The following is a 72,089-nucleotide window of genomic DNA, read 5'->3' on the forward strand; positions in this document are numbered from 1 at the left end:
TGCCAGGGAGACGGGTGCTGCTCTCAGAGGCTAGTGGCAAGTGGTGTAGCCGGAAGAGCTCTCTTTGGCCGGCTCAGGGAACCCAGCAGCCCAGGGTCCCCAGGCGGGTCGGCTTCCTTGCCCACGGCTTGCTTCCCTCCCACCACGCTCAATGTTCCCTGACTTTCTTCCTGGACAGTGAGTGGGGCCTCCAAAGACCTGGGGGTGCAGTGACGGGCACATAATAAGGGAATGCGTTGGAGGAAAGGCGTCCCATTGGGGGGCAAAGTCATTTCATCGGTTTCTGCCTGTCACTTCTGCTGCCCCCCCAAGACCCAGGTGTCATGTAAACATTTATAAGCGCTCTCTGAAGGCAAGTGGTTGCTCAGGTCCAGGGGCTCCGTACACTTAAGTTCAAGTTCTTAAAGCAGTAGACTGTGAATTCTGCGCTAATGGGAGCCCTTCACATAGCTGTCTCCCGTGATTTTCCCAAGGCTCACATCCAGATGCCCTAAATAGTTAAGTAGACCTCAAGGACAATTGCCGTCAGTTTCCTTGATAGTCACATTGGGCACTTTATTTAAAAGTTTCTTTTATTTCATTTTATTTTATTTATTTCCAGCTTTATTGAGATATAATTCACATATAACACTGTGTAAGTTTAAAGTGTACAATGCATTGATTTGAAAACACTTAATATATTGCAAAATAATCACCATCATAGCATTTGCTCACACCTCCAACACATCACGTCTTTTTTTGGGTGAGAGTATTGAAGATCTACTCTCTTAGCAACTCTCAAGTATATAATACAGTATTATTAACTATAATCACCATGCTGTACATCAGATCCCCAGAACTTGTTCATCTTCTAACTGCAAGTTGGTACCCTTTCATCAGCATCTCCCCATTTCCCTCACTCCCCACCCCGGTAACCATCATTGTACTCTCTATTTCAATGAGTTCAGCTTTTTTAGATTCTACATGTGAGATCGTACAGTATTTGTCTTTCTCTGTCTTGTTTCACTTAGCCTAATGCCCTCAAGGTTCATCCATGTCATCACAAACAGCAGAATTTCCTTCTTTCTCATGGCTGAATAATATTCCACTGTGTGCATATGCCACATAATCTTTATCCATTCATCTGTTGATGGGCAGTTAGGTTGTTCCCATGTCTTGGTTACTGTGAATAATGCTGCAGTGAACATGGGGGTGCAGATACCTTTTCGAGTTAGTGTTTTCATTTTCTTCAGATAAATACCCAGAAGTGGAATTGTTGGATCATATAGTATTTCTACTTTTAATTTTTTGAGGAACCTCCATACTGTTTTCCATAGTGGCTGTATCAATTTACATTCCCAATAACAGTGCACAGTGGTTCCTTTTCCTCTACATTCTGGCCAACATGTGTTATCTATTATCTTTTTGATGATAGCCTTTCTAACTGTACACTGGGCATTTTATTCCCTGATGATTTGGGAGTGATCTATCAATACATGCCTATACATGGTCCATGCTATACATGGTCCACCAAAGACTGACATTTCTTGATTTAAAGGGAACAGATCTATATGTATATTCTATCTCTCTTATCTGTTATTGATTATCCTTAGAATTTAACACTGGGAAAGGATTCACTAGCACACTGAGGGTGATTAATAAATGCTTGTTGAATAAATGAATGGATGAACATACTATGGTTTTCTTAGCTGTTTCCTATCGTTGGACTTTTAGGTTGCTTCCTTTTAAAAAAATTATAAATGTTACTTTGAGTATATATGTGTGTGTATAGCTTTTCCTTTCTTTTGGGTTATTTACTCTTTTAGAAGTGAGATTTCTGTATCAACGCGAATGAATAATTTTATGGCATTTGATGTGTAATTCTAAACTTCTTTGCCCAAGATTTGTACCAATTTCTCATGCTCCCAGCAATGTTTGAGTGCCAGTTTCACACTACCCTTACTGGCTTTGGGTGCTAACATAAAATTTTTTTTGCTACTTTATCAGATAAATATGGTATCTTGATATTTTAATTTTGCATTTTTTTGGATTTCCAATGACTATTTTTCTGTTTTTGATTACTGGTTGAATTTATTATTTTGTGAGTTTGTTCCCTACTGTGTTCTATTATCAATGAAATGACACTTATATCTTACAAAGTTATTAGCCCTTTATCCTATTTGCTGTAAATGTTTTCCCTAGTCTGTTATTTTTAAGAATTTCCTCTTTCTTTCTCCTTCCTGCCTACCCTCCTTCCTTTTTTCCTTCTATTGTTTTATTTTTATTTATTTTTAAAAATAAATTTATTTTATTTATTTTTGCCTGTGTTGGGTCTTTCTTGCTGCATGCAGGGTTTCTCTAGTTGCCGCGAGCAGGGGCTACTCTTTGTTGCGGTGCGCGGGCTTCTTACTGCGGTGGCTTCTCTTGTTGCAGAGCACAGGCTCTAGGCACGCGGGCTTCAGTAGTTGCAGCACACGGGCTCAGTAGTTGTGGCTTGCGGGCTGTAGAGCGCAGGCTCAGTAGTTGTGGCGCACGGGCTTAGCTGCTCCACAGCACGTGGGATCTTCCCGGACCAGGGCTTGAACCCGTGTCCCCTGCATTGGCAGGCAGATTCTTAACCACCGCACCACAAGGGAAACCCCCTTCTATTTTAATATCCAGGTGGTCAAATCTGTTGAACTTTTCCTTTGACTTTTTAATTTATAAGCCATAAGAATGTGAATACTAGTAACAGAGGGGAAAGACAGGCACCTAATACACGAGGTGGGAAAATTTCTCCTGTTTTGTGTTGCTGGCTAGTTTACACCTCTCTCTACTTTAGAGAATTTTTCAGTCATATGATTAGTTCATAGTGTGAAGGGTATGATACAGTTCCAACACTTTTGGCGTCGCACCTTTGTCCTATGGGATTGAGCAACAAACAGGCAGAAGGCTCACTCTGCTTCTTCCTCCCTCCATGCTCCCTCTGTGAAGACTCTGAAGACGGTAGGGGAGGAGAAAGGTAGCTGATGTGAATGCTGGAGGAAGAAGAGGTTGTTACGATAGTGAAATGCACTTCACTGCCTTCTCAGTGAAAAGTGTGGGAAAGAGAAGGCCGGAGTCAGTGTATTTTGGCTCGTGCAAAGCTGGCTCTCAGGGTTGAATTAGGGGGCCTGTGCACAGTGGGAATGTTTGTGCTGGCACCGGTGTGCAACTGCATTACACCAAAGGGAATAAAATTAGCCCTTAAGTGAGATGGAAATGTTAGGTCAGGCCTCCTCTGGGTATATCCGAAAATCAGAATATTGAGGCTTCCAAAGGCTAGTTGCATGGAAGATCTGAAGGGCCTCCCTCTCCAGGGTTTCCCATCTGGGTTTTCAATATCTTCTGTGTTTCCCGTGGTGGCTGTGTGTGGGGCAGGGATGGTGCTAGTTGTTACATAACCAAACAGAGCATGTGTCCCAACTTGCCAGTGCTGGGAACTACTGTCCGGACAGTTCACGTGGGAATAAGGGGAGCCATAAACATCCTCTTTCTCAGTGGGCGAGTCCTACTTTTCCATGTGTAGTTTAAGCATTAAGCTTTCATTGCCCTGTGGCCTGACCATAGCATGTGGCTTGAGTGCTGTATTTTAGCAAAAAACAATTACTTGATAAACTAACATAATTGACCTAAAAAGCCTTTGAGATGTAACCATTCGTACTTCCCCCCTTAGTTATGCAGTGAACACAGTGCACTTAGAGCAATTAGTAATTGTAATGAGAGGTGAGTATAAGAAGTTACATAATTTTGATCTCAGTGTGGTGTGAAACTCAAAATGGGAGATTTATGAAGGATTAATGACACAGCAGAGGAATTCTGTGCTTCACGTACGATTCAGTAACGTCTGATTCTAAGCGTGGCCCCTATCAGCCCCCGTCATTACCAATAAATATTAGTGCTCTCCAGGCATAGATATGATCAACTACTGAAAAACAAGCCACTAGGCAAACCTGAATGCCTGACGGAAGGACAGCTGCCTTTCAGGGGATTCTCCTTTTGGCTGGTGACGTCAGGAGGTAATTGTTTTTGCTTCCTGCCTCTCTAACGTATGTGTCTTTTAGCCCTACCTGATCTTCCTCTGTCCGATCTGGCCCACAGTAGACCCTCGGGGTGGGGGGCTGGCGTTTGCCTTGCTGACTGAGGGAGGGAGCGGCAAGGGAAGAGTGGGTGCTCTCCTGCTATTCCTTGCTTGAGGGCAGCTGAGGTTGCTCATAGATCCCCCTCTGAGATAGTATGTTCATTTAGGAAGCGCCTGGGGTCTTCCTGGTATGGTCTTTAGTTAGAAGCAATGGCTCTGACCTCTTAGAACTGACAATACAACGGCCAATATTTAATGGATTCTAGGCACCATACTGAAACCCTTAGGGTACTGCTTCTCCAAGTGTGAGCTCTGAACCAACCATATCATCACCACCTAGGAATTTGCTAGAAATGCAAACTCAGACCTCACCCGGAAACTTGTTAGAAATGTACATTCTCAGACCACAACTGAGACCTACTGAATTGGAGACTTTGGGGATGAGGCCCAGCCATCTATGTCTTAGCAAGCCCTGTAGGGGACCCTGATGCTCACGGAAGAGTGTCACTGTTGTAGAGAGTACTAAGTAAGTTAATTAATCCACACGACAGCCCTATGGAGTAGAACCTCTTTTTTTTTTTTTTGCGGTACGCGGGCCTCTCACTGCTGTGGCCTCTCCCGTTGCGGAGCACAGGCTCCGGACGTGCAGGCTCAGCGGCCATGGCTCACGGGACCAGCTGCTCCGCGGCATGTGGGATCTTCCCGGACCGGGGCACAAACCCGTGTCCCCTGCATCGGCAGGCGGACTCTCAACCACTGCGCCACCAGGGAAGCCCTAGAACCTCTTTGAAAAAGTCTCAATTTTGTAGACAAGGAAAGACAAAGGAATTCGCCCAGGATTTCATACTAGCAGAGCTAGGATTTGAACCAGATATGCTGACTTAGGGTCCCAGATCTTCACCACTACCCTGAGATGTGGGAACAGTAACAGAAAGGAGAGGAGAACAAACTTTGCAGATAATGAGAAACAGGGGTGATTTTTATTTAGTTGTATTTATCCAGCTTCTAACGGTGTGCTGGCACCTGTTCCTACCAGCTTGTGAAAACCAGTTGTGAACATCTCTTTCCAACTTGGAGTTCAGTGATATCAGGTTGGTTGCTCGAAATTCATTTATGGTGGGAATATTTACACCCCAGAAACTATCAGGCATTGCAAATCGGGGCTCCCCCCACCTCAGCCAGTTGTTAAACCTTTGCTAGCACACCACTGCCCAAATGTGTGTGTGTGTATAGTCTATATTCTTAGTAGATATTACATACCAATTATACAGGATAATTTAAAGCCAGCACCATTCATGGATTCATTGATATTTTAGCCACAGCTGTATTTTCCTCATGTCTACAAAATTGCTTTGACAACATTAAGACGCTGGAAACTTAGAGTGAGAAGTGAACTTGGCATTTATCTTCTCAAAGTACTCTACATTTAAAAAAAAAAAAAGGACAGTAATGTCACCTGCTTCAGAGGAGCTCCAGGATTTGAGACATCCTTTCTGGGCCCTTTTGGTACCTATTGGGCTGAGGTGGGAGTAGATACAGCTGGTCCAGGCCTGAGAGGCAGCAGCTGGTGGAAAAAATGGTGAGATGGAGGGCAGAGTGGGAGTTCCCTTCTCTGTGGCCTGGCAAGGGTGTGGGAGAGATGGCGTTGAGGGTTCCCTGCTTCTGGAACAGGGTAATGAATTGAAATGTCAACACAGAGCCTTCTGTGAACTTCTGTCCCGGAGGGGTTCATGTAGGAACAACTGAGGATCTGAGATTTCAGGGTTTCCAGGCCGGGGGGAGCTGGGGTTTTCTGTAGCTTCCCACCAGCCCCTCATTGCACCTCCGTCTTGGATGACGGGTTACAGCACTCCCCGGCCGATGGGGTGTCCCTCTCCCCAGACGGTATCAGGAATGAATTAGCATGTTTTCCTCTGGTAAGTGATCCTCTTTTTTGAGTAAACATCCCCTGGGTTTCTGTGATGTGTAACTAATAGAGTGCTAAACTCTCAGGGCTGGTTTAAGACTCAGAGCGCACACGTGTTGCCAATCCATCACACTCCTAATACTAATGAACATAGCAGGGACACAAGAAAGCCACAGATCCTACACACATTACCCGGCTCAGGTTACACTCTCATAACAACCTCACTATTGACCCAAGGAGAGCACACGTTGGGAAAAGGAGCTCTGGCCCCTTCTCCCTGGGCTAGGCCTGCCCCACCGCATGCAGAATGCCGTCGCGCATCATTGTAACTGTAGTGCCCACTGTCCCCTTGGTGTTTCGGCTTCAGGGATGGTGCCTGAGTTCACAGAGCTGGGGTGGGGCTCCCCAGCTGTGCCTGACTGGGACTGTTTCTCTAACACATTGGGCTACTGTTCAGACTGGGATTGGGGGCCCTGCCTGGTTCACAGCTCTTCAGCAGGCCTCTCAGGATGATTTTCTGACTGAAAACTGGCTTACCTGCACACTGCCAAAGGCATTTATCCCTCACCCCAAAGTCAGCCACACAGATAGGCATCTATATCTTGATTGGGGTGTTAGTTACACGGGTACACACCTTTATAAAAAGTCATTGGATTGTACACTTAATGCTTATGCATTTCACTGTATATAAATTCTCCCTCAATTAAAAAGTTCTAAAAATTACTCTTTGCAGCTACCTGTCTGAATGGATCAGGAGTTTCTGAGTGTTTTATAGTCAAAAGAAGTTATAGAAACAGATGCTGAAGTTAGTATAATAGGCGTCCATCACCTTGTCACATCTTGTGATCATTATTCTCTAATGACATTATTCTCATTAATTTAAGTGACTTTGGATGTAAACGTAAAAAATAAATTATTCAAAGTAAAAGGAAGGGCATGTTCAAAGCCCATCATGGTGGAGCCTCATCAAATAATTCCTGCTTTAGAAACCTCTCATAAAGGGGCGATTGATCCAAGGGAAACATGATAAAGCATTTGTAGTCTGGTGTTGAAATGCTCAGCAAACAAATCCTGCATAATATAGCATCCAGCTAAGCCTCCCTTTCCTCAGTTTCCGTGATTTAGGGACTGCCACGCTGGGCTGGGCTGGGGGAACTGGAGAAGAAGAGACACACAGGGTCCCCATTCCTGTTTCAATGAGGGTAGCTCAGAATTTAACTGTTTCATGTTGGGGCCTTGTAGGGTGCTTTCTTTTGCAGAAAGGTTCGTAAGCTAAAGTATGTTTGAAAATCATGAGCAAATGATTCCAGCTGTCAATTTAATATATTTATCATTCTGTAGCATAATTAGAGGAGCTATTTGCATAAGCATACATTATCACGTGAGATGTTCTTTGTTATCTTTCCAGAGTCAGCAAATCTTTTATGCTGAAGTATGTCTAACATGTAATGTGCAAAAGTAATAGTTATGCATAATGTAAGATATTATATGTACTTAAGAGTTCCATGAAATCACATACATATATATATGTGATATATACGTATACTTAATAGTTCCATGAAATAGAAAATAACTACGCATAATCTAGGATATTGTAATATTTAAAATATTATATGTCAGAAATTGTTCCATAAAAATAGGAGGAAAAGCAAAAGTAACTTTAAGAGTTGTATTGCATGGAGAGAGAAAGATGACCTAAAAATAGTTTGTTTGTGCCCCTCCCTGCCTAAATATTTTTAAAGATCAGGTTGTTGGTAGATGATAACTTCTATTTCACATGTTCTTAGCCTAGGGATTTGCTTATATAAGTGTTGAACAAGTAGGCACATGATGAGAATAATACAAGTCAACATAAACCTTGGGAAAAAAGACAAAAACAAACAAACAATGTCACATTGTCAGGCTCAAGAAAAATCACAGGAAGAAGCTAAAAGCTCATAAAGGAGGCAGTAGACAGCAGTTAAATAAACCATTAGATTAGGAAGAAGAGTAGTGTCAGCACAGTTGTAAATTAGCTAACTGTTGATGACTTTGCTCCACCTGCAGGATTACCCTAAAATATAACTGCATTAACCATGATAGCTTGATAAACCACCTGGTAAATTAAATGTATGCTTCCTTTTAAATATTAGCATTATTAGGGAAGTTAATAAATGTTATAAATACTGGGCTTTTTCTGTTGAGATCTCATTTTGAATATTCCGATGGTTAAATGGAGACTAGATGGATTTTTACCTGCTAAATATCAATTTTGATGTTTCTTGCAATTTCATTTCTTTTTTGGATCAGGTAGGATGTCTTTCTCTAGCACGATATTCTCCCACTTAACTCTCTCTCTATATAAAGTGTGCTGTTTCATCTGCACGTCCGTGGTAGTCATCACTAATTGAACTCTGCTCTTTGCTGCCCGGCCTCAGACTCCTTTGCCTGGTGCAATGCTCTTGGCAGCTGCAAACTGGCAATCTGAGTTGGTTCTGGAACTGAAGCCCATTTGCCATCCTGCCTCTGCCCATCACTGCTTTCTGATTTGAGGATCCACTGGGCCAGTTGGTCTCTCTCTTTGTAGTAACAACACTTCCTGCACACTTTTTGCTTGTTAGAGTACCCCTCAATAGCTCCTCCTTTTACATATGCAGGTCCAAATCCAGAGTCTAGAAGTGCATCTGACTGACACATGTTTTATGATTCTGAAATAGAAAAAAAGAGAATTTGTTGGCTAGATATTTGCCAAGTAAGCCTTTCAGTTACTAAGTCGGAGCTGGACCAAGTCCCTGGATATCATGGGTCTAACAGACTATTTGAGACCCTGGGTCAGTGATTCTTAATTTTGATGGCCATAAAAGTGCCTGGTTCCTGATTCAGCACCTGCAGGGCTGCTGGCCTGGGCACTTTTTTGGGGATGAGGGAAAGCCAAAATTTCGCAGGTGGTTTCCACCTATTCTGGGAGTTGAGAGCTTCTACCGTCAGGATAGGTGCAGTATTTGCCCCTTTGGGTGTTGTTGAGGCCAATGGAGAGGCTTCATTCAGTAAGAGGACACTGGGGCCTGGATGCTGAGGAGTTCGAAGTACTGGACTTTAGCTCTCAAGCCTCCATGCACTGTAGTTCCATGAGAGAATTGCTAGTGATAATGTTAATGGCAGTTAACTTATCATTTATTTATGTAGTATCACTTGCCAAGAGTCTATATCCAGATTCTCAAATGTTAGCAATACTAAAAGCACTCATATATAGATGACATTGACCATTTATATACAAGTCATCTGTATTCAAGTATAATGTATATTTGAGACTTCTTCAGTTTCCACCAACAATGGTTAAAGGAATGGGCTCTGGAGTTAGATCTATCTGGAGTTGAATTCTAGGCCCACCGATAATTGATCAGATGTGTAGCCATGGGAAAGTTTCTTAAACTCTGTATGTCTACAAAATGGACATATTGCTCAACTCAGAGGAATTAATTAGATAATCTGTTAATGCACCTGGCCTTAGGTGGGTGCTCTATAAATGTAGCAGTGATTTTATTTTACACAAATAGCCTGAGTGTTGGTCTGATTTTAGACACTGGCATTCATGCTTAAATGACACAAACTGCTTTAATGCTTTACACTTCCGTTTATTTAAGTTCCCCATCTTCCTCACAGTGAAAGCCCAGGTTCTATATGATCTGTCCCTCCCCACTTCTCAAACACTCCGTTCACCATCACTGTCTCCCTTACTCTGATACAGTTGCATTTGTGCCGCTTCTTGTTCATTGAACACGCCAAGCATGTTCCTACCTCAGGGCCTTTGTCATTTTCTCTGGCTGGAATGTTCTTCCATCAGATAGCAACACCTCTTTAGGTCTCTGTTCAAATGTCCCTTATCAGTGAAGCCACTCTGTATAAAATAGCACCCCTTCCAGACACTCCTTATTCCTCTTACTTGGGGTTTTTTGTTTGTTTGTTTTGTTTTTGCTTAAACAACAGACATTCATTTTCTCACAGTTCTGGAGTCTGGAAGTCCTTGATCAGGGTGCCAGAATGGTTAGGTTCTGGTGAGGGCTCTCGTCCTGGTGTGCAGACGGTCACCTTCTCCCTGTGTCCTTGCTGTGTCCCTCAGAGCATGTGTGCAGAGAGACAGTGATCAATCTCACTTCTTATAAGTCTACCAATCCTATCAGCTAGGACCCTACCCTCACGATCTCATTTAACCTTCATCACCTCCTAAAAGCCCTGTCTTCAAGTACAGTCACATTGGGGGTTAGCGCTTCAATATATGAATTTTGAGAGGACTTTTTTCTTTTTCATGGCACTTATCACCATCTGACATATTATATACTTTCTTATATGTTTGTAATTGTCTGTCTTCCTTCCATAAGGCCAGGGGATTTTGTCTGTTTTGTTCACTGCTGTGTCTCCAGAGCTTAGAACTGGGCTTAACACATAAGTACTCAATAAGTATCTGTTATATTAATGAGTGAAAGACCTTTATTTTCCACTGACAAACTAGTGACCTAATCATTTAATCAGCAAATATCCACTGACCACGTATGTTCTTTAAGGTGTTGTTCTAGGTGATATTGGGAACACGAGTTTTAAGATATGGTCCCTATTCTTAAGGAGCCTGCAGCCTAGATTTAGAAAAATGACTTACCAAAATGATAAAAAGTAAATAAAACAATATAAAAATAACTAAAAATACAAGGTAGAGTATAAAGAGCATAGATATTGAGATAAATCAGAGGTCAAAGGATGGGATAGGCAGAGAAGGTTTCATAAAATGTGAACCAATCCTTAAGAGATGGTGGATTGTGATTGGTGGAGTACTGAGGGGCTGGTAGCAGTGGACAGATAGAGAGGAGTTGTCAGTAAAGACCTGTGGGTACAATAGAGGGTATTGGGCAGCCCAGTGTGGGTGGGTTCTCATAGACAGAAGCGGAAATTGAGGTTGTGGATGGCTTTGCGTGCTAGACGAGAGTTAGGGCTGGTGGCACTGGCCTGGGGCACTGAGCAGGGAGTGATATAGTTGGAGGATGGACCACAGTGATGTCTTCAGATGATGCACCTGCTGATGTAAAGGAGGACTGAATTTGGAGAGGCTTGCCAACAGAGGAGGCTGTGGAGACAGGCCAGGCTGAGGGCATGAGAGACTGAGCCACACACCAGACAGGAAGGCTGGCCTTGAAAATAAACTCTTGATTACACAGAGGCTGGTTAGAGAGCATGGAGATTATCCAGGCCTATTGTCCCATTTTATTTTTCTTATATTAACACTTAGTTTTTTGGTCATTTCATAGCTCATTGGCCCCAGATAATAAGGGTGAGACTTAGCTGTTTAAAACTTTTCTCAACCGCAGTTTTAAACTTAGTTTGCAGAGGGCCAGAGACTTGGGTCCAGGGCTTTTATGAATATTAAAAAAATAAACATTACAGGGGAATTTCCTGGCGGTCCAGTGGTTAGGACTCCGTGCTTTCACTGACGAGGGCGCCGGTTCGATCCCCGGTCAGGGAACTAAGATCCCACCAGCCGTGCAACGTGTCCAGGAAACAAAAAACAAACCATTATGAGCGTTAAATTTAATGTTTTACAAAGATTAATTACATCAGGCTGCTTGTTTATCAAGATAGTTACCATCCCCTGCCCATCCCCAGTCCCACAAGCCCAAGATGGCAATGAGGACTCTCTCCTATAAACTGTTTCGGCTGTCTTACCACAGTGCTCACAAGTGGGTTTTGCTTAGAAACTGCTTCACTGGCAAGGCGTACCACTCTGACACTTGTCAGAGTCAGACAAGGGTTTTGCTGGTCTCTGAGGCCCTGTCAGGTCAATGGACTGCTGCTTATGCCTGTAAGAATTATGTGCTCATTTCTATTTGGAGACATGGCCTGCTCCCCCTTCCCCAAACCCAAATGATCAAGGCAGAGCAGTTTCAATATCAGAATTACTTAGCTTGTTGCCTCTACTGTCTTCTGGGTGTTCTTTTGCTAACAGCCTATGTGATGGATGTGAATTTAACTTCTCAAACACATTAGAATGATCTAATTATGACTTGGAATCTTGGAGAGTCATCAAATATGGACTTATAATTCTTCTTACAATTTCATTGACAGTTGAATTAAAAAGAAAAAAACCTCACTGCCTACAGAGGAAGGAAGCCCCTTCAATGTTTTGAACCTAAGTAAGAGTGAAAAAAATGCATTCATAGAAATGCCTTTTGAAGCCCATTAAGATCTGCTTTCCCAGAGGCAGTGAATGGTACAATGAAAGCTATTACGTGTAGCTTTCCCCTCCATTCTGGGTTTTCTGTAAGTGGCTGCCCCAAACTTCAGCATGGCTCTACTGAAACTTAGTAGGACTGACTCAGATTGAGATTAATTGTCTCTTGATTGGATGAGATTCAAACTGAAGATAGGACTGGGACCCAGGTCCCTGGGGATGGTTATCAAATAACACAGCAGCATAAAGCAAGCAGCATCGCATGAAAAATCCCTTGCCTGTCACTCCTGAACAACTCTATTGCACATGATAAATCCCAACTTCTTTCGTTAGAATATTGTAATTATTGAGTAATTTAAAAGTAGCCTATTCTGGCTGTTTTCATTTCAAGATGCGCAAGCAGTTAACAAGAAATAGAAATGAAATGGTTGGCCCTAACTGAGTTGTCTCCTTTCCTAAACCAGGCAGCACAGACTTTGAATTTTTCATATCAGTTTAATTAGTTTTATAGTTTTTAGAGAAACTAATTTTACAACAGAAGTAAAAGCTAAATTGTACTTTTAGAAAGCTTTTAAATTCTATTTCTAATTTGTATCAAGTATGAGAAATTTGGTTAATAAAACTATAACAGACACACAGACAAAAACAAACTAGGGTTAATCTCATTATGATGTAAATTTATCAACATTTCTAGATAAAATTCCACACTTAATATCCTCCCAGAAAGTGTATAGACAATGTAGATTTTTAAGTGAATATTCTAAATTTCCTGAAACTTATTTTGTTCTTCTGTGTACCATACAGAATAATCAGCTTCTTTTGCTTTTTTTTTTAATAGAGGAGTTGTTAAAAGCTTTTTGCTTTTTTTTCCTTTGCTTTGTTTTTTTTTCTTTGCTTTGTTTTTTAAATCGAGTAGTTGTTTAAAAAGACCAACAAAAACCTTTCCTGTAGCAGTGATAACAAAATTACCATTATTTATCTGACCCTACCAAATATGTGTACGCATGTAGCACTGAATGCTCATAATTATGGAACTTGAGAAAAATAGAAATCATTCTGTCCTGCTGTAGCGTCTGTAATGTAAAATAGTTATAAAAACCCTTTTGCTTTTACTAAGAGTTTGGTAACTTCCAAAAGACTCAAGAGTCTTTCTCATCACAGGCTAAATGCATGGGTTTTTCTCTTTAAATTTTTAATTATCAACATGCTCAAAGCTAGGTTTAAAAACTAGTGTATATGTTACCTCCCTAAAATAATTAAGAATTGGTTTTCTCAAATTTTGTTTGAAAAAAGTCACTGGTTGAGCTGAGTTTATGCATGAAAAATTTCTCCCCAGAAGGATAATATTTTTGGAAAGGAGAGAAAAGAGGGCTTTGAATGGAAGCGTGTGTGTAACTGGAAGAGGAGGGAAAAAGGTTGTAAGTGACAGTTCCCTTCCGTGGTGCAGAAGTCACCGTTACAGTAACATTAAGCTACACTCAATGAGGCAGTTACTCTACTTGTATCTTGCCTTGAAAACCATTTGAAATTCAGAAACCGTGATCTTGTAGCCAGAAAGGAAAATTAGAACGTGTTAATTGAAGAAGTTCGTTGATTTTTAAAATGTTTTATCTTCAGTCAGGAACAGGCATGTTAGAAAGACTTTTAAAAAATGTCTTAAAACACAACAAGCCACAGGGACAAATTAAAAAAAAAAAAAAGGAAAACACTCCGATGAAATTCTGCATCTGGTTGACATTTAAATAAAGCTGCCAGAGTACAAACAAAATTCAGGACAACAACTTTAGCAACACATTTTTAAAAGACAGTGCAGAAAAAAAACATTTGGCTGGGCAGATCTTAACACCACATGTAAGGGAACCATCAATATTTATTACATTATAGATTTGCCAAATGACAGGGAGCATCTGGGAATACTATAGGGAATGCTGTAACTGGAACTTGATTACGTGTTTTCATACACTGGACTGTGTACTGAGGCCAGTTCTAGTGCTTTTGGAAAAGATAAGCCAAGTCTACTGACTTGTAACTCTTAAGTAGATGAAAGTTAAGTGTACAGATGTCTGCATGCACTGTGCAAACCAGGATAAAGAAAAACCATAGAAAAGAAAACAGTGACAACAAAACTCCTGTTCTTTGAGCTCCGGGGAGGTTTTAATGTAAATGTGAGACAGTTGAAGATGTCTTAGGCCGGGCTCAAGGTGTGTCTTGGGCAAAAAGTAAAATTCTCTCGAGTGTAGGGAGTCCAACAGGTTCATAGATCTACACCCAGGGCTGAGGTAAACTCTGCTAAAGGAACTAATTCCAGGCCTGTACAGTATAAGAATCCTAAACCTTTTGAAGGAGTAATTAATTACTGTGTGTTTTGGTTAGAAAAGGCTGCACTAGAAAAGAAGGAATTCAGTTTCTAGAATCTAGAGCCATGATTCACTTCTGCCACCTGTGTCTCTGGTTCCAGTCCATTGGCATATAAAGCCAATTGCTCAAACAATGAGTATTTTGCTGGAATGATTTATCACAAGGTTGTGAATTCAAAGAGATATCAGATCTGAGGCCCAAGAAATTCTATCCAATTACTGTAATTAAATCTTACCAACTCAGTCAGTGGGGCTGCAGCTTTAATCGACAGAAATGCAGTGGACCTTCTAAAGTATTCTTCTGAGAAAGGAGGGACAGAAAGAATGGCCCAGGACAACTGTTAAATCTGGCTAACGGTTATATAGATATTGTGTATCCATATGGATATATGAATAGCATGGATATTATACTATTGGATTATGCTAATGGACATTACACTATTTGGCCTGCTTTTGTATATTGTTTAACATTTCCATTATTAAAAGTATAAGAAAAAGAAAAGGCTGGAAACCAGCCTTAGCAGACTGAGGTAAGAGAGTTAAAGATGAATCTGTTCTACCCTGCACAATGACACAAAGTTTTTTTTTGGAGGAGAAACGGAAAGCCTTTTGGTCAATACGTTTATGTAGCAAGGTTTTTTGTTAACTTTCTGCATCCCTCTTGCTTTTCAAAGTGAGAATAATATTTCCTTCTCAATGCTTCCACGGGGTTAAAGAAATCTATGTAAGCATTCCAAAGCTTGAAGCACTGAAGTTTTAATTTGGCTAATGAAGGAACATAATGGCAGCTTCATTTCTGAGAAGGGTATTGCTTGAACAATCATTAATAAAACAGCACAGTATTCCCCTCTGTGGCCTTTCACAGCCATCATTTTATTTGATCTTATCAACTTACTACACAGGGCATGGTGTTCCTGATTTGGCAAAATAAGACAAGGGGGACCTCATTAATACCTTATGTTCAGAATACTTTATTATTTCCAAACAATTCTAGTTTTTTTTTTTTTTTCCATTTTGAACTTAGGAAACCACTGGTATTGGCAAGGAAAAGTATTTATTATCCTCATCTTACAAATGAGTAACTGAAACATAGAGAGGTCACGTGACTTGTCCAAAACTTCTCAGGAGCCTCAGAAATGATTTGGGGTCTTCTATGCTTTCAGAGCCCAGGCTGGTTTACACAGCTTCCTGTAATCTTTGCATTGTGAGGATTTGTCTTGGGTCATTTCCTAACTTCGGGGTTTGGGGGATTGGTTTCCTGCGGAAGCAGCTGGGACTTAGGTCTAGGTAACTACTGGTGGGAAGCATGCTGGAATGGGAGGCTTCAAATTCAGATCTGGGTTCTGTTGTCCTAGCCCTGTACCCTGGACAGCACAGCCTCTTGGAACCTGCATCTTTAACTGTAAAATGGAAAGCTGTGAAGAGTTGATAGCACGAAGTTGGAAGGATCTGGCATGGAATCTGACAAACGAATCTGACAAACGGTGGGCCGTCAATAACTGTGATTCCTTCTTCTCCTTTCCGTCCCGGGAAAAGTAATCCAAGAATCAGCGCAAGAAAGCCTCCTCTCCAAGTAGACGCTTAAAAGACTAGAAGGAGTAGGATTCAGAAGCCCCCAGACAAGCAAATGACCCCTACAGTCTCTCCCTCCTTCGCCGATGACCCTTCAGACTTCCAATCGATCACTGTTCGCCACTGACCGCCGACCCCACCTAGAAAAGAGGGCGGGAGGGCGCGAGGATTTCACGCGGCTGGTGCGCGGTGCTGCTCGGGTTCCGAGGCCGCGGGACCCCGGCGCCTCTGGGTCTCCGCCGTGTCTATCGAGTGCTGGTTGGCGCGCCCCCACGCGGCTTCTTGCCGCAGGGAGGATGCACCCACCGCTGGTTTTGGGGAAGCTGGATCCTTGGGCAGTGGCCCCGCCCAGGGGGTCCCTGGCATTTGGCAATGCAATCCGCTGGGGACCACTAGACACTGTGGGAGGATCAAAGCATTCTTGCGGGGTCCGAAGCACCCGGGGTTGCAGTTTTGTTAGCCTGGCCTCACCTCGCCAATAAATCTTCTGCAAAAGAAGAGGTAGGGGTGGAGGGCTGGGGGCGGGGGCGGGGGGTTGGTGGCCAGGAGGTGAGGACAGGAGTTTCTTGCACCTGCACTCTCACCCCGTTAAATCAGTTTGAAGCAAGTGACATCTCCCCTTTGCCTGCCCCCTTCGAACTCCTCATCTTTTCTCCCTTAGAACACCCTCCTGCTGGCTGGGGTCAGCGTTTTCAAAGAGAATATTTCCTCATGGCTCTTAAAGTTTATGTAGCACTTTGTTATAAGGGGTGCGCCCTCAAGCTGGGCTTTCTTCTTTCCCTGTCCCCTCTCTCTCCTTCCCACACACCTCCATGGAGAAACCGTCACACAAGCCTTTTTCATTTTCTCACTCCACCCAAAAGTATTTTTAAAAATATGGGAAAGACCTTTAGACGTAATTTGGTTCAAGTCTTTCATTTTGCAGAGTAGCCAATTGAAGCCTAAAGGAGTGATGGTGAGTAAATTGGCCCAAGGTCAAGGGTTACTTTAGTTGGCAAAACAAGGGCTAGAACAGAATCCCTGGACAGTCTTCTACTTTTCTTCACTAATTATTTCATAGAGGGAGAGAATCTCAAAACTCAGGCAGGTCAAGTACTATGTATATAGAAGTGTCTGTGTTTTGGTGATCACACTTCAGTCGCTTGGATATATGGATGGTCGCTTGCTATCCAGGTGAAAGCAAAGACAGAGCCCAGTATGGTTTGATCCTCTCTTCTTAGCCACTCCTTCCCTCCCCCCAATCCATCATGATGGACATCGTGGAGCATCTGTGCTGTGCATATCACACTGCTGGAATCTTCTACTAGGTTGGGGTTGGGGTAAAGCTTGACCATAGGGATGCTTCTGGTAGAAATTGGGAGGAATTCCTCCGGCTGGCAAGGACACATTTCAGGGAGACTTCTGGGCTAACAGCAAAGGAAATGTTTGGCCTTCTCCAGAGCCCAAACTCAGACCCCAGAGGGAGCATATCACACAGGACAGGGCTAGGGAGGCCTGTTTGAGTGGCCTGGTAACTTTTTTGCTTAAAATCCGGCCATACGGACCTAATCTAGAAGTCACAAGATCATAGAACCTTGATGACATGTGAGAACCCTCTAAGAGTCACTTGAATGAGTCTGCATTGGATCTGGGCTCTGGGGACCTGCATCTTTTGTGAAACTATTCCATGTCCCCATCTTTCACTAGTTGACATTTTTGGGTTTCATTATCACATTTTTAACTAGGATTTTGATTAGGATCAACAACGGAAGTAGGGAGGAGCAGAACTGTCACCAAGATGCCAAAATCAACACCGAAGTTGGTTTGTTTCTAATTCTTTTTCCTCCCTCCTCTTCTTCTTGTCCTTCTTGGACTTGCTTCATGCCTCAAACTTATTATCTGAACCATGATAACCATCAAATGGTAGTTAGCATTTGTTATTGATGTTAATGTTTAAGAAAGAACTTGGAAACCACTGAAATTTACTGCTCACTTTCGTCAAGGAACCTGAGGCCCAGGAAGGTGAAGAGGTTTGCCCAATGGCTCCTGCCATGGATGAGTTAAATTTTCACCATAGTGCCTGCCCTGCAAACACCTTGCTTTCCTCCTCCTTTCTACTTGGTAGTTGGATTGTTGGGAAAATATGGAAAGTCATTTGAGTGTGGTTAAAATCTGCCCCCTAGAAACATGAAGGCCCCATATGGGATGGGAGTAGGGGTGGACAGTTCTCAGTTAAGGGTTCACCGTCAGGTGATCATGAGGCCTCCTAGGGGCTGCGGAGAGGCCCCAAGCAGGAGCTCTCTGTGCCTCCTGATGTGGCAACAAGCAAGGACACCGCCCCTGCGATGGAACGCAGGCCTCAGCTACAACCCTGAGTCTCTACTTCCCCTGACGACCACTTGGACCGGGTACTAAGAAGTCAAGGAGGTCTGTGGTTGCTTCATCTCCTAGCTGCTACTTGACCCCCAAGTGAATTGAGCCACATTTCCCAGCACGGAGGATGGAAGCTGCCTGGGGGTTGGGGCGGGTTGGCTGGCAGATGCTTGAATGTTCTAGGATTGCTTCACACAGCCGGCATCTGACTCCGCATCCCGCCGCAAAGGGCACATTTTTGTTTGAATGGTGTGAAGACATTGAGGTGGAGGGGGGGGAGTTACTTGGCCTCTTTGGTCCCACACAGTCACTATGGAGCTATGCGTCTCCCTGGCAAGTGCCCTGAACTTCTGTAAACTCAATTTTCCTTTCCGTTTGTAAAACAAGGAGGCGTGGACTAAGCGCGTCCCTTTCTGTCATAAATACCGGTGATTTAAACCTTGCTTCCACGGAGGAGGGATGACAGCCCAGATCACATTGTCCTTTTTTATTAAGCTTTTTTTTTTTTTTTTTTTTTTGGTACACACCGAGCAGGGAAAGGGAGAGTTCTCGGAGAACGGTTATCTTCCGCAAGCTGTCTCATCCCCCCACGCGCCCCCCGGCCCCCCACCCCCCATTGCTTGTGACAGGTCGTATATTTGATTACGCAAAGCAGATTGGGAAATCGTATCTCCGCAATCGCATCTGGGATTATTTATTTAGCCCGGTCCACAGCCGGTCAAAGTTGTGAGACGATACAACATTAAGAGTAACTTTCCGCGAGAGGCGGTGGATTCGAGGTTGCCTTCTGGAAAGAAAACAGCCGTAGCCAGCCCCAGCAAAGCACTCCTGCCATGCCCAGGTGTTTCCAAAAACCATTCACCTCCCCGGGCGCTCGCGGCAGGTTGATGTAGGGAGGCCACTCAGCCTGGCGGTGCGGCGCAGGCCTCACAGGGCCTCGGAGGCTGGGAAGTCGGGCGAGGTCCGAGGAAATTGGCCTCGAATTTCCCGGCCTCGGGCTCTCCGCAGGCCAGTTCCTTGAGTTACAATGATACAACTAATACAAAAAAAAAAAACCAAAAAAACAAAAAAACAAAAAAAACACCAACAACTCCCAAGTACTGAGTGCTCAGTATTGGCGGGTCACCGTGCCAGGAGGGTCTACACACATCACCAACAGTAGGGTTAACTTCATTTTGCAGTTGTGGAGTGAGGTGCCGAGGCAGTTTAGGATACTCCTCGCTCTCCCCCAGCCAAGGAGCAGCAGATCTGGCATCTTAACCCCCGTGAGCCCGCTCCGAAACCCTGACGCTCAGCCTCCAAGCCGGATTGCCTGCGTGGAGCCTGGGCCCTGAAACCCCGCTGCATTCCCGCGGCCCGGCCCTCAGTGATCGGGTGGGAGGTGGCCGGGCCAGGTTGGGAAGCTAGACGCCCTGGAGTCGGATCCCAGCCGGCGTGGCCACGCAGAGGAAGGCGGCGGCCGGACCCGCTGGGATTCGTAGCAAGGAATTGATGGGTGAGCGGGGGCCAATCTGAAAGACGCTTCTCCTCCCCGTTTTTTTTTTTTTTTGAGAGTAGAAAAGAACCGCCACACACACATTTAGAAAGAGGAGAGAGGGAGACTCCCCGTCCCCCTTTTCCTGCTTTTTTCCTTCAGGTTCCCTTGCTTGACTCGGTGGGGGAGGCGGGCGCTTAGGACCGCGAGTGTCCGAGCTGCATGAGAAGGTGAAGGGGTGCGGGGTGAGAGAGAATTGGGGGAAGGGGAGAGGGAGGAGAGGGGGTCCCTCAGCGACGGCCAGCTCTGAGAGACGCAACCCCCGAAGCCGCCCCCACCAGGGGGGACTGGCAGAGTCAGTGGCGGCCCGCTGCTTTGTAATTTACAAGCAGGAAGCCCCAATTGCACTTCGTAATTTGGTGTCGGTTTACAAGCCCAGAGGACTTCTGTTTCCTCACCTAACAGGTCCTCAGTCACGGCCTGACCCCTTTTAAGACAGGGACCTGGAGGAAGGAGCTGGATTCTTTGCGCCCTTGCCTTTCAGTCAAGCTTGGGAGGCATGCCGTGGCCCGGCCCTCCTGGGGCTGCATGGGCTACCACAGCGGGCTAAGCAAACGTTTACTGAGCTCTTACGATGTGAAGACTATTCTCATTATTACCATCTTCACAGCCAAGACAGGCCAAAGAAGGGCATTCTTCCCATTTTGCAGATGAGGCAACTGAGGTCCAGGGAGTTAATCAACCAAATCAGGTAGTGGGTGGAACAACCAACAACCAGCCTGGAGCCCAGGCTCTCTGACTCCTATTGCCTTTGAATATTTAGTTTACTAATCAGTTTGTGCAGTCATAAACCCCCCTCCCCAGATTATCCAGATAATTTCTTATTTAATATTAGAGTTCCTCAGGCTTCCCGAGACTCGTCCCAATAGAAAAACCTCTCTTTCCCCACCCCACTCCCACACCATTTCACCTCTCAGCAATTGGTGGGATTGTGATTTTCTGCAGAGTTCAGGGCCAGGGAATGGCGTGTAATTCAACTGGATCACGATTACAGCTGCATGCCCGCAAGTACCGCAGATGGGGTGCAAGGAGAATAGGATGAGATGGGGGGGTATCTGGACATGGCAGGGAAGCCTGGAGGAAGCAGTGAGGCTGTAGTGTAGATTTTTGATGGGGGGGATGAGTGTGCAGTGGAGGGATTGGTCTTGGGCCCACCCACCTGGAGCCAGGGAGCCCGCCCCTTCCAGTAAGTTCCTGGGCACTGCTTTCCCTAAGTCCAGCCGGACACTGCACAGGGGAAGGCACAACTGGCTCTGACTTCTGAGGGCCTTGCTCTCGCCATAGGCTTCCAGGAGCCGCCCTCCCCCCAACTCCTATCCCCTGTTCTGTCTTCAGCCCGCACAGTTTACTGTACGCAAATCCCACTTGTTTTCTCCTTATGTGGCAGCTTTTATCACTCGAACTAGTTCAAGGGCTGGCCGTCTTGTTTATTTTCTGTTTAGGAAACAGCCTCTTTCCCCTCCCATTCCCTCCTGGTTCCCCTTCCCCTCAATCTAGCTACCCCAAATTTGCTCACCTACTTTTTTGTGCCCCTCCCCCTTCCATCTCCCCTAGGGTAACCACTAGTTTAGCAAACTTACTTTCTTGATTTTGTTTCTTAATATTCAAAATAACTAGTGAAGGGCTAACGATTTCCTGTCCTCCGCCCCTCCGTGCCCCTCCCACCGCCGTAAAAACAATAAATAAAATAAAAACCCAGCCTGCCAACTGCTTGCACACGCACTGGCAGTGGAGGGGGTTTGCAGTTTTCTTGCGCGTCGCGGGGTAGAAGCATTGAGATGCCTGTTTGCAAAGGTAAAAAAGCTACAGGGGGAGACTCAGAAGGGGAGGTCATGATGCCAAGCACCAAAATCAGAAAAAGGTGCAGGGGAATAAAATAAAAAACACGAACCCATTGTGAGTTTTTCTGGCGTGGAGCGAAGGGGTCGTCAAAGTTTGAGACTTCAGAGCAGAGGCCGACCTAGGACCTGGGTGCTCACCAGTCCATTGCCCTCCCATTTCGTGACCCAGGGCTCCTCTTTCAATTTCTGTTTCATCGTTGGAAAACGGGGGAAAATAACACACTTCTGCTGCGCTCAAGAATTCAAATGCTCTAACATAGGTGAACAAATGCACATTGATGAATATGAGAAACTACGCAAAAGGTAAAACTCACTGGTGTTATTAGGTGGTGCCAAACGGGAGGCACGAACAAGTCTGCTTGATTCTTTGTCCTGTGTTTGAGGGCACACAGCTCCCAAGCCACCCTCCCAGACGCCCAGAGCCACTGAGCATCCAACAGGAGTATACAGAACTGTTTCTCCACTTCCTTCGCTGGGCATCGAAAGCGGCTCTGGGGAGAAGAACCCGCACAAAGGGAAATCCCAGTGCCTGGTAACTAGGGAAGAACTTTCCACATCGCCAAAGGATTTGGAATACCTGTGCCTCCGGCACATCGCGTTAATTTCACAGTAGTAATTCCTAAGCTTCCTCGTTCCCGCCGCTCCGAGCCTGGTTAATTTCTAACTTTCAGTAATTTCCTTCGTTTAACAAATATATAGGGGGCCTACTATGTGCTCAGTGCATTGGCACTCAATTTTCTAATCTGTCTCCGAAACAGATCTTAAGAGGCACTGATTATTTAAAGATGTAAGTAGAAAAGCGTCTAAGTAACTTTAAATTTAGTTCAAGAAATAAAATGCAGCGTTGAATTAGAAGACTAATTCCCTCTTTCAGGATATTGGAAACATAACTGTTACTAAACATTTATGTAAGAGATTAATGAAGAAGCCCCTTTTCCCCCTTATAAATACATTCATGAATACCAAAAAGTCCTCTTTAAAAAAGAGCTTCGTTTTAAAAAATGCTTAGAGTGAATATATTGTACTTAAATCTCTTAATGGCATGTATTTCCGTTCTCCCTCAAATCAACTCATAGTAATTCATATAGAAAAATATAAGTGACGTAGGTGACTTGGTGACCTGCCTGTCTCACGGGCGTGGTGAAAATTAACGAGGAACCACTTTGCACCTTGAGGATGAGTGGCGATAGCCACAAAAGTATCTACAGTTCGTAAGTCCTCTAAGCCGGTGCTGTGGTGCAAGGTAACCATTGATTTATTCTCGCAGGAGAAAGGATGCCGCCGTGCACTGCTCTTATTTCCGCATCTAGCTTTGGGTTAATGATTGAGTCCCAGATACACCGGTGATGCTGATGACGTAGCTTTTCCGATCTCTGCCTTGTCGTCTGTTACTTTCTCTTGAGGACAACGCGATTCGTAAGAGTGCGTCTCTGCTATTTTTTTAGCCCGCGAGATAAATGGCGACTCCCGCCGGCGCCGTCACACTTCGGTTTAAACCTCGGGACAGCCTTCCCGGCTGCACCGAAGGCCGCGCGGCAGGATTCTGGCGGAGCGCGGCAGGAGGGGCCCGGCGGACGCGAGGAGGCGGGGAGCGCCGGGCCAAAGCGCCTCAGCCAATCATCGTGCACACCGCCTGACAACCGGCCAATCAGCGGGCGCAGAGCTCGGGGGCCCGAGCGGATAATACTAGCAAAGGGAGCGGAGGCTGGCGACTGCTGTGAGGGGCGCTGCGTCGCACACTGCTGCGTACGCCCGCCTGCCACGGGAGCTTGCGACCTGAACCTGGTCAAGGCGGCCCAACCTTCCCGCCCAGCTAGGGACAGAGGAAGCCAAAAGCAGCCTCAGCGAGGTGAAGCGCCCGGGGCTGCTGAGGACAGATCAGAACTTTGCAGAGTCCGGGATGTGCGGGGCGAGGTCGCTGAGGATTTGACTCACCTTCTCCATGCCCCTTCTCCTCTACTCCTCATCCACTGGGCTCCGGGCCTCCAGCTGTCAACCCCCGATTTCGTGACAGGGTGTGGCAACCCCGATTTCTGTTTGCAAGCACAGCCAGCAGCCCAAGAGCAAGGTCCCAAGGCTGGATATCTTTTGCCTCGGCTGCTTAGCCGGGGCCTCAGAGTCTTGGTGAGTGCTGTGATGTAGCTGGGGTGTCAGAGAGGGCGAAGGGCGTGAATCACCTTTCCTATTTTACTTGTATGTCTTGCTTTAAAGTGCAAACCGTGTCCGATGTACAAGAGAGCCCACGCGGCTTATCTCTGCGGGGCTGAAACACTGTCCATGCTGGACGGGGGCGTTTGCAGGTCCGTGCCCAGTGTCCCTATGGGGCTCTATTGGCAGCAGAACAATTTTGGCTTTTAGTTGATTAAAACTGCGGTGTGCTGGGGTGGGGGGATTGGGGGAGGATGAGAGAACCTCTCCAAGCCCAAGAGGGGCTTCTTGTAGTGGTGCAGGAGGATGAGAGGCGTGTGGGAGTTGTAGGGTGGTACCTCGCAGGGTCCGAAGGGCCCTTGTGATCAGAAGGAAAACAGTTCTTCCATTGACATTTTTATATTCAGCGTGGCCATACTAGTTGGGTATGGGTAAGCCTGATAAGTGGCCAAGGCCGACCTAGTTGGACACAATACTTCTGTGTGTGGTCAGTGCGTTTACCGAGGGCCTTGTCCCCAAAGCGTGTGTAAAGCCAAAGAGGGCTGTGGTTAAAGGTCAGGCCTAAAGATTCAAGAAATGCACGTGTGGTCTGGATGTGAAAGACATGTAGAGAAGTGGGCTCCTCGAGGGGTCGGAGGCGGGCAGACCAGGAGCTCTGGGCCCAAGGCCCGGGAACGGTGCCTAACGGCGGCGGTCGGTGGGTCTCTGGTTCTTTTCCTGTCTCTCCATAGCGCAGGGGACTCAGCGTAGGCCCGGGCGAAGCGTGCTGCGCCATGGCGGTCCGGCAGCCGGTTCCCGCAGTGGACTGGGAGATCGACGTGGAGAGCCTGGGGCTGGAGGAGGACGGCCGCGAGGCGCCGCCGCCCACGCCGCCCGGGCCCAGCCCGCCGCCGCCCGACAGGGACGGCGAGGATGACGACGACGCGGAGGACGAGGACGACGACGACGCGGAGGACGAGGGCGATGGCGAGGAGGCGGGCGCGTCCCCGGGCGTGCCGGGCCGGCCGGAGCAGCAGGATACCCTGGCGCCAAGGCCGCCTCCGGCGCCGCAGGCCTCGTCGGCGCCGGCCGGGCCCCCGGAGCGCGGCGCGAACGCGGGCGGCGGCGGCGGCGCGGAGCCGCGCAAGCTCAGTCGCACGCCCAAGTGCGCGCGCTGCCGCAACCACGGTGTGGTGTCCTGCCTCAAGGGCCACAAGCGCTTCTGCCGCTGGCGTGACTGCCAGTGCGCCAACTGTCTGCTGGTGGTAGAGCGGCAGCGCGTCATGGCCGCCCAGGTGGCGCTCCGGAGGCAGCAGGCCACCGAGGTGCGTACCTGCCGGCCCGGCTCGCCCCGCCGGGCTGTCTGGGGACGCCGTGGGGGTCGGGAGTCGGAGGGGCGCGCTCCGCACACACCCGGGCCCGGGGACTCGAGGCTTCTGGCACTTTCTCAGAAGGATGGTGAAGACACCTCTGCCAACGCTGGCCTGCAGGGTCGGGAGGGAGGAAGCCGTGGCCATCGTTGGGGAACTTGGCAGAGAAGATTTTGTAATAAAAAGCAGGCAGAGAGGCCTTTAAAGTGGTTAGTCCCGTTCGGTACATTATGGGAAAGGTATTTTATTTCGATTTTTTATATTTTAACGTTTACTCTGGTGGTGTTGGGGGGAAGAGGACAGAGGTTGATGCAGTGCACGACGTCCATTGCCGTATTACCCGTGCTGATAGCGAAAAAGAACCACTTAGCACGTAGTGCTCACGGCGCTTCCGCAGTCACGGGCCATTTAGGAGAGAGAGAACGTGTCCTGCCCATTTTACAGAGGAGACCAAAAGTGACGTGGGAATTTAGAAGAAACTTCTGGCCTCGAGAACTACCTAAGAACCAGTTGACGGTTCTCTGTCGCCTCTCACCGCGGGTCTACGGCTGTGAGGAGAGCCTGAATCTTCTTTAAGGGAGAGGTTTTTCTTGAACCTGGCACTGAATGTTTCCTTGTGTCCCTGCACAAGCGCGCTCACAGGAGGGAGGCTGCGCGGGCCTGCTCGCGCTCAGGGCGCGGGAGGAGTTTTGATTTTTACTTTTTGTCCAGAAGGTGCTGGGGAGTGGATCACCGTGCCCGCCGCAGGCAGTGAGTGACCCTCATGGGAAACCTCTCAAGGGCCCCGGAGAGCGCAGCGCGCTGGACGCCTGAGGTGCCCCGACCCTGGGCTGGGGCGCGGCCCCCTCCCATGTCCCCGCGTGTGTTGCACCGAGGGCTCTGAGATCCCTCGCGCTCCCTGCGACCTGCTGGGCGGGACGCGGGTGTAGAAGGGCCCAGAATTCCATCGACCGGGCGGTGACAGAGCGTGCGCCCGTCTCCTGCGGACTCTGAAGGTTTTGTTCGCCTTCAGGCGTCCCAGTCCCCCAGTGAAGCAATCCGGAGTTTTGGCCAGGCCCGAAAACTTCTGAGTTTTCTCTGTCAACCCCCTGTTCCCGGTCCCACCCGCCCTACTGCGGGGAGAAACCGGCCCCACATCTCTGGCCAGTGTCAGGTCCCTGGCGTCTTCGGCCCCGAGTCTGGGCTCCGAGGATGCAGCGGCCCGCCGCGGCTCTCTCAGGGCCAGGCTCCTAGCGTCTCATCCACTGTGGATTTCACTTCCTCCCAGGCTGGGCCCCCACTTCTCGCTGCAGGCTGAGTCTGGGCCGACTCTAGCAACGCGGCCCCAGGGAAAGCCGGGGCCCTGCTCACCGGTTGGGGGCTTCGGACAGAGCTTTTAGCTCATTGTCCTGGAATTAAGCGGTGCTGATATTAATTCCTTTAGAATTAATTTCACATGGGATGGGAAAATAAATACATTTAGAATGAGGAGAGTTGCTGATGCCTCTCCCTTGTCTCCCACGTTTTTTTTCAGGGCATTATTGATTATGTTTCTTGTGTTTACAGGACAAGAAGGGGCTTTCCGGGAAACAGAATAATTTCGAGCGCAAAGCCATGTATCAGAGGCAAGTCAGGGCACCCAGTTTGCTGGCCAAAAGCATTTTAGAAGGTAAAGAAAGCAACGCAAAATTATTCTTTAGCCTTTTAAACCGTGTTCTGAGTGATTCTCATTATTCAGGCACATGGCATTTCCATTTACATGTGAAGGAGCATTCTGAGGGGGAAATGCTTTTTTATTGGAAACTTTTGGAAGGATATCAGGATGTGAGAAAATGAATCTCACATACCTCCTGAGGTTTTTATCACTGATAATTTTTTCTGCTTCGTAGTTAATGGGTTAACATGGAGTGCATATGAAGTTTGCCCTAGTGTGAGGGAGGTACAGATACACTGCCAAATGATCCCAGAGCAGATGTCCTGAAAGGAAATAAATTTTTAAAAAAGAAATCTTTAGTTGTATTTGGAGCTAAATAGAGTGAGTCAAGTGAAGAGTTTAACAGCTACCCACACCAATAAAGGCCTTTAGTCTGGGCGATCCAGCCTTTAATCCCACTCTTTTTAATTGTATTCTTTTCCTCTCTGGATTATCTACTTAAATTGCAGTTATTCCACACTTCATTTTACCATTTTGACAGTAGAGATCATAGAATCCGGAAGAGGTTTTGAATACACAAGAGAAATGGAGGTTGAATTTGAATAGAGTGAAGTCTCCATGTGTTCACTTTCTCTAAAGCCTGGGAATACATTAATTTTTCTTAAAATATTACTGATTTTTTAAAAGCATCTCTGTTTGGGTATGGAATTTATTTATTGACATAATAAATAACATATTGACTATCTTTCACCGTTTAGAGAAAAAGAAAGTTTATATTTGCTCTAATCACTGCCATTTTATGCGTCAGGTTGAAAAGCAGATTTTTGTTGGTTTGTTTTGAAGTAGACATTTGTATTCTGTTTTTTCTTATGTGGCTTCTGAATTGAGTTGTTTCTGGACAGGTTTAAAAGTTTGTTCATGTCTTACCCTGTGCTGTATACTTCTGACCTTAGAATGGCTTCTCGTGCATTCAAAATGAGTTTGGTTACAAACTGGGTAAACAGATTTATAACCATAGGGACCACACTGATAAATTGAAATTTTGCCAAAGCAACTTGAGAAGTGAGAGGACTAAGTGGAATAGAACATTCAAGTAAATAACTTCCTGGCAAAAACTTACCATAGAAGTGTACACATTAAATTTCAAATTTTATTTTATTTGCAAATGAGTATGATGGGTTTGTCACTATGTACACACAGATATCACAGTGGATCCTTCAAACAAATTTGATAGTGGTGAGTGCTTGGGGATGGTGAAATAAAGTATTTTATGCTGCCAGGAATTCTATTTATGTTATACTAATCTTTGTTTTTGACTTTGTCCCTATTTATAAAATGTATAATGACTTAATCTGGGTTCTAGTGATTGCTTGTTCAACCATTTTGGTATCTGGCCAACGTGATTGGTACTGGTGAAAAATGTTTTAGACCAGTTATTTTCAGTATAGCAGGGGATCCCCCCCCCACTTTGTTTGTTTGTACTGATGGTCAGAGGTAGGGGTAGGGGCCTGGTTAAATTGTTCACTGCAGAGTCTGTTTAACTAGTTAACAGCTCTTTTCAGTTTTCTGTGCTTTTCTGTTTCCTGAAGTCTTTCCTCTTTTTCTCTTCACTAATCTGCTTTAACTTTCTCTTTTTTCCTAGTTCTCCTTGGATTATTCTACAACTGTAACAATGTGTACATAATGATCCAACTTTAGAAAATAAAAGTGACATCAGCTCTAGGTATAGATATCTTTTTTTAATAATTGAAAAAGATGACATGGATAGTAATAAAGCATTGATTGAAGCGACATGAGCAGCCTTGTCTCTTAATGTGTAGGAGCTTGGGGAGAATATTAAAATTTCAGCCAGTAAAGTATGCCTGTCAAAGTAAACAAACCTATCACAACAAAAACAACAACAATAAAAAGTTGCAGTATGGATATCCTTCCCCGTGAAGGGATCTATTCTAAATTGAACCCATACTTTTGCTTTCTGTATAAAAATACTAGTGATGTGGAACTGTAAATAACTGTCCTGCTGATTTGCAGTGTTTCTGTTACCTTCTGGATTCCCAGATTTTTCCTCATCAGATGTTAATGTCTTTCATGTGCAATGCTTGCTTATTTTAGGCTACCGCCCCATTCCATCAGAGACTTATGTGGGAGGGAGTTTACCTCTACCTCCCCCAGTAAGTGACCGGATGAGGAAAAGGCGGGCCTTTGCTGATAAAGAGTTGGAGAACATTATGCTGGAGAGAGAATATAAAGAGAGGGAGATGTTGGAAGCTTCCCAAGCTGCTGCCCTATTCCTGCCCAATCGCATGGTACATGGTTCTGAGTACAACTCCTACAAAAGTGGCTACAGTCCCACGCCAGTGGAACCACCAAGCAAAGACTTCTGCAATTTTTTGCCCACCTGCCTTGACCTCACCATGCAGTATTCAGGGTCTGGGAATATGGAACTAATTTCTTCCAATGTCAGCGTGGCCACGACCTACAGGCAGTATCCCCTGTCCTCGAGATTTTTAGTTTGGCCCAAGTGTGGCCCCATTAGTGATACCCTCCTCTACCAGCAATGCCTGCTGAATGCTACCACGTCAGTTCAGGCCCTGAAGCCTGGGGCCAGCTGGGACCTGAAGGGAGTACGACTGCACGATGGACTCGGAACAGATCATGATATAATGCCACCGAAATTGGAAGGCTCTCTGGTGCCGCCTCACACTCCTGAGGGCCAGATCTCAAGAAGTGACCTTCAGGGTCACCAGGCCGTCCCCGAGAGGTCTGCGTTCTCCTCACCCCAACGGAATTTTTTGCCCGTTGTTGACACGGACTCCCTGGCAGCTCAAGGGCACGTCTTAACCAAGATCAGCAAAGAAAGCACCAGGCACCCTCTGCCACTTAAACATAATCCATTCCACTCATTATTCCAGCAAACTCTTAATGACAAATCAGGTCCCGAGTTGAAAACATCATCTGTCAAAGAGGCCTTTGAAGAGGCCCCTAAGAAACCCAGAGAGTGTTTAGTCAAGGAGAACCAGAAGTACACATTTACAATAGATAGATGTGCAAAAGACCTTTTCGTAGCCAAACAAGTTGGAACAAGACTCTCAGTGAATGAACCGCTGTCATTTTCTGTTGAGTCTATTCTTAAGAGGCCTTCGTCTGCCATCACTCATGTCTCTCAGTGAAAGGCTGCTTAAATGGGAAGCTGGATTTTCTGCAGTCTCAGAGGATTCTTACCAGTCACTAATTTTTTTTCAAAGAAAAAAGTTGAGATGCTTGTATAAAGAAATTTCTAATGTAAATGATGATGATTTTAAAAAATTCTATATATTCTTAATGCATGTACTTTCCCTTACCACATAAATATATTTAAACTTAAAGATGGATCTTGCTGATGTGCAAATTGTGAAGTTTCAGGCTTTACACAGCATTTCAAAAAGCAATAAAATTGACACTGTCTTCTAAAAGACCCAGAATTTGCTGAAGTAAATAGTTTCTCTGTCTAGGTGAAAAAGCTAGTGTCCATGAAATGTGTTCTTTATTTTTCTACGATCCTGTGTATTTCCAAGTGCTCTTAATGGTTGCTGGGGGCCATAGGAGAACACTTATAATGCCTTAGTTGTGCATTTTGGAGGACATGTAAATGTAGGTATTCAAGACTGAGGCAAAAATAGCTGTAAGGAGAACATAGGGAAGATTTTTATGTTTATAGAATCTTCATTTCATGTGGTTGGACAAAGTTGAATTGAAGAGCAATCAAGTTTAATATCTCATTTATACGACGACATGGGTTCTTGGAATGAGTCCCAGTTTCCTTCCCTGATGGGGATGTGTACGTGGGGCCTCAGGCTTCCTTTCTAGGTTGAACATTCATTCTGTGATTTTCAGGTTGCTGGGGGCCACAGAGCAGCTTCCCCAGCACATGGTTGAACCCCCTCTCAGTTCTGTGTTACTTTGCTCTTCCCTGGGGTCTGGTGACAGCAGGCAGTTAGCAGCAGGCCGAGTCACGACTCTCAGCTGGTCTGGCAGTCTCAGCTTTATGTGTCCCACATTTTCACCAGTGTCAAAGGTTATCAGTGTAACTCTCTTCTGAGATAAAAACATTTACTCTTCAAACTGCTTCAGCAGACAGTTGCCGAAGCCTGCAGATGTTTATCACAGCATAAGGGTGGCTTCTTTTTTAAGTTCATCATTACCCCCTCGTTTTGCTCAACAAAATGTTAACTGTTGTTCTATATGATTGATAAAACAAGAGTAAGACATTTATGAAGGTATGAAATTCCTCCCTGAAGATCTCACCTGTGGACCTCAAATCAAGTTCTGAGATGTTATGGTCATTTCAACACAGGAAATCACGAGCCAGATATCCCACCCACCTCTAATTTTGCCATGGAGTGAGGTTTTGCTTCCAACTCTGCTCTCATTTGGGTAACAAGAACACGAGGTGGGCGTGTGGGGTGTGCCAAGACATTGGGCAGTTTTAAAGAGTTTCTTTCTTCCTCTGGAAAACATTAACAATTATTTTTAAAGTGACTTTTTTTGCTACTGATGAACTCATGTAAGCCTCAAGGGGTTCCTCTGAATTGTTGCTTAAAATTAGCATCAATTGCAAAAACACCAAGCCAAACCTTAGATTGATTTTCAGTTTGTACTTGTAAAATAATACTTGGTTTTGTTGAGTCAGATTTACTTATTTTTACTATTGCAAAAGCCAGAGTGAATGGAAGTTTGCCAGAGAAAAAGAAAATGAAAGTGGGCAGAGATCCCAATAACTGTTGAAGATTCTCATTAAGTGGAAAAATGTTTTCCAGCCATGAAGCCCTGGTGTCAGAGACTGCAGTTGCCCCTCTGTCCCCAACCCCCAGTCATCTTTGTTTTATCTATACAGTTATTAATTTTTATCTTCTTACTAGGAATTTATTTTTTGTGTTAAGTGTAAACTTGGCATTGAAACTAACTGCTGCAAAGGTATCAGGGGAGAGCACATTAGAGTAAACCCACATTAAAAAATCCCATTGAGAAGGCCTTCTCAATCCAAACATGGATTTTTCTTTTTCTTACTCTATTTTAGTATTTGGAATACATATATTAGTCAAATGTCTTACCCTTTTGTGTTCAATGGACGTTTGGGGATATGTTTCCTGTCCTCTCTGTATATCATTTTAATCTCATTAAGTGAATCCAGTTGGCTGTGGGTATTAAGTGGTTTTTCTCACATTACCAGTGACCAAAATTTTATTGTTCTTGAACATTTATGCTGGTCAGTACTCTCCTTGGCGAATGTATTATACCACGCATTAGTTCTTCTGTAATGATGAGTTCTTCTTGGAATTTCAAACCTACCAAATCTACCATCAGCCCGTCAGGGAGAGCTTTGTGCTTGGCACTTTGCTTCTTTTAATCATTTCACGTGCATAAAAGCTACTATTTGGCTATAATGTCTTCAGAGAACACTGTCATCTACATATTGAATTATAATTGTGGTTTAAGCATTTTTTATGTTCAAGACAATAAATGGATTTGGCTTTAATCATTTTTAAGAACTTAAGGAATAGTAAAACATGGACCCTTCCCTCAATTTGACTCACAGTACAATAATGCAACTTTAATAACCTATTTTCCTTCCATCTCAACTGATCAAGCAGTTCTGAATAGTTTGCAACAGTGCTTCTCAAGCTTTGAGAATGGACAGTGAACCACCTGGGAATCTTGATAAATGCACATTCTGATTCTGTAGGTATGGGATGGGCCTGAGCTTCTGCATTTCTAACGAACTCCTCCCAGGGCATGCCGATGCTGCTGGTCTTCAGACCACACTTTGAGTAGCAAATATTTACAACATTTCTGTTATTTTAATACACATTTAATACACTCTTTCGTGGATTTTGGGTTCTAATGCAATAGAGTTATCATGAATAATTTAATATATATGAATAATTAAACATTTCCCTCCAAACCCATAGAAAGTACACCACCAAGAGTAAACCATAGTGTAAACTCTGGACTTTGGGTGATTATGATGTGACAGTGAAGATTCTTCAGTTACGACAAATGGACCAGTCTAGTGGGAGGGTCCACTAGAGGCTATGCATGTGTCAGGTAGGGGAACATGGGAAATCTCTGTACTCTGTCCCCTCAATTTTGCTGTGAACCTAAAACTATTCTAAAAAAATAAAGTCAGTTAAAAAAGTTCGCTTTCTTTCTAAACCTTTAGTGGCAAGAGTAGAAGACCTAGGCAAAGTCATGAAGTAAACAAGTTGCTTCTGTTCTCTCTCTTTTTAAGCCTAGCAGTTCTTCCAATTTGGTATTTTTAGTTATGATAAAATACACATAGCATAAAATTCACGATTTTAAATGTACAGTGGTATTTAAGTATGTTCACATTATGTACAGCTGTAACCACCATCCCTCTCCAGAACTCTTTTCATCTTGCAAAACTGAAACTCTGTTACCCATTAAACAGTGACTCCTTGCTCCTCCCAGCCTTGGCAACCACTATCGTACTGTCTGTTTCTATGAATCTGACTACTCTAGGTACCTCATACGAGTGGAATCATACTGTATTTGTCCCTTTGTGACTGGCTTATTTCACTTAGAATATTGCCTGTAAGGTTCATTTCATGTTGTAGTATACGTCAGAATTTCCTTCTTTGATAAGACAGTAATATTCCATTGTATGCATATGCCACATCTTGCTTATCCGTTCATCTGTTGACGGACACCTGGGTTGCTTCTACCTTTTGGCTATTGTGAATAATGCTGCTGTGAGCATGTGTGTATAACTATCTCTTTACCCTGTCCTCACTTCCTGATTTCACCTTCTTCCCATCTTCAGGAACTCAGTTTTCTCAAGTGTTACACCCATCCCACATTGCCCCTCCCCCAGCACGTGAACCATCTCCATTCTTCACCAACACTACTCTGCCCAGAGAGGCTCCAATGTCAGTCGTGCACCTTTTAATGTGAGTTTAAGTGAGTGTGTTATCACATCATCTTCATTTAAAAGCTTAATTCTAATTGTGGAATCAAAGACTTGCATTAACTTGTATTAAGAAATTTTCTGGAATGTCTTCTGGGACATCTCAGCAGTGCCAAAGAGCGAAGAAATGGCTGAAGGTCAAGATGAAGTAAGAAGGAAAGTTCACCATTCCCTGTAGAATAGTAAAGACATCACTTAGTACTGAGTGATGGATTTTCAATTGGGACTAGAATTCTTGCCCTCCTGATTTTACTTATTTTTGGATTAACTTTCTTTTTTCCTATTCTAGGTCTGTAAGCTTAGGCTTATTTCCTTCTGGGGTCCAATTTGTAAGGCTGTTAGTTCTTGAGATGGCTGGATTCTACAGTTTATAAACTTTGATCTGTGGCACTAATATTTAATGATTGTACCAAGCTTTTATCATACTCTACCACCCTTAGTTATGTTGTTTTTTTTAGCTTGCTATATCTAAACATGTTTAGAGCAGTTTTCTTTCACTCTCTATCTCTCTATTTTTTGTTTCAATCAGAGCTTTTAAAATGAAACTTGTAGATTCAGGAGTTCCCTGCAGGCAAGCAGAATAGGCTTAGCCTCAGTTCCCCCAGTTTGCTGTGAAACTCAGGCTTGATGACAGTAACCATGAAATCAACAAAGGACCATCATTCTCCAACCCACACACTAAAACAATGAAGAACCCAGTGTGATCCACAAGCCAGAAAGCACCTAAACATTTGCCATTGAATGATGACTTTGCATGAATGATGGGCAAAATCTCAGTGAAAAACAAACACAAAATACCCAGCACTGTCTTCTGAGATAATGCATCTGCAGACTTAGGGCAGGCAGAGAACAGACGATAGAGCTATGTGGTTTTGTGATTGTTTATGAAATTAAGTTCAGTTTAATGAACATCTATTGAGAACTTTCTCTGTGCTAGATACATGCTGGTAAGTAAGCCTATGTTATTTAGGTTCTTTTAAGTAGAAAAAAAGAAGCCAGAGGACTACTCAAGTTATTTACAAAAAAAGATTTTATTTTAAGGTGAGATAAAGAAATAAGGAAGATGGAAATCTCGACACTTAGCAGGTCTCCCAAAGACTGGAATATGGTCTGGGCACTAGAAGGTTGTTCAGCCCAGGTCTAGCAACCTTACTTCCTTGTTGTTCCCTTGGCAACTAGATGCATGACCTAGGAAAAGTACCAGAAACTGGTAGTTGTCTCTGCAATAGCTATTCTCCTCTTCTTTAGTAGCAGAGCCCTAGATTTATTTGGACTGGCGACATGCCCAGCTAAAAGGCTGCATTTCCAGCCTGGTTTGCCTCTAGATGTGGCCATGATGAGGTGGGTGGACTTCAGGACATCTCTCTAACAGGGACTGAAACAACAAGGATGAGCACATTTGGATTTTTTCTCTTTTGCGTTCTTTCTTCCTGGAATTTGGAAGCATCCTGTAGCATTTTATGACCTTGAGGTTGGCAGCCATGTTCAAAGGAGGTTGGAGCAGAGAAATCAGAAAAGCCTAGATGCCTGTTCACTTCGAGGATCTGCTATAGCAGCCCTGGATTGCTTTCCTCTGTTCGTTCATCTTTTATGGGAGATAATGACTATTTATGCACATGAGCCGTTGTCACTGGCTCTTGGTTACAAACAGCTAAATGTAATTCCTCCTGATAAAGGGGGGCTCCTCTGTTCTGATGAAGCATCTTCTGGTTGTGTCTGCTTTTCCTCTAGTTCCCACTCTTTTTTCTCTGTTTTCCTTCCCATGGAGGCTTCTCTTTACTATTATGTCTACGTGCATCTTTTGGCTTCTTTCTCTACCATCTATTGTTCCGTCCTACTGTAAGTCCTTCCTTCAAACCTAAGAGTGGGATCTGATGAGTTCAGTTAATTCTTGTTGTCTTCTTTCAGCCAGGCCTTATGGGTAAGGTACCTGTACTTGGTCTCTGTGAGGAGTCAAGTGGTATAAGCCATGGTGATCTTCCTTAGGAAACCCCTCACTGCACGCCTGGATGTAGTGGGCTCTGACACTTTGCAAGCATTATTTCATTTAATCCACACAAAGTTTAACTTGTGAAGTAGGTATAATTGTTATCCTCCTTTTACATATAAGAACACAGGCTTAGAGAAGTGAAGCAACTTGCCCAGGATCCTACATTAGGGACATGACTGTGTAGGGAAGAATCCCAGGTCATTGGAATTTCAGAGACTGTACTCCTAACCACTGTCTTACACAACCTCACAGAAATGAAAAATGGCTCCTTTTCCACTTCCACATCTTGGTGTAGGAGGAAGGATAGAGAGGTGGAAGCCCTGAGTTCTGATTCAGTGCTTCCTCTTTCTGTCCTTTTGCTTCTCCGGGTCTCAGATTTTTTTCCATCTGTAAAACAAGAGTTGATAAAATGGGCCTGAAAGACTTGGCTGTTGAAAGGCAGAGTGAATCCTGGCTGAACCACATGCTTTGCACGTGGCAGGAAGACTCAACAGAACCACTGAGCTCTGGTGGCTCTGGCCGATCTGTTAAGCCTGAACTCTATCTGTAGCATTAATCCTCTGGAAAGAGACTCTTTAAAATCCACTTTATGTGGAATAAAGCTAAATTGTCCAGGGGGACATCTGAGGCATGAAGCAGAGGATGTGTTTAAGCTTTTACCCTGATGCCGAAAAGCCTCCAACAGGAAGCAGACATGGCTCATAGTCACTAAGTCAGCTCTAGTCTGCCTTTTATATGGCATTTCCCTTCCTTTCCCCACTCCCTTAAATGACCAATATTCTTAATATGAACCTGTTCCCTTTGATTACTTCCAGGAGGCAGCATGGCAAACTGGAATGCGTACAGGCTTGGAGTCAGGTTAAAGCTGGGTTTAAAATTTAGGTCTTCCTTGGCAAGTCATCTCACTTCTCTGAGCTTCCTTTTTTTCTTCTGTGCAATGGAGACAATAACAGCACAGAGAACTGTTAAGAGGATTAAGTAGTATAATGTATATAAAGGGCCTGATCCATAATCAAGGTGCTCTCCCCACCTTTGACCCATGATATTCCCTAGAAGGTATTTCCCTTCACCAGGAGCCTGTAACTTCACACAGCCTACAAGGAGAACTGCATGGTTTTAAAGACTAATTATTAACATGGAAAAATGTAGCCTCAAGATTCTACAGAACTGCAGACTGTGTCATTTAATTTTATAACATTATAGTAAACATAAAATTATTATAAAAGCAAACACATGCAGGTGGAAATACACTATAATAAAAACTAGCCATTTTTGTACCCACTTGTAATATGGACCTCTTTTCTAGATTTTAAATTATTAAAAAAATAGGTGAAGAATGCACATGGTACAAGACTGTGAAGGGTATACAAGTGCAAAGTAAGCTCCTATATCCCCTCTGCGGAGTCAACTACTATTGCTAATTCATCACATATTTTTCCAGAGATAGTCTATGAATACGATGCCTGAATGGGAGATTACACGTGCATAGTTCTTCACCTTGCCTTTTCACTTAGTACTGTATCTTGGGACACATTCCATGCCAATTCATATTGAGCTGCCATAATGTTGACTTAATGTGGACTCTATGTCTTGGACTAGGTTCTTAGAGATGCCCTAATACAGTCAGCTCTCTGTATCCATGGATTTTGCATTCACAGATTCAACCAGTGATCTGCCGTTTGGTTGAATTCGGAACCCGTGGATACGAGGGCCAACTGTACTCATTGTACTGCACCATTTTATATAAAGGACTTGAGCTCCACGGATTTTGGTATCTGCCGGGGTTCCTGGAACCAATCTCTCCATCCTGCCCCTTCGATACAGAGTGAGGACTGTATAAGATTTCACTGTGCAGATGGGGACACCGTGGCTTACAAGAGTGTGAATTGTTCAAGGTTGCAGATCCCTTGATTTTCATTCCAGTGAGCTTTCCTTGTCACCAGGCTGTGTATGAGTGTAGGTGTATGCACACACATGTGTGAGCATATTGGCCAGTGAGTTAGCTGGTATCTACTACTTACGGTGTGCTAACTTTCATTTAAAAGTCATAATAAGAGTTACAGATACAAAACGGAGAGTGAGGCTTGAGTAGTTAAAGAATCTGCCCAAGGTTTCTGGTTCTCTCAGGCTCTAAAATCCATACCCTTAGGCACTGTTCCTGACTTTCTCTCCCCCTCTTGGAAGTGACAGGATCGGGAAAGTAGGGACAAAGGATGCAAAGTGGTGTCAAGTGGTTAGACATTGATTAAACAAAGTACTTCCAATAAAACAAATGACTGTTGAATCTTGAGGGAAAAGCACATTGTGTTGTATTGGCAGAGGCGAGGGTGGCTGGTCTTTAGGAAATATGGGTCAAAGCTGCAGGTGTGGTGAGGACATTATAGCTTCATGTTGCCGGCCCAGTCATGTAGGTGTTCTCAAAATGACACTGCTAACTGACTTTGCGTCCATAAGAACCAAACCTGTCAGCCAACCTGGCCAGCATCCCACTTCCTTTTTTTTAAACTGTGGAATGTGCCGCCCAGTTTCTATTGTGGCTTCTCAGCTTGTTGTGAAACCTTCCCCCTTCCCTCTGGAAAGCGCTCCCTTGTCAGACTTGCAGGAGAAAGTCATCTGAGCCGTCCTCACTCACAGTGAAAACATCACTGTATTTCTCATCTATGTTATAGGTTCTGACTCCTGCAGGGGCTGCTTGCAAGACTGAATGCACAGTGGATCCTAAGGCTGTGTCCATGACAGAGTAGATTATGAACAGTAGATGACGTAGTAATGTGGCCACGGCCACGGCGGCTGGCTACCTCTGGCTGGGATCTCCCTTTTTCTGACAAGTTGAAAAGCCCTGCTCACAGGTAGTGTCATGAATATTTCCTCCCTATTTTGCAGTGAATATGTGTGCCTACGTGAGTGTGTGTGTATAATCTTTGTTTCCTTTCCTCTCTCGTTCCCTCATCATGTAACATAAGATGTATTAATTTTATTTTGTTTTCATTTTTTTTAAAACTTTTTTTCTTTAGTGGTTTGAGAGATGACAATTTAAAAAAAAATTAATTTATTTATTTTTGGCTGCGTTGGGTCTTCGTTGCTGCGCTCGGGCTTTCTCTAGTTGTGGCGAGATGGGGCTACTCTTAGTTGTGGTGCACGGGCTTCTCATTACGATGGCTTCTTTTGTTGTGGAGCACAGGTTCTAGACGCAAGGGCTTCAGTAGTTGTGGCACGTTGGCTCTAGAGTGCAGGCTCAGTAGTTATGGCTCATGGGCTTAGTTGCTCTGAGGCATGTGAGATCTTCCTGGACCAGGGATTGAACCCGTGTCCCCTGCATTGGCAGGCAGATTCTTAACCACTGTGCCACTAGGGAAGTCCTAGATGTATTAATTTTATATCACAGTATTTAAGTTTTGTTCAATTTACATCATAGTCTATAAGTTATGGGATATCAAGAAGAGTAAACATGACTCGAGGACTTTACCTCCTGTTCTGAGGAAGGGGTTAGTGTGATTTCAGCATACACAAGGTAGTGATATCACGTTAGGCAGAATTATGACCTTATTACTGTTTTATTTAAAGATTATGTATGGTTTAAGAAGATGCATGTGGATGTCAGATTGACAGGGAGTTAATCTTATGTGTCAACTTGGCCAGGCCACAGGGTGCCCAGTTTGAACATGATTTCTGGGTGTGTCTGAGAGGGTGTTTCTCAATGAGATCAGCATTTGAATTGGTGGACTCTGTAAAGTAGATTGTCCTCCCCAGTGTGGGTGGGCATCATCCAGTCCACTGAGGGCCTGAATAGAACAAAAGGCAGAGGAAGGAGAAATGTGCCCCTTTTTCCTGCCTCACTGTGTGACCTGAGACATCTTATCTCGTCTTCTGCCTTTGGACTGAGATTTACACTTGGCTCCCCTGGTTCTCAGGCCTTTGGACTCAGACTAATTTACACCACTGGCTATCCTGGGTCTTGAGCTGGCAGCTGGCAGCTGGCAGATGGCAGGACTTTTCAACCTCCATAATCTCATGAACCAATTCCTCGTCACTCACAACTCTTGCTGCATTCCCACTGAAAAATCATTGGGTTGGAGTTCATACATTTAACTTCAGAGCTCTGCTTCCCTTTTGGTTCATTTGCTACCAGATCGTGGTGATTAGTTATGGTCTCATGGATCAGATAGCTCCTGAGAAAGCATGGATTAACATACTTTTCCATCCATCTAAGGGAACATTTTTCATAAACCTCTCGTTGGGATGTACGCAGTTTCTATATAATTTTGTGTAAGCTACAAATATTCTATGCCTTTTTGTTGCTGTCCATAAAGTGGAAATACTTATATACACGTTTCTGGGATGTCACGCAGATTTAAATTAGGTCCTATATTGTGTGCACTCAATAAATATAAGTTAACTTTGAATAGTTGTTATTTTCCATGTTTGTAGTTTTCCAAAAATGGATTTCCCTGGTAGCTATATTCTACGTTCTAACCTGCCTTTTTTATTTGTGGAAAATCCTTTTAGCTTGCAACCCACCTTTGTGATCAAGGAAGATTTTTATAATGTGGATGTCCATAGCCAGTAGGCTCACAGCTCCCTCCCAAACACACTGCTGACCTTTAAACAAGCCATATTTTCCTAGACTATACTATTATTATTATTATTTTTTTTTGCAGTAGGCGGGCCTCTCACTGTTGTGGCCTCTCCCATTGCAGAGCACAGGCTCCGGATGCGCAGGCTCAGCTCCCATGGCTCACAGGCCCAGCCGCTCCGCGGCACGTGGGATCTTCCCGGGCCGGAGCACGAACTCGTGTCCCCTGCATTGGCAGGCGGACTCTCAACCACTGCGCCACCAGGGAAACCCTAGACTATACTATTTTGAAACACTTAACCAGAACCCAACACTCTTTCTGAGAAAATACAGGAAGCAAAATTTTCATAATTCATCACTAGAAAACCTTGGATATTTAGAAGCAAAGAATAACTCAATTTTTTTCAGTACCTAACTTTCTGCTAATGAATTAATGATTGAAAATGGATTACACTCAAGGTGAAGCCTACTGAGGAAGAGAATGCCAGGTATTAGGTGTTGCCAAATCAGGACAGGATAGAAATGTTCCTCTTTCCAGACTCCTACTGTAATCCTTAGGTCTTTTATACACAGGAGACCTAAACACTAAATAATACAGAATAAAGGACACTGAAATGAAGGTAGGGGCAGGGGTATGAGGAAGGCATATTCATGATTCATTCATGCTTGTTCTCAAAATTCAGTCTATCTTGAATAACTTTGACTATGTATTCTTCAGATTTAGGGCAACTTTACTCACTACCATGGTATAGATTGGATTTCAGGTTTGCAGAAATACCACTGCCCTCCATAAACTGATATGTGCCTGGGAGAAGAATATCCACTCACCAACTCCTGCTTATAGGATTGTGTATTGGGTGATGTGTTAGAATACTTTGTGTTGCAAGTGACAGAAATCTAACCCTTAAGCATTTAGTTTAAGCAGGAATGGAGACTTTTTGGAATACAAGGGTTTCTTATATAATTGAAGAAGGATTTATAAATAAAATCTCAGAAAAAGCAAGGAAGCATTCAGGCTTTAGGAACAACTGGAACTGGGACATTTATCTCTGTGCAGGATTCTCTCATGTCCGTCATCTGTCATGGCTTCTTCTTGCTGCATTTCTCCTCCATTCTCTCTCTTTGCAGACCAGGTCCCTCCCAAGCATCGTATTTGATAGCTCTCACCCCTGAGAATACTGATTCCTGCCTTTGTTCCAGTTAAAAGTCCTGGGAAAAACTCTGATTGGTCAGGCTTGGGTAAAGTACCATCCTTGGACCAATCAACCCTAGCCAGGAAGATGAAGACATAGGCCTAGGCACTGCTACCAGAGACCAGAAAAGAGACTCCTGAGTCAAGTAGACCCTCATTTGGTACCCACCACAGTTTGCTAGTCCTAGGTCTCTTTAGGTGCCCAGGCATCTCTGCATTTCCTGAAGAAACCCTGTACACCTGATACGCTCCTGTGCTGATATCCAGGTACAGAAATCTGGAGGAACTCTGGGTGAGGTACCTGGAGACCACATAAAAATCTCTGGCCCAGGGGAAAAGATCCTCTTGGCCATAGGATAAAGGTGTAGAGAAATGTCTTGCACCACACATCCTAAAGGAACGTGCATTTCTTAGAGCCAGGGGTGGACATGAGCACTTTGACATTTTCTTTTCCCCATGAAAAGACATGTCAAACCACTAACTCATTCATTTACCTTACTACCTTTGAAAAGACTCATCCTACCTCCCCATCTTTGAGATACTCAATAGAGATCCTCACTGGTTTTGATATCACAAATAATTTGTTCTTTTGGATGAAAGTGTTTGCTGAGGCAGCAGATTCCCCTGATTGATTCTTTATTTGTGCATTAAAAATATAATAGGTCTTCAGTTTTAATCCTGGACCAGAAAGAACATAAAACATGTTTGATCTCCAGTTCATGATGGAGCTCCTCAGGTCTTGGATAGATTATTTCTGAATAGGTCCCCTTTGCCCAGAATTCCAGCGAGTACTCCAGGGTCAAAGATAAACTGTGTATCCAGAGATGAAAGGACAGTTGTTTCCCTACAAAGCCTCATAAATCAGTTTTGATATTGTTCCTGTTTGATTTGATTTGATTTTTTTCTGGCACAACATTAGGGCTGTTTGATGCATTTAACTGAAAATATGCGTATAGGGCCCTGGGTTTTCTTTTGTGATGAAAAGTGTTACCTCAAAAAACGAGCTGATAAATTGCAAGGCAAAGTGAAGTGAACATCCACCCAGCATCGGGCTCTGAGAGTCCAACATCTGATTGTACTTAGTGGGGAGGAAACTTGAAAAAAAAAATCAACCCAACTTTCATTTCTTGCTTCTTTTATCCTTAAGCTCAGCAATAAACTAGCACTCTTTGGTTAAAAAGTCAAGGGAGCAGATGTATAATACTGGTGCTCCAGCAAGTATATTTCAAACGGAGCACGTAAAGTATGCGAACGCCTCTCAACACTCAGTGGGGAGAGCCTCAAGGAGCATGCGCCATGCTGCTGTCAATCATTTGGGCACATCCGGGAAATAGAGGCTTCTCCAGGTGGCTGGAGCTTGGTACAAACGGATCCTCCCGAGGAGGCTGGCTGTTCATGTCACAGAGAAGAAGTAAGCGGTTGAACTGCACAGAACTGAAACGCCAAGATTTGACAGCTGATAGGTCACAGGCAGGGCCTGGAAACGCTACTGTTGAAAACTAGGGACAAACATCAGAGGCAGTTTTAAAAGGCAGTGACAGTGCAAGGTCTCCAGTTCTGTCCCAGATGACCTGGGTTGTGTTACACTCGGCCCTTGCTAGTTATATGATCTTAGGGAAGGTACTTAGTTTTCTGCTCCGAAAACTGGGCTTATATATGTCTACTTTGGAGGACTTTTGGGAGATGAATGACAGTAGTGTGTGTAAAATGCTTTTCTAATGCTCCAGTGTAGGCTGTCCTTTTTTTTTTTTTTTAAATTAGAATTCATTACATATAAGAAAGGTGGTAAAGTATCTATTAAAGTTTCATTCAACTTTTTAAATTCAAAAGCTGGAAAGGACCTTTGAAACCATCTAGTCCGACTTCCTCATTTTGAGAGGGGCAGTAGCTTTTCTCAGGAAATGATGGGCAGAAAAGGCTGGGAAAGGCACATGTTTCAGCCCTAGCACGGTTGTTCTCGCCCTGCTAAACCACGCTACTGCCAGACTCTAAGTGCCACCAGGGCAGGGCCCCCAGAGAGTATTCAACACCTGCTGTGGTGCCTGGCACTCAGTGAAGGTCTGTTCATTTGGCACATGAAACTCAGGGAGGCTAGGCTTGTCATCAGAAGAGATCTTTTTTGCTTTGTGTTTCAGCTTCTAGGTCTTTCTGAAGAGTCAGTGAGCAAAATGTTGTGAACTGCTTAATGCAAAACGCAACTTACTAAACAGCGTAATATATGAACTGAACAAAAAAATGGGATATTTGAAGGAAAACTGCTAATCGATGTATGACAATACAGTTCAAACCGTAATGCATGCTTAGGCCGTCAGGAAATACCTTTTTAGATGCCTGCTTTACACCCTGGATTATGATGTATTAAAATAAATTGAGGGGCTTCCCTGGTGGCGCAGTGGTTGGGAGTCCGCCTGCCGATGCAGTGGGCATGGGTTCGTGCCCTGGTCCGGGAGGATACCGCGAGCCACGGAGCGGCTGGGCCCGTGAGCCGTGGCAGCTGAGCCTGCGCGTCCGGAGCCTGTGCTCCGTGGTGGGAGAGGCCACAGCAGTGAGAGGCCCGTGTAACGCAAAATAAATAAATAAATAAATAAATAAATAAATTGAGAACAGTGGTTAAAGGATTGCGGTTACCAAACATCCCACAGAATATGTTCAAACAAACAAACCAATGAAAAACTGTTCTCTCGATATTCCCAAAATACCTTTAAGAGCTAGTAGTGGTTCACCTCCCTTTTCTGAGAATTAGGATCAAATAAAGACGCCTATCCATCTTCTCAAAAACACCCTTTTGTAGGCTCAGGCCAAGATTCTTGGCCTGGTTTTATGCACGGCCATGCTAGCATTGCTCAGTTTGCAAATGGAGTCCACAGAGAACCTCTTGACTGCTACTGGCCATGTGCCATCCACTACTCTTGCCTATTCCTGCCATGTAAGGAAGGATGGCCAGATGAAGGGCACAGTTAGATTCTGAAGGTCTGGCACATGATGCGAGGGACAGTTGGGCTTCAGTGTTCTAAAATGGAGGAGCCTCTGTTAAGTCTATTCTTCTTTGTTTGGAAGCAGAGCCAGACAGGAGTAGGTGGCTTCCCAGACAGTCTAATAACTTGGTACCTTGATAGTCTGTAAATATGCATCCCATTTTATTTAGGCTGCATGGGGGAAGCATGGCTGGCACTCTGCTTGTCCTCTCTTCTCCCAAACAATTCAACTCCAGCCCCAAACATGCTTATCCCATGTGTGAATCAAAAGCCTTGCATTCTGGGAGAGATTGGTTCAAAATGGCGGAGTAGAAGGACGTGTGCTCACTCCCTCTTGTGAGAGCACCAGAATCACAACTAACTGCTCAACAGTCATTGACAGGAAGACACTGGAACTCACCAAAAAAGATACCCCACATCCATAGACAAAGGAGAAGCCACAATGAGACGGTAGGAGGGGCGCAATCACAATAAAATCAAATCCCATAACTGCTGGGTGGGTGATTCACAAACTGGAGAACACTTATACCACAGAAGTCCACTCACTGGAGTGGAGGTTCTGAGCCCCACGTCAGGCTTCCCAACCTGGGGGTCCAGCAACGGGAGGAGAAATTCCTAGAGAATCAGACTTTGAAGGCGAGCGGGATTTGATTGAAAGACTTCAACAGGACTGGGGGAAACAGAGACTCCACTCTTGGAGGGCACACACAAAATAGTGTGTGCATCGGGACCCAGGGGAAGGAGCAGTGACCCCAGGGGAGACTGAACCAGACCTACCTGCTAGTGTTGGAGGCTCTCCTGCAGAGGCGGGGGGGGGGGGGGTGGCTGTGTCTCACTGTGAGGACAAGGACACTGGCAGTAGAAGTTCTGGGAAGTACTCTTTGGTGTGAGCCCTCCCAGAGTCTGCCATTAGCCCCACCAAAGAGCCAGGTAGGCTCCAGTGTTGGGTTGCCTCAGGCCAAACAGCCAACAGGGAGGGAACCCAGCCCCACCCATCAGCAGGCAAGCAGATTAAAGTTTTACTGAGCTCTGCCCACCAGAGCAACACCCAGCTTTACCCACCACGGTCCCTTCCATCAGGAAACTAGCACAAGTCTCTTAGCCTCATCCACCAGAGGGCAGACAGCAGAAGCAAGAAGAACTATAATCCTGCAGCCTGTGGCACAAAAACCACATTCACAGAAAGATAGACAAGATGAAAAGGCAGAGGGCTATGTACCAGATGAAGGAACAAGATAAAACCCCAGAAAAACAACTAAATGAAGGGGAAATAGGCAACCTTCTAGAAAAAGAATTCAGAATAATGACAGTGAAGATGATACAGGACTTCAGAAAAAGAATGGAGGCAAAGATCGAGAAGATGCAAGAAATGTTTAACAAAGACCTAGAAGAATTAAAGAACAAACAAACAGAGATGAACAATACAATAACTGAAATGAAAAATACACTAGAAGGAATCAATAGCAGAATAACTGAAGCAGAAGAACGGATAAGTGACCTTGGAAGACAGAATGGTGGAATTCACTGCCATGGAACAGAATAAAGAAAAAAGAATGAAAAGAAATGAAAACCTAAGAGACTTCTAGGACAACATTAAACACAACAACATTTGCATTTTAGGGGTCCCAGAAGGAGAAGAGAGAGAGGGAGGACCCGAGAAAATATTTGAAGAGATTATAGTTGAAAACTTCCCTAACATGGGAAAGGAAATAGCCACCCAAGTCCAGGAAGCGCAGAGAGTCGTAGGCAGGATAAACCCAAGGAGAAACATGCCAAGACAGATAGTAATCAAACTGACAAAAATTAAAGACAAAGAAAAATTATTGAAAGCAACAAGGGAAAAATGACAAATAACATACAAGGGAACTCCCATAAGGTTAACAGCTGATTTCTCAGCAGAAACTCTACAAGCCAGAAGGGAGTGGCATGATATATTTAAAGTGATGAAAGGGAAGAACCTACAACCAAGATTACTCTACCTGGCAAGGATCTCATTCAGATTCAATGGAGAAATCAAAAGCTTTATGGACAAGCAAAAGCTAGGAGAATTCAGCACCACCAAACCAGCTCTACAACAAATGCTAAAGGAACTTCTCTAAGTGGGAAACACAAGAGAAGAAAAGGACCTACAAAAACAAACCCAAAACAATTAAGAAAGTGGTAATAGGAACATACATATCAATAATTACCTTAAATGTGAATGGATTAAATGCTCCAACCAAAAGACACAGGCTGCCTGAATGGATACAAAAACAAGACCCATATATATGCTGTCTACAAGCGACCCACTTCAGACCTAGGGACACATACAGACTGAAAGTGAGGAGATGGAAAAAGATATTCCATACAAATGGAAATCAAAAGAAAGCTGGAGTAGCAATACTCATATCAGATAAAATAGACTTTAAAATAAAGAATGTTACAAGAGATAAGGAAGGATCCTACATAATGATCAAGGGATCAATCCAAGAAGAAGATAGAGCAATTATAAATATATATGCAGCCAATATAGGAGGACCTCAATACATAAGGCAACTGCTAACAGCTCTAAAAGAGGAAATCGACAGTAACACAATAATAGTGGGGGACTTTAACACCTCACTTACACCAATAGACAGATCATCCAAACAGAAAATTTATAAGGAAACACAAGCTTTAAATGACACAATAGACCAGATAGATTTGATTGATATTTATAGGGCATTCCATTCAAAAACAGCAGATTACATTTTCTTCTCAAGTGCACAGGGGACGTTCTCCAGGATAGATCACATCTTGGGTCACAAATCACACCTCAGTAAATTTAAGAAAATTGAAATCATATCAGTCATCTTTTCTGACTACAATGCTATGAGATTAGAAATCAATTACAGAGAAAAAAAACATAAAAAAACAAAGACATGGAGGCTAAACAGTATGTTACTAAAGAATCAAGAGATCACTAAGGAAATCAAAGAGGAAATCAGAAGATACCTAGAGAGAAATTACAAGGAAAACACGATGATCCAAAACCTATGAGATGCAGCAAAAGCAGTTCTAAGAGGGAAGTTTATAGCAATACAAGCCTACCTCAAGAAACAAGAAAAATCTCAAATAAACCATCTATCCTTACACCTAAAGGACCTAGAGAAAGAAGAACAAACAAAGCCCAAAGTTAGTAAAAGGAAAGAAATCATAAAGATCAGAGCAGAAGTAAATGAAATAGAAGCAAATAAAACAATAGCAAAGATCAATAAAACTAAAAGCTGGTTCTTTGAGAAGATAAACAAATTGATAAACCATTAGCTAGACTCATCAAGAAAAAGAGGGAGAGGACTCAGATCAATAGAATTAGAAATGAAAAAGGAGAATATACAACAGACACCACAGAAATACAAAGGATCCTAAGAGACTACTACAAGCAACTCTATGCCAATAAAATGGACAACCTGGAAGAAATGGACAAATTCTTAGAAAGGTATAACCTTCCAAGACTGAACTAGGAAGAAATAGAAAATATGAACAGACCAGTCACAGGTAATGAAATTGAAACTGTGATTAAAAATCTTCCAACAAGCAAAAGTCCAGGACCAGATGGCTTCGCAGGTGAATTCTATCAAACATTTAGAGAAGAGCTAACACCCATCCTTCTCAGACTCTTCCAAAAAACTGCAGAGGAAGGAACACTCCCCAACGTATTCTATGAGGCCCCCATCACCCTGATACCAAAACCAGACAAAGATACTACAAAGAAAGAAAATTATAGACCAATATCACTGATGAATATAGATGCAGAAATCCTCAACAAAATACTAGCAAACAGAATCCAACAACACATGAAAAGGATCATACACCATGATCAAGTGGGATTTATCCCAGGGATACAAGGACTCTTCAAAATACACAGTCAATGTGATACACCATATTAACAAACTGAAGAATAAAGACCATGTTATCATCTCAATAGATGCACAAGAAGCTTTTGACAAAATTCAAAACCCATTTATGATAAAAACTCTCCAGAAAGTGGGCATAGAGGGAACCTACCTCAACATAATAAAGGCCATATATGACAAACCCACAGCAAACATCATTCTCAATGGTGAAAAACTGAAAGCATGTCCTCTAAGATCAGGAACAAGACAAGGATGTCCACTCTAGCCACTATTATTCAACATAGTTTTGGAAGTCCTAGCCACAGCAATCAGAGAAGAAAAAGAAATAAAAGGAATACGAATTGGAAAAGAAGAAGTAAAACTGTAACTGTTTGCAGATGACATGATACTATACGTAGAGAATCCTAAAGATGCCACCAGAAAACTACTAGAGCTAATCAATGAATTTGGTAAAGTTGCAGGATACAAAATTAACGCACAGAAATCTCTTGCATTCCTATACACTAATGATGAAAAATCTGCAAGAGAAATTAAGGAAACACTCCCATTTACCATTGCAACAAAAATAATAAAATACCTAGGAATAAACCTACCTAGGGAGACAAAAGACCTGTATGCAGAAAACTATAAGACACTGATGAAATAAATTAAAGATGATACAAACAGATGGAGAGAGATACCATGTTCTTGGGTTGGAAGAATCAATATTGTGGAAATGACTATACTACCCAAAGCAATCTACAGATTCAATTTAATTCCTATCAAACTACCAGTGGCATTTTTTTTTTACAGAACTAGAACAAAAAATTTCACAATTTGTGTGGAAACACAAAAGACCCCGAATAGCCAAAGCAGTCTTGAGGGAAAAAAACGGAGCTGGAGGAATCAGACTCCCTGAATTCAGACTATACTACAAAGCTACAGTAATCAAGACAATATGGTACTGGCACAAAAACAGAAATATAGATCAATGGAACAGGATAGAAAGCCCAGAGATAAACCCATGCACCTATGGTCAATTAATCTATGACAACGGAGGCAAGGATATACAATGGAGAAAAGACAGTCTCTTCAGTAAGTGGTGCTGGGAAAAGTGGAGAGCTACATGTAAAAGAATGAAATTAGAACATTCCCTAACACCATACACAAAAATAAACTCAAAATGGATTAGAGACCTAAATGTAAGAGTGGACACTATAAAACTCTTAGGGGAAAACATAGGAAGAACACTCTTTTACATAAATCACAGCAAGATCTTTTTGATCCACCTCCTAGAGTAATGGAAATAAAAACAAAAATAAACACTTGGGACCTAATGAGACTTAAAAGCTTTTGCAAAGCAAAGGAAACTACAAACAAGACGAAAAGACAACCCTCAGAATGGGAGGAAATGTTTGCAAACGAATCAACAGACAAAGGATTAATCTCCAAAATATATATATAAACAGCTCATGCAGCTCAATATTCAAAAAACCAAAAAACCCAATCCAAAAATGGGCCGAAGACCTAAATAGACATTTCTCCAAAGAAGACATACAGATGGCCAAGAAGCACATGAAAACCTGCTCAACATCACTAGTTATTAGAGAAATGCAAATCAAAACTACAATGAGGTATCACCTCACACCAGTTAGAATGGACATCATCAGAAAATTTACAAACAACATTGCTGGAGAGGGTGTGGAGAAAAGGGAACCATGTTGCACTGTTGGTGGAATGTAAATTGATACAACCACTATGGAGAACAGTATGGAAGTGCCTTAAAAAAGTAGAAATAGAATTACTGTATGACCCAGCAATCCCACTACTGGGCATATACCTAGAGAAAACCATAATTCAAAAAGACACGTGCACCCAATGTTCATTGCAGCACTATTTACAATAGCCAGGTCATGGAAGCAACTTAAATTCCCATCGACAGACAAATAGATAAAGAAGATGTGGTACATATATACAATGGAATATTACTCAGCCATAAAAAGGAACGAAATTGGGTCATTTGTAGAGACGTGGATGGATCTAGAGACTGTGATACAGAGTGAAGTAGTCAGAAAGAGAAAAACAAATATCGTATATTAACGCATATATGTGGAGCCTAGAAAGATGGTACAATGAACCGGTTTGCAGGGCAGAAATAGAGGCACAGATGTAGAGAACAAACATATGGACACCAAGGGGGGAAAGTGGTGGTGAGGGGGCGTGGTGGGATGAACTGGGAGATTGGGATTGACATGTATACACTAAGATGTATAAAATGGATAACTAATAAGAAGCTGCTGTATAAAAAATAAATAAAATAAAATTCAAAAATTCACACACAAAAAGCCTTGCATTCTGATTGAGTGGGGTTATTTGTTCACTGAAATGATTAAGCAACCCTCCTATGGAGGCAGTTTAAACAAGGCCACCATGGACAGTGTTGCAGGTAGTATGTAAATGACATCTGCTGGAGTTGCGCAACTCTGCACTGTGACCTTGTGACCCTAAGTTTAAATAATTCCTATTATTATTCGTGTATTTCCCTGGGAGAGCGGCCACCCACAGCCCCACCCCACACATTTATTATTGGTTTCTTTCTAACCTTGCAAAGTGCTCTTGGTAACACGAGTGCTAGGGAAAATATTGTTTTCCATCTTGCTATACTTCGAGAGATATTTTTAGCACCTCTTAAATACTAGCACCCCAGGCAACTCCTGCCTGACCCACCCTTTAATCTGGCTCAGCATGGAACAGAACATAAAGAAGAGGAAAGAAGAAATCTGTGGTAATGAGAGATCACTGGAGATATTTAAAAGCTCATAAAATACAGATGAACTTCCAATGTGTGATGCTTAGCTAATGTGTAAGTCACCATTTTTCAAAATTCACTGAAGATCCAAAAAATTAGGAGTCAAATCTATTTTGGTTCATTTCACCGTTCTTCAATGAAGGAAATAACAAACTATAAGCTGTAAAACTTTATATCCTTTCACAAGGTTTTCATGTGTATGATGTCATTTCTTTTTAAGGTGCAAACTTCTCAGTTCATAATACCTTATTGTCATTCATCATTGGTCCATGTAAACCCCTTTCATTTTATTATTTTTTCCCTAATTCCCCAACCTCCATTCCAAGTTCCCTCTCCCCAGTAAATTTTCAAGTAATATGTCGATAATGAGTCTTTAAAGATGTGTGTGTCTTAGTAAAATATGGAGTGCTGTTTGTAACATGTTTGTGTTTTTAATTTGTCATTCAGTCCTGTGTTTAATATCATGTCTCTGTAACTAGTTAGCTCAGTATTTTTTTTTTTTTTTGCGGTACGCGGGCCTCTCACTGTTGTGGCCTCTGCCGTTGCGGAGCACAGGCTCTGGACGCGCAGGCTCAGCGGCCATGGCTCACGGGCCCAGCCGCTCCGCGGCATGTGGGATCTTCCCTGACCGGGGCACGAACCCGTGTCCCCTGTATCAGCAGGCGGACTCTCAACCACTGCGCCACCAGGGAAGCCCCAGCTCAGTATTTTTAACTCCTGCAGGGTATTGCGTAGTGAGCATCCACTGTATTTAAAAAACATTTAAAAAATTGTGGTAAAATATACATAACATAAAATTTACCATTTTAATTATTTTTAAGTGTACAGTTCTTTGGCATTAGGTACATTCACATTATTCTACAACCGTCACCACTGTCTTTCTGCAGAACTTTTCCATTTTACCAAACCAAAACTCTGTAACTATTAAACACTAACTCCACACTCCCCTTGCCCCTCAGCCCCCGGCAACCACCACTGCATCTACTGTGCTTTATTATTCCCCTACTGATGGACACTTAGGTTGTTTTCAAGTCCCAGTACCACAAACCACACCACAACCCGTGACCTCATACAGATCCCCTGTGAAGCTCTGCGAGAATTTCTCTGCCTTACGGAACAGGAAGGGGATTTTGGAGTCACAGAGGATACATTGTTTTCTAGAAAGACTGTACCAGTTTACAGTTTCCCCAAAGATATCTCAGAGTTTCTATTTTGCTATATCCTGCCTTCTCTGGAATTATCTACTTTTAATATTTTTCCCTTTTAATAGTCTTATTTTCACTTAAATTTCTTTGTTTACTGAAGAGTCTGAGCATTTCTTAGTATTCTTTTTAGTTACTTGGGCTTCCCTTTCTGAGGATTGTTTATAATACTTTGCTCATTTTAAAACTGAGTTTCCCATTTTTTTCCTTATGGGTTTTCAGTTGTTTGCCTATTTTAGGCACTAAGTTCTTGCTGGTTTTGTATGTTACAAATATTTTCCCCTAAACTCTCATCTCTTACTTTGTCTATGTGTTCTTTATTTTGACAGAATCAAATTCATCAATTTTTTTTTATGTTAGCATATGTGTTTTTAGGGTCTCGTTCCAGAAGTCTTTCCTCTACCCCTATATAAAAATCATACTGCTGTACATTTCCTTTACAGTTCTTTGTTCCCTTATATTTCTTCTATATTTTCTTCATAAATTTACCTTTCACATTCATGTCTTTAATCCGTCTGAAGTACACCTTTTTTATAGTTTCATATAAGTTCTAAGGTCCAGCCTTATTTTGCCTCATCATAGTGATCCACTTTCCCATCAGAGTTTTTAAGCAATTCATCCTTTCCTTATTGTTTTGTGGCGCCAACTTTATCTGATATAAGCTCCCATATATGTGTGGTACTACTTCGAAGAACTCTGTTCTTTTCCAATGGTCTATTTGCCTGTTACTGGTTCAGTACCATGCTGTTTGTATAGCTTTGTAATATGTCTCAATATCTGGTGGGTTGAGTGTTTCCTCCTTGCTTATCTATTTCAAAATGGCCTTAGCTATTTGTGGAATTTTACTTTCCCTTATAAATTTTAGAATGAGTTCATGGAATTCTTTAAAAAAATCCCCTTGGAAATTTGATGAGATTGCCTTGAATGTATAGATTAATTTGGGAAGCATTGACATCATTACAATATTTCTCTATTTATTCAGACTTTGCTTTATGTACTTTAATAGAATATTTTTAGTGTTTATTCTATAAAGGTCATATACATTTTTGTTAGTTCCTAGATACATTGTCATCTTTGTGACTATTGTAAATGTCGTCTTATTTTCTAGTTCATCATTGCTAGCATACAGGTATATTATTGTTTTGGTAAATTTGTCTTATAACACAATGAGCTTGCTAAACTCTTATAAGTTCTAATAGTCCATTGATGCTCTTGAGTTTTCTATGTGGATAATACTATTACCTGAAAACATTAAGTTTTACCTTCTTCATCTAATCCTTACCCTTCTTATGTTTTTTTTTTTTTTTTTTTTGCCTTATAGCATTGATTAGTTTCTCTTGTTAAATGAAGAAATGATATGCATTCTTGTTTGGTGTCCAGTATTAGTAGAAATAAATAAACTATTTCTCCATTATATGTGATGTTTAATATAGGTTTGTGGTATGTAGCTTATTTAAAGACAGGGAAATTACCTTATATTCATAATTCTCTCTGGGATCACTGACATTTGTTGAATGCTTTGTCTGCATGTTCTTAGATAATCATATGATTTTTTTCCTTCCATACCATATTGCCTCTGATTCTGAGGAACAAAAAGGAGGAAAGAGAAGGGGTAATTGTTAAGCATCTGTCCTATGACAAGGAATCCTGATAGGCTAAAGTGAGAAATGGAGATTATTGGCAGATTTTTGGAGAGACTGAATAGTACCAGGGGCAGGTAATCTGTGGCTCTGTAGGGCTTCATAGAAAGCAATTGACAGGGTTGTGAGAGAAAAAAAAAATCTCATTAAAATTGTATAATACAGTGATTAAAAGTAACTTAAACTTAGTGAGTATTTACTATTTGTCAGGATCTGAGTTGGCACTTTTAATGCTGTTATGTCTCCTTAAGCCTCATAATAACCCTGTGAGGTAGACATTATTTCTCACATTTTAAAGTTAAAGAAACAAAGGCTTAGAGAAGTTAAATTACTTCAGTTATCTAGTTTACGGTTAGCAAGTTTTTCAGTTAGCAAGTGATAGAGCCAGTGTTCAAACTCAGATCTCTTTCCAAAGCTCACATCTTTCCCACACACCATATTGTATTTCTTAAAAGATCTCTAATGACAATATGAAAGAGATACAGAAATGAAGCCCAGTCAGTCATCAAAAACAAAACAAAACAATTCCATCTCAATATGTCATAAGTTTGGGGAAAAAGGGAAATGAACTAGAGCTCCTTTGAGAAATGAGCAATTCCAGGACTGGGACAGTGAAGGTACAAGATGAACTTGGAACATGTTATTATGCCAGAAAGTAAAGAAGTCATCATAAAAATGATAGGGACCTGTCAAAAGAGTACAGGAACCAGCTTGAAGGGGCTCCTGCTGGCCAAATCTGGAAAAATTTGAGCATCAAAAGAAGCAAGAACAGTAATTAATTGTAATCCATTGAATAAAGTAAGAATCCATGAGTCCATACTAACAAATTGATAAAATAGAGGAAAAAAGAGGATTCTTCCTTTGTAAACATGATAAACATGGAGGGAATGGTGTAGTTGGGAAAATCACTATTTTGCAATCATCATCGCAAAGATTGTTTTAGGCATGAATCATCAATGGATGCTAAATTCCGATGTGAAGCAGGATGTTTGCATGGTCTCAAAATGTCTGTCCAAAGATTCCTTATTAAGTGCAAGGGAGGAAGGTAGTAAATATACAGTGGAGCAACTGGACAACACCTTAACCTAGCCATAAAAATCATTATCACCAATGACGGGCTTGTGGGCTCTAGATATGATACTTTGAGGATACAACATCACATTAGTGTTCTGGCTGAGCATATGTAACCAAATCTAATCACAAGGAACCATCAGCCAAACCCACACTGAGGAATAGTCTATATAATAGCTGACCTCTACTGAAGGACTGAGGAACTGTTTCAGATTTAAAGAGATTAAAAGGACATGACACATAAAATTCAATACTGTATGTGATCCTTAACTATACCCTGTACTGGAGAAGGAAATGTTATAAAAGGCATTATTGGTACAATGGACAAAACTGACTTATGGACTGTAGCTGAGATAAAACTATTGTATGTATGTTAAATTTCCTGAATTAGGTAACGATTATAACACCGTAAAAAAAAAAATCCTTGTTCTTAAGAAATATATACTGAAATGTTAAGGGGAAATGGGGCATTCTCAAATGGTTCAGAAAAGAAATAAATAATAAAATGTATATAGGTAGAAGAATGAGAAAGAAAACGTAGCAGTATTATAAAAATTAGTGACTCTCAGTAAAGGGATTATGGAAGTCCTCTGTACGATTTTCATATCTTTTCAAAAAGTATGAAATTATTTCAGAATTGAAAAAAAATTGAGGAAACATTAGTAAGGCCCTTTGTCAAAAATACTGACAGATTCTGACAATCAACGTTTGACCCATGCCATCTCTGTTTTCCCACTAGAATGGATTAATAGCACTCCTAAAGGACATATTTGTCCCCAAGATGGACTTGTTAGAAGCAGAGAGCTCCTCGTTGGTTTAACTGCCTTCTCTTGCTTGTAAATTTAGTAGCATTATCACAAGGAGAAGAGGCATTTGTTGGTGAATAGAGGGTTTTATCTTTTTCCGTTACTCAAAATGGTGGATGCCAAGCCTAACAGTTTCAACCTTGCCAAGACTCTATTTCCCAACTTGATTTATTGATAACAATCTTGAAGAAATCACCCCTCGGTGACACCCTGCACCTGAGTACAGAGTCACTTTGGGGATGTGGTTTGCGTGGTACCAAGGAAATCACCTGATTGTATTATCACCAGTACTTTGCTTATCGGAAGTGAACAGGAATTTTACAAGTTCAATTGTACATCTCTTTTTCTTTTCTTTAAAATAAATTTAGAGGCTTCCCTGGTGGTGCAGTGGTTAAGCATCTGCCTGCCAATGCAGGGGACATGGGTTTGAGCCCTGGTCCGGGAAGATCCCACATGGTGTGGAGCAAGAAAGCCCGTGCGCCACAACTACTGAGCCTGCGCTCTAGAGCCCGGGAGCCACAGCTACTGAGCCTGCGTGTCACAGCTACTGAAGCCTGCATGCCTAGAGCCCGTGCTCTGCAACAGGAGAAGCCACTGCAATGAGAAGCCCGTGCACTGCAATGAAGAGTAGCCCCCGCTCGCGGCAGCTAGTAAAAGCTTGTGCGCAGCAACGAAGACCCAATGCAGCAAAGAAAGAAAGAAAGAAAGGAAGGGAGGAAGAAAAGAAGGGAAAGAAAGAAAGAAAAAATAAATTTTAAAATTGTGCTAAAATACATATAATATAAAATTTAGCGCTGTAACCATTTTTGAGTGTACAGCTCAGTGGCATTAACTACATTCATATTGCTGTGCTACCATCATCACCATCCATCCACAGAGTTCTTTTTATCTTGAAAAACTGAAACTCTGTATGTATTATAACTTCCTATTTCCCTCTCCCCCGAGACCTTGGCAACCACCATTCTATTTTCAGTCTCTATGAATTTGACTGCTCTAGGTACCACATGTAAGTGGAATGATACTATATTTGTCCTTTTGCAACTGGCTTGTTTCACTTAGCATAATGTCTGCAAGTTTCATCCATGCTGTAGCATGTGTCAAAATTTCTTTGCTTCAAGACTGAATATTATTCCACCGTATATATGCCACATTTTGTTTATCCATTCATCTGTTGATGAACATTTGGGTTTCGTCCACCTTTTGGCTTTTGTGAATAATGCCAGTGTGAACATTGCTGTACACATTTATGTTCAAATCCCTCTTTGCAGTTCTTTTGGGTATATATCCAGAAGTGGAATTGCTGGATCATATAGTAATTTTATTTTTAAGTTTTTGAGGAACCGCCATACTTTTTGTATAGTGGATGCACTGTTTTACATTCCCATCAGCAGTACACAAGGGCTCCAATTTCTCCACAGCCTCTGTAACACTTGTTATTTTGTTTTGTTTTACTAGCAGTCATCCTAATGGGTGTAGCTCGTGATTTGAGTTGTATTTCTTTTAAAAGCCAACTCCCTTGAGAAGGAAAAACAGAAATATTATCAGGTTATCAGTATTCTAGAGTGAATTAGTTTATAAGGTTTTACTTTTTTCTCAAAATGACAACTGCCTCTAGAATGACATGTATCTGGCTGGAAAAATACTTGTATGTGGTAAAAACAACCCCAAGATTAGAGCCAGAAGACCTTTTTCTAACACATTACTCTGAGGTCTTTGATAAATAAATATCCACAAAAGCCTCAATTTCTTTATCTGAAAAATGTGCATAATACTCTATAGCAATGGTCCTCAGGCTTTAGCATACATCTGAATCCCCTGGAGGGCTTGCTAAACCACAGATTGCTGCACCCACCCTCAAAGTTTCTGATTCAGTGGGTCTTGGGTGTGTCCCAAGAATTTACATTTCTATGGGTGGTGCTGATGTTGCTTAGACCAGGGACCGCACTTGAAAATCATGGCTCTAAGGACTTTTTGTTTTTAATTTATTTTTTTATTTGTTTTTATTTTTGGCTGTGTTCGGTCTTCATTGCTGTGTGTGGGCTTTCTCAAGTTGCAGCGAGTGGGGGCTACTCTTCGTTGCGGTGCGCGGGCTTCTCATTGTCGTGGCTTCTCTTGTTGCAGAGCACGGGCTCTAGGTGCGTGGGCTTCAGTCGTTGTAGCATGCGGGCTCAGTAGTTGTGGCTCCTGGGCTCTAGACCGCAGACTCAGTAGTTGTGGCGCACGGGCTTTGTTGCACCGCAGCATGTGGGATCTTCCCGAACCAGGGCTCAACCCTGTGTCCCCTGCATTGGCAGGTGGATTCTTAACCACTGTGTCACCAGGGAAACCCCAACTTATTATTTTTTTTAATTGGGGTATAGTTGCTTTATAGTGTTGTGTTAGTTTCTGCTGTACAGAGAGTGAATCGGCTGTATGGATACATATATCCCCTCTTTTTTTGGATTTCCTTTCCATTTAGGTCACCACAGAGGACTGAGTTAGAGTTCCATGTGCTATACAGCAGGTTCTCATTAGTTGTCTATTTTATACATATTAGTGTATATATGTCAATTCCAGTCTCCCAATTCATCCCACCCCCCTCCCTCACTTGGTGGGGAGTGAGATAATGTAAGTAAAATAATTTCCTATTATTATTATTATTTTGTGTTTCGCGGGCCTCTCACTGTTGTGGCCTCTCCCCCTGTGGAGCACAGGCTCCGGATGCGCAGGCCCAGCGGCCATGGCTCACGGGCCTAGCCGCTGTGCGGCATGTGGGATCTTCCCGGACCGGGGCACGAACTCGTGTCCCCCGCATCGGCAGGCGGACTCTCAACCACTGTGCCACCAGGAAAGCCCTATTATTATTTTTAATAAATGTATTTATTTACTTATTTTTGGCTGTGTTGGGTCCTCGTTGCTGTGTGCGGGCTTTCTCTGGTTGCGGTGAGCGGGGGCTACTCTTCATTGTGGTGCATGGGCTTCTCATTGTGGTGGCTTCTCTTGTTGTGGAGCACAGACTGTAGGACCGTGGGCTTCAGTAGTTGTGGCTCACGGGCTCTAGAGTGCAGGCTCAGTAGTTGTGGCTCGCGGGCTTGGTTGCTCTGCGGCATCTTCTTGGACCAGGGATCGAACCCATGTCCCCTGCGTTGTCAGGCAGATTTTTAACCACTGTGCCACCAGGGAAGTCCCAATTTCCTACAGATATTAAGCACTGTGAAATGCCAGAGATTCATTTAATCACACAAGGATAGAAAGGTCTCATGAGATAGGCAGTGGAATCTAATAGAGTGATACTTTTCAGGACTGCACTAAAATCTATGAGACTTGAGCCTTCTGAGAAGTGGGCCAGTGAGGAGAGGATATCATGAAGGAGATGGACTTTGGGAGTGAAGCTGGGAAGGTGTCAAAAGCACATTTTACCAAAGGCACAAGTTTGCCCAGGACCAGTTCTAGCTCTTCTTTGAGGCTTCTGTATATGTAAAGAATTCTGTTTGGCTGCAAAGATGAGAAAAAATGAATGGGCATAATAGCTGCTTAAACAATTAAGGGCTTACTTTTTTCTCATGCAACAAGAACTCTAGATATAGAAATTTATTTGTATTGATTCAGTGGCTCAAGGATTTCAGAACTGAGGTCTGTCGTTTTTTTGCCTTTTCTGTCATGTGCACAATATAGCTGCTGCAGTTCCAGCCATTACATCTGCTTGCCACACAGGTATAAGTAGAAGAAGATAAAGAGGAAAGGTCAGTGTCTATGACAGGAAAGCAACACTTTCCCAGACATTCTCGTCTGGTTTCTGTTTATTCCTCAACGTGCAGAGCTGTCCCTTGGCCGTTCATATCTTCAGATGTGGCTGAGGAATGTTTCAGTTGAGTACATAGCTACCCAAAACTAAATTAGGTTTGTGTCAGTAAGGTGGAATGAGTCTGCCCCAGCTTCATAATTTTTTCTGCCCCTAGTGAGTTTAGACTAAGATGGTGAGGCCACCGTGGGCAAAGCTGTTAGAGTTCTCTTATTCTTCTTATATAACTTAATGTACTTCTTCTTGGTTATTCTCATCATTAGTACTTTAATATGTATGGCAGATTGAAGCCCGAGAGTACTTTCACTCTTGTTAGCTCAGCTGTTTCTCCAAGTCACCTTGTGAGGTCTTTTGAGCCCTGTTTTGTAAGTATGAGAATAGCGGCTCCTTTTTCATTTTTATCTCTCTGAATCCTACCACTTTACCCCTAACTTTCTGTAGCTTGTCATCCTGCTTTGGTCTCTCCCACAATGTGGTATGCTTTCCAAATTCCCCAAATCCTAGCCTTTTTCTGTGTCCCATTACCCCTGGGAGCTCTGTGGTGATCAAGCTAACCAGATGGACTGATTCATGGGAAAAACACATTTAAGAGGTGAAACCTGCAAGTGAACATTGGCTGTCTCTGTTTAAAATTTTTTTCAGTCTGTGTTCTCAACCAGAGGTTAATGATTTCTTAATCTCCTAATCTGTTCACCGTGGTGTAGAGGCAATAATGAAGTCCAGCTCATGCATTTTTGAGAATCTCCTTGGAAATGTGCTTTGTAAACATGAACTAGTATATTTATTTGTGGTTTCTCACTTTCATTTTTTCTTGTGAGCTTGAGTGGGGAGTAAATAAAGAAAGAAATGACGTCTTACCAGGAAGGTAACATTGTGAATATTCAGGGAAATTTGGAAGAGGAAAGGCTGGTAGCTGGGCCAGCATGCTACTGGCAGGAAGGCAGCCTCAGTCACAGGTGTCATGGGGAAGACAGTGGAAAGAAGGGAGAAAAAGAAGGAGATACAGGCAGTGGCTCACGAACAAGCCTGGGCAGGTGAGATGAGAGTGGGAGCAAATGAGCGCTGATACTGATAGTCTTGCTAAAGATGCAATTGGAAGATGTGAGTGGCAGGCAGGATAAGGCGGCCAGGTCAACGTTCTATAGTGCAGACAGGAAAGTGGAAAAGGAGGCAAGGAGGTAGATTGACTTGCAGGAAGCACCCGAGTGCCTAGAAAGGAGATATATTCCCAAGAAAGTAGGAGTCTGGGGAGAAGTGAGCCACCGTAGATCATTTAGCTCATTTGAGTCCAGTTCAGCAAACATTTATTTAAAAATTTTAAAAAATTTATTTACTTTCAAAATTAGTTAATTTTAATTGAAGTATGGTTGATACACAAAATTATATGTTACAGGTGTACAATATACTGATTCACAATTTTTAAAGGTTATATTCCATTTATTATAAAATATTGGCTATATTTTCTGTTATACAATTTATCCTTTTAGCTTATTTTATACCTAATAATTTGTACCTCTTAATCCTCTACCCCTATATTGCCCCTCCCCACTTCCCTCTCCTCACTGGTAACCACTAGTTTGTTCTCTATGTCTGTGTCTGCTTCTTTTTTTGTTATATTCATTCATTTTATTTTTCAGATTCCACATATAAGTGACATCATACAGTATTTGTCTTTCTCTGTCTGACTTATTTGACTTAGCATAATGCCTTTAAGTCCATTCGTGTTGCTGCAAATGGCTAAATTTCATTCTTTTTTATGGCTGAGTATCATTCCATTATATACCCCACATCTTCTTTATCCATTCATCTATTGATGGACACTTAGGCTGCTTTCATATCTTAGCAATTTAAAATAATGCTGCTGTGAACATTAGGGTGCATGTGTCTTTTCGAATTAGTGCTTCTGTTTTTTTCAGATATATACCCAGGAGTGGAATTGCTGGGTCATATGGTAGTTCTATTTTTAGTTCTTTGAGAAACCTCCATACTGTTTTCCACAGTGTCTGCACCAATTTTACATTCCCACCAACAGTGTACTAGTGTTCCCTTTTCTCCACATCTTCACCAACATTTGTTCAGCAAACATTTATTGCCTGTCATAGAATGGAATCATCCCTGTGTCCTCAAAAAAAATCTGTCCCTGTCCTAATCTGTAGAACCTGTGACTATGCTACTTCATACTTTGCAGATGTAATTAAGTTAATGAGTTTGAGATGGGGAGAGTATTTTTGGATTCTCCAGGTGGGCTCAATGTAATCACAAGGGTCCTTGTAAGTAAAAGGGGGAGGAGAAAGAGTGATTTGAATACTCTGCTAGCTTTGAAATTGGAGAAGAGAGCCGCCATAAGCCAAGGAAGACAGGTAGCCTCTAGCAGCTAAAAAACAAAGGGAACGGATCGTCTTCTACAGCCTCCGGAAGGAAGCCGCCCTTACAACACCTTGATGTTGGCCCAGTGAAACCCGTTTTGGATGACCTCCGGAACTGTAAGCCAATATATGTATATATATTTATTTATTTTTTGCTTAAATCGAGTAAAACTCCTGGTAATTTATCGCAACAATAAAAAACTTACCCATTGAGCAAATACCAGATGGCGCTATGGATTGGGGAATACGAAGATGAATAATATATTAATACTAGCCTTTAAATGACTACCAGCTCACTGGTCCAAGTCAGTGATGGCCAAATTTAATGTGTGTAGAAATCACCAGAAGGATTTTGCTAAAATGCAGATTCTGATTGCCTAGGTCTGAAGTGACCCTAAGATTCTACATTGCAAACGCCTCTCAGGTGATGCCAGTGCTGTTTGTCTGGAGACTGCTTTGTTTAGTAAGAATCTAGGCTGTAAGTCTGTTCTAGGCCCTGGGAAACCAAGAGCAGCAAAGCTTTTTAGTTATGATGGAGAAAATGGTTGGAATGGTCATTTGACTTTAAAGTTTAACTATCTGAAACTTACTAGTAGAGGGAACTTGGGGCTTCAGACTCTTTAAAGGATTGTTGTGATAATCAAACAAGATGATGTATGTGAAAGCAGTAGGTAATTTATAAAGCATTGTGTACAAATGTTATTTATCCCTTTATATGTCAGATGAGAGCATATTTGGCAAGAAAATGCAAGTGTCATTCTGGACTTATAAACTGAAGTGAAGGAAGAAATAGGTGGATTAAAAAAATCCCAGTGTTTATCCCAGGTATTTTTATTTCTTTTAAATCCTCTGTTTTACTATGATTATAATACACATATGGAATGCAACACTCAAAAGAAAACAAACTTAGAATAAAATAATAGTTACCTGTAACAGCATAATTCAGAGATTACCAAGAATTAGAACTTTTCCAGGAGCTTGATTGACTTGATATTATTTGAGTCTTTGCAGACTTTTGTCTCCCTTAAATATTTTAGAAAAGAATAACCGTATGTTTTTGTGTTGTGCACAAAAGTATAATACCCTGTAACTTACTGTCTTTAATAATTCTAATCGCACCAGGGAACATTTTACCATAAAGCAATAGTTCTCAACTGGGGCAATTTTGTCCTTCAGGAACATTTCACAATGACTGGAGACTTTTTTTTTTTTTATTGTCCCAACTGGGGGTAGGTTGCTACTGGCATCTAGTGGAGATGCCGCCCAACATCCTACAGTGCATAGAACAGCATCCACGACAATAATTATCTGGCTCAAAATGTCAGTAGTGCCAAGTTTGAGAAACTCAGGCTATAGAGCAGTTGGGTTCCAAATTTTACTGGTCAACAGAATCATCTGGAAGGCTTGTTAAATCAATGATCGCCCCCTACCAAAGATCTAGTAGGCCTTGGAGGAGGCCGAGAGTTTGTAGTTCTAACAAGTTCTCAGGTGATACTGATGCTGCTGGTCTGAGAGCCGCACTTCGCGAACCATTACCATAGGGCTTAATAGCTACACAACTGTAATTGAATTCATGTGATGTATTAGCTCCGTAATTTGTGTTCACTCATATTTAGTAGTCAGGTTTATCGTATCACTGGTATGTTGCAAACATCTCTTGGGCACAGGCCAGGTCTCGTCCTTCCTCTGGCAGGTCCTGGGATGCTGAGAACAGGTCTCATTACTGTGGAACAGATGGTTTCATTTGGCTGTGTGGACTTGGCACCATATTAAATGGCTTCAAGGACATATGAATGAGTTGTTGGCTTGGGAGAGATTGATGGAGAGAGGGGAGAGACGGGGCAAATGAATGTGGAAAGGAAAGAAACAGCCATTTTTTATTGTGCTTAAGACACTCTCTCACGGTATCCTGAAAACTCAACACACCTGTGCATAGCTTTGCACTTTCTTATGAAACAGTCTTTTAGTGTGGAAAGGTAGACTCTCAACTTGACACTGTCTTATTGGTATTGCAGTCAGGTTAACTTTTCACTGTCATCACACCAGCAGGATCTAAAGAGGGGAGATGTATCGCCTACGCCCCTGGATTCATAATCTCTTCTTCAAGTATCCTTTTTCCCGCCCTGCTTCCCGTCATCCCCAGTCCATTCAGCATGAGCAGAGCTCACCCACCTCTGATACGGGTCATACTGAGACCTTGCACAGAGGTGTCGACTGAATTCAGGGTGGGGGAAACCGAGACAAGTTGGAAATGAAAAGGCTGCCGGACAGGCCTTGGTTGGACCAGGAAAAGCCCAGAAGCCGTGGGTCAGAAACCAAGGAACACATTAACTCTTGTGCTTAAAATGAGGCAGTAGGTCAGAAACTAGGTGAAAGGTTAGAAAAACATCGGGGACAAAGCATCCAGGAATGGGAGAGCTCACAATTGAAGTGAGGCCTCTTTTTGAAGCATCTTATGATTTCTGCTGGGCCAGTGGATTAAATAGGTGCTGGTCTGTAAAGTGCTATGCCGGTTCACCTGGCTGCCACCAGCCAGACTTCAGAGCGTAAGAACAGCTGGTAACTTTCTAGGTAGAGGATGGAGACAGGCACACAGGGCACTTCACAGGTACTGCTAATGTTCCTTTCCTTCGGCTGTGAATGCAAGTGGTTATTTTATTGCTATTTTAATACCTAGAATAATTTATATTCTGTAATATTCAGTGTTTAACAGTTAAAGGGTAGCAGATGACATTAATTAAGCACCTACTCTTCCTCTAAATAGTGCAGCAAGATAATTTTCTCCCCCTTTCAGAAAGGAGGAAATGGAAACTGGGAGAGGGAAGGTAATTTGCTCAAGGAAGTGTGGAGCTGGAATTGGCACCCAGTCCCCTCTGTCAAGGCCTGCACTCTTCTCACTGAAGTGTGAGGCAGTTTGGGTCACAGGCTGTTTCCCAGGTTTCCTCCTGGTCATTCTGCAGTCCTCTCTCCACGCAGGGGGTCACCCCCTTGCCCAATCTTGGGTATTCACAGCTCCAGTATTCCAGCCTGCTGAAATTTAGCTACCTCTTTAGGAGAGCTTTTTACTGGTTTCCCTTCAACTGCTAAACAATTCTCAAGCCATAAAGATAGCAACTCAATTCCATTCTCGCCTGCAAATTGAGGGACAGAGAGTGGACTTTTGCAGCACTGAAAATTAAACTTGGTAGTTTCAGAAGTCTTCCTTATATTCGACACAACCATCCCTGATGAAATGAGCTGCACTGCACACAGAAAACCTGCCATTTAATCAGGCACACATTTGGCCGCGTAGAAGCCCCATCCTCACGTCTGTGAGAGTCACTCCAGAATTTCCTGTAAGACAGTGCTGCGTCACTCAACAGTGCTCCGCCCTCATTCATGTGACTTGAGTAGGGTCTGAGTGGCACTGTAAAACCAAGTTTATAGCACCGATGAGTCATGGTGAAGGAGAGCTGGGCGGTGGCTGGAGCCAGAGCGGAACCAAAGAGGCAGAAGGTGGGGACCACGGTTGAGGGGTCGTGAGGGCCTGGGAGTCATGGATTAGTATCCACATCAGGGCACCCCGGGGAATCACAGTATCCTAAAACGTCCAGAACAAAGTAGACAGCCCAATCCAGCAGTTTTTACAGGACACACCCTGATAGAAAACCAGGGCTGTGTCATTCGTCTAGAGCCAAGCCAGAGATGCGTGTCTTTATTCTCATAGTCCTTGCTTCTGAAACCCAAAAGCTGGGATGTGATAAACTTCTCAGATCTTGCTTTTTAATAAGGTATTTTAAATATGTTTTTTAAACATACTTTTTCATCTTCATAGTTGACATTGGAACAACTTACCACAGTGTGATTAGAATCCACCGCCGCCCTCTGTAGCCTGCCTGGCCTGTCCTCCCTGCCTGAGTCATTTTGCTGCAAAGTGAGGTCTCAGTGGTTGCAGCCAGGTCGCCAGACGTCAGGTGTCAGGCCTCTGGTGAGCGCCTCCAAGGCCACTTCCCTCTCAGCAGTGCCCACTAGGTGACGCCTGTGGATGGAAGAGGCTTTCCAGAGTGCAGGCTTCCCTGCTTTCTTCCTTCCCAGGCTCACATCTTGCCTAGAAGATGCTTACATGGCAAGATCCTGAAGAAATTATTCTGGGCTTACTGCTCAGAGAGAGGGCCTGTGAGGATTTTGGTCAGCTCCCTTTTCTGAGGGATACTGATATCTTTGCCAAGTATATGTGATGGTCTAATTATAAAAGAAGGAAAAACCCAAAAACCTTGCATAACCCAAACAGCTTTAAGCTTCTGGGTAGGTTTATAACTGCTTTACCAGTGAAAGCAAAAATCCCCAAACTAAGGTGACTTGTGATGGTCCTGGGGTAGTAAGCTTAGCTGTGAGAGCTGGAAAGGAGATTGGAGACTGGTGTGATTGGAGCAGGTGTGAGTACTTGATACTATAGCAGTGGTTCTCAGACGGGATAGCAGCAGCATCACCTGGAGTGATTGGTGGGCCGCAGATTTCTCGGTCTCACTCAGAGTTCCCAGTTTAGAATGTCTTGGGCGGGGCCTGAGAATCTGCACTTCTAAATCTCTGACATGTTCCCAGGTGATGCTGACACTGATGGTCCAGGGACCTCACTTAAAGAACCACTGCATGACAGCATTGTTCTCAGTATGTGTGTGTGTGGGGGAGAAAATGGGTGGAGAGAGGGCTGGGGGCTAGGAGCTGGGACATTGTGGAGGGGCAGGGGGACAGTGAACTGTGAATCCGTGTAAACAGATGGCCTCTTAGTCACAGCAAAGTCACTCCCCCCTTTCCTTGTACAGCTTTTCAGATGTTCCGTTCTCCTTATTCCAAAGAATGCCAACAACACATTGTGCTTTTGTTAGATAAATCTTCTGGGCAGGGATCACTTAAATCTAATGGCAACTCAGGGACAAATAACCAGGCAGCTGGGCCATTGCTGGAGATACTTTGAGGTGATTTATTTAAATTCGCTTGATTGTTTTTGTAGTAGGGAAATGAAATTGTCTCTTTGTATATCACAGATGTTCAAGTGCTTTTTAATAGCTAAATGTTTAAAGTGACAGTCAAGCTTAAGAAAGTTGTATGAAAGTACATTCATAGCTGGTGGTTTTTGAACGTCCTGAGACTCTTTTAGTTCTTTCTAAAAGGTGAGAGTGGGTGTGTAGGTGTATATGAAACTAGTTATTCCTATCACACCCCAAACTCCTCTTGAAGTGTGTGTTTGCACTGTTTAAAGCAACTTTGTGTGACATAGCCTCTTTCTACAGATTTTTGGATGTTTATGCTGTTTCTTTTTTTTCTAAATTAATGGTTCTGTGCAACACAAGGTAGGTTAGTTTGATGATCTCCATTTTGTAAGTGAGGACTGTGGTCCAGGGCAGCTAAATGATAAGCCAAAAGTTACTCGTTTTAGCATCAAAACTGGAAATAAGAAGTCCTAGACTTTAGTTTCCAGGCTCCATCTCCATTTTTCACCCCTGCTTTTCCACCTGGACTCCCTCTATCAAAGCACCTCTTGTGAAAATTCCCATGAAGTTTGCTGTAGTTGTGTCTTGTCCCCAGCTATAATTGGGGTTCCCTTAAGATCTGGTATTTCCCTCCCATAGTGAAATATTTAGCCCTCGGGTGGATAGTAAGGCAGGCAAACAGTTTCCTCTCTATCTTTCATATAATGACAGTGAAATCCCTTCCCCAAGAACATAGAGGTTTTGTTCTGTTCCTAATTTCAGAACAATAAGTTTCCAATGCACCACCACCCACCGGAAAAAGAGCACACACTGACTGACAAGGTGAGGTCTTTGTTTGGTTGTATTTTAAGTCTTGCGCTTTCTGAAATCCCTAACACTTTGGTTATAAATCACTAAAAGGTGGCTGTTCTCTAAAATGAATTTTGCATGAAATGTCAGCCAGAGTCTAGGGGACAGCTACAATATTTACGACTGGTGGTATTTCTTAGGAGAGGTAAAAGAAAATGAAGCCTGTATAGTTTAGCTTAGTACTGTTGGCAGGGAAGAAAGGAGGGGGAGAGAGCAAATTTCACTCACCCAGATACTTTGTTTCTGCCATTTTCAGCGCACACAAAACTTACGTTGCTCAAAGCGAAGGGTTCAGGGGTATTGATCCATATGGTAAAGAATGGGTTGGAAGAACGTGGGCAACTGTGTAAGGGGAACATAAACAAACCTGAAACTACTATGGGAATGTGCTTGTTAGTAGGGAGATTGTTTTACCAAGTCCTCTATTTCTGAAAGACAGTTTGATCCCAGTCACAGCTCAAGGTGGTTTGCCTTCAAAAGCAAACTGCTCTGTTTATTTGGGGGAGGAAATGTTGCAGAGATAGTGCAACATTCACGTGTACCCTTTCATTGTCAGGAAAACAGAACATCTCTGCCTGCCATTTGAGGGCCACCAAGTCTGACACAAACTTATATTTTCAATGTTTTCTCCCATTAAGTCTTCCTTGCTAACTATTCTCCAGTCCCGTGGGCCTCTTGGGTATTTCTGTCCCGTGTCTTTGCTTGAAAACTCCCTCTAGATGGTACATTCTCTTCCTCTATCTCTTTACTCAAGTGGTTCTTCATTAAAAAAGAAAAAAATCTTTATTGAGGTAACTTGTTGTCTTAGCTCAGGCTGCAATAACAAAATACTGTAGACTGGGGGGCTTAAACGACAAATATTTGTATCTTGAAGTTCTGGAGTCTGGAAAGTCCAAGATCAAGGTGCCAGCAGATTGGGTGTCTGGTGAGAGCTCTCTTCCTGGCTGGCAAAAGGCAGCTTTCTTGGCTGTCCTCATGTAGCAGAGAGCCTGCATGTTCTGTTATGTCTTCTTATATGTACATGAATCCCATCATGGAGGCCTCACCCTCATGACCTCATCTAAACCTAATTCCCTCACTAAGGCTCCACCTCCAAATAACCATCATATGAGGGGTTAGGGCTTCAACATAGGAATTTGGAGGGGACCGTCCATAACATTCATGTACCATACACCCATTTAAAATTTGTAATTCTGTAGCTTTTTAGTATATTCAGTGTGTAACCAACACCACAATTTAAGTTCAGAACATTTTCATGACCTCTTAAAAAAAAAAAATCCTGTACCCATTAGCAGGCTCTATCTAAATAGATCTACATCTAGATATATAATTCCTCTATAGGTTGGCCTATTTAGGGCATTTCATAAAAATGGATTCATATAATGTGTAACCTGTTGTGACAGGCTTCTTTCACTAAGTATAATTTTTCAAGGTTCATCCAAGTTGCAGCTTGTGTTAAAACTTTCATTTAGGGCTTTCCTGGTGGCTCAGTGGTTAAGAATCTGCCTGCCAGTGCAGGGGGTATGGGTTCGAGCCCTGGTCCAGGGAGATTCCGCATGCCATGGGGCAACTAAGCCCGTGCACCATAACTACTGAGCCTGTGCTCTAGAGCCCGCGAGCCACAACTACTGAAGCCCGTGCGCCTCAAGCCTGTGCTCCGCAACAAGAGAAGCCACCGCAATGAGAAGCCTGCACACCACAACAAAGAGTGGACCCCGCTCCCTGCAACTGGAGAAAGTCCGTGCACAGCAATGAAGACCCAACACAGCCAAAAATAAATAAAGAAAAATAAATTTATAAAAAAAACCCTTTCATTTATTATTGCCAAGTAACATTGCATTTTGTGGATATACCACATTTTATTTATTCATCAAGTGATGGCCACGGTTTTTTCTTTCTTTTGGCTATCATGAATAATACTGCCATAAATATTGATGTACAAGTTTTTATGTGAATAAAGGTTTTCATTTTTCTTGGATGCATACCTAGGAGTGAAATCACTGGCTCATATGATAACACTGTTTAACCATCTGTAGAACTGCCAGACTGTCTTTCAAAATGACTGTACTGTTTTACTTTCCCACCAACAATGAATGTGAGTTCTAATTTCTCTGCATCTTTGCCAACATGTACTATTGTTGTCTTTTAAATTTTAGCCATCCTAATGGGTGTGAAATGGTTTTGATTTACATTTCCCTTTAGGATTAATAAAATGACTGAAGACATTTTCTAACTGGATATATTTTATTTATATGGTGTGAAATAATGGTCCAATGTTTTTTCTCATATTTTCCTAGCATCATTTGTTGAAGATTTTCCGTTCTCAGTCACATTGACTTGGCACCTTTGTCTAAGATCAGTTGACCTTAAACATGAGCACTTATTTCTGGACTCTCAGTTGTATTCCACTGAAATATATGTGCCACACTATCTTGCTTATTGTAGCTTAGTAGTAAGTTTTGGAATTGGAAAGTGTGAGTCTCCCAACTTTGTTCAAGATTGTTTTGGCTATTCTGGGTCCCATTTCCATATGAATTTTAGAATTAGTTGTCAATTTGTGCAAAGAAGCCAGCTGGGATTTTGGTAGAGGTTGTATTGAGTCTGTTCATCAATTTGTATCAAGTATTGCCATCTTAACAATATTATGTCTCGTGATCTATAAACATGAAATGTCTTCATTTATTGAGGTCTACTTAAATTTCCTTCAACAATTTTGAATTTTCTTTAATATAAGTTTTGTATTTCTTTTGTTTATTATCTTTGATACTATTATAAATGGAATTCTCTTTGTTTGGGTTGCTTATAGCTACTAGGTAGAAATACAACTGATTTTTGTATGTTCTTGTATCCTGCAATCTTGCTTAACTCATTCGTTAGTTCTAAAGGCTTTTTAGCAGATTAGATAGGATTTTTCTGTAGACAATATTATGTTCTTTGTGAATAGAGAGTTTTATTTCTTCCTTTTCAATATGGATGCCTTTTACTTCACTTTATTGACTAATTGCCCTGGTTAGAATCTCCAGTACAGTGTTGAATAGAAGTTGTTTGCCATTTTTGTTTTGTCTGTAATCTTAGGGGGAAAGCATTCAGAATAAATTTATTTATTCTGCCGGTAATGGTCTTACCTCTTTAATTTCTCATTTTAGTAACTTAAGTCTTCATTTTTATCACGGTTAGTCTAGTTAAAGGTATGTAAATTCTGTCTTTTTCAAAACCCAACTTTTAGTGTCATTGATTTTTTTTCTCTATTAAAATTTTTTTTATTCATTTCTATACTAATTTTTCTTATTCATTCTGCTGGATTTGGGTTTATTGCACTATTTCCAGTTTCTTGAGGTGGAAGGTTATACATTGTGTTGATTTGAGATCTTTTCTTTTTCAATTATAGTCTATTATTTCAGCTACATATTTCCTACTAAGCACTGGTAGTGTTCAATAAAATTTGGTATGTTGTATTTTTTCGTTCATCTCAATACTTTATACTTTTCTTTGTGATTTCTTCTTTGAACCATTGGTGATTTAGGAGTGTATTGTTTAATTTCCACATTTGTGAATTTTTCAAGCTTTTTGTTGTTGATTTCTAATTCCATTGTGGCTGAAGGAGATACTTCGTATGACTTTAATCCTTTTAAATTTATTGAGGATTGTTTTACAGATTAGCACGTTTCAGTGTTTCAGGTAGACTTGAGAATAATACATATCCTGCAGTGGTCGGGTGTAGTGCTGTGGATGTCTCTAGATGTTGGTCTAGTTGCTTTCTAATGACTTTGAAGTCTAATTCCACGTCGATCTTCTGATTACATGTTCTATTTATTAAAAGTGGAGTATTAAACTCCAACTCTTAATGTCTATTTCTCCCTTCATTTCTCTTTTTTGCTTCATGTACTTTGGGGTCTCTGTTAGGTGAATATGTTTGTTACATCTTCCTTATGGATTAGCTCTTAGCATTATGAAATGTTCTGTATCTCTTGTAAAAATTTTAAACTTTTTGTCTGGTAATAGTATGTCTGCTTCAATCCTCTTATGGTTTCTGTTAGCATGGATCTTTTTCCATCATTTAACTTTTGTCCTATTTGTATCT

The 72,089-nt window shown here is 42.7% G+C and overlaps 1 protein-coding gene across 1 annotated transcript; it reads left to right on the plus strand.

Moving 5' to 3' along the window:
- Nucleotides 1-23,564: 23,564 nt before the first annotated feature.
- Nucleotides 23,565-30,326, plus strand: DMRT2 (doublesex and mab-3 related transcription factor 2). The gene is made up of 4 exons (XM_082657504.1): nt 23,565-23,960; nt 24,716-25,288; nt 26,879-26,981; nt 29,079-30,326. The coding sequence occupies exons 2-4, from the start codon at nt 24,758-24,760 to the stop codon at nt 30,134-30,136; spliced, it is 1,692 nt and encodes a 563-aa protein (XP_082513630.1). The 5' UTR covers nt 23,565-23,960; nt 24,716-24,757; the 3' UTR covers nt 30,137-30,326.
- Nucleotides 30,327-72,089: the final 41,763 nt, after the last annotated feature.

Source organism: Grampus griseus, assembly GCF_964374135.1.
Source record: "Grampus griseus genome assembly, chromosome: 6".
In the NCBI taxonomy this organism is placed as follows: Eukaryota; Metazoa; Chordata; class Mammalia; order Artiodactyla; family Delphinidae; genus Grampus; species Grampus griseus.

Bases quoted from the DNA above. Each gene is read 5' to 3' on its own strand.
- DMRT2 (XM_082657504.1), top strand. From the start codon at position 24,758: ATGGCGGTCCGGCAGCCGGTTCCCGCAGTGGACTGGGAGATCGACGTG. The intron at 25,289-26,878 runs GTGCGTACCTGC...TTGTGTTTACAG, and splicing joins GGAGGCAGCAGGCCACCGAG to GACAAGAAGGGGCTTTCCGG. The intron at 26,982-29,078 runs GTAAAGAAAGCA...TGCTTATTTTAG, and splicing joins GGCCAAAAGCATTTTAGAAG to GCTACCGCCCCATTCCATCA.